The sequence below is a fragment of the Panthera onca genome, chromosome D1, assembly GCF_046562875.1.
Source record: "Panthera onca isolate mPanOnc1 chromosome D1, mPanOnc1 haplotype 2, whole genome shotgun sequence".
Lineage (NCBI taxonomy): Eukaryota > Metazoa > Chordata > Mammalia > Carnivora > Felidae > Panthera > Panthera onca.
Genome location: NC_138348.1, coordinates 46,690,475 through 46,762,263, shown reverse-complemented (window position 1 = coordinate 46,762,263; position 71,789 = coordinate 46,690,475). Strand labels below are relative to the sequence as shown.

The 71,789-nt window shown below is 48.0% G+C and overlaps 1 protein-coding gene and 1 long non-coding RNA gene across 2 annotated transcripts in view; one reads left to right on the top strand and one right to left on the bottom strand.

Moving 5' to 3' along the window:
• DKK3 (dickkopf Wnt signaling pathway inhibitor 3) overlaps positions 1-33,146 on the bottom strand; it is a 46,252-nt gene extending 13,106 nt beyond the window's left edge. The window contains exons 1-3 of the mRNA XM_060606021.3: positions 32,934-33,146; positions 25,470-25,607; positions 22,327-22,410 (exon numbers count right to left, since the gene is read on the bottom strand). Of these exons, the coding sequence (XP_060462004.3) occupies positions 22,327-22,410; positions 25,470-25,607; positions 32,934-33,146 (435 nt within the window). The remainder of the gene's footprint in view (positions 1-22,326; positions 22,411-25,469; positions 25,608-32,933) is intronic.
• Positions 33,147-54,264: 21,118 nt separating this feature from the next.
• On the top strand, positions 54,265-67,742 carry LOC132662453 (uncharacterized). The gene is made up of 3 exons (XR_009602587.2): positions 54,265-54,401; positions 58,013-58,180; positions 67,668-67,742. It is a non-coding gene; the product is annotated as an uncharacterized LOC132662453 (long non-coding RNA).
• Positions 67,743-71,789: the final 4,047 nt, after the last annotated feature.

Below are 71,789 nucleotides of genomic sequence, written 5' to 3'. Positions count from 1 at the left end.
CCAGGACGTAACCCCCTGGGGCGCACCTCCATCTGCAATGCTTAACTCACAGCGGGAGCTTAAAGGTGGCCATGAAAAGGCTTGAACAACCTTCTAAGCTTCAGTTTGAGCCAGTGCATTTTGTCCCATTAATGGAATGCCTCTCCTAACTGCAAAGGCCCAGAATACCAGGTCAAGCCAGGGCTCGTCATCCATCACCATAAGACCACCTCCTGTTTCACCCTGCAGCCCAACCCAGTGCTCTACGGAGATAGGTCAGACCCTGGGAGCAGGCAGGCAGGGGGCCCTGACGCTGCCTCTGCAGGACAGCAGGGTCCCCAAGGCTGGGCCCTGGTGCAAGATCAGGAGAGGTGCCGTGAGAAATCAGCAAGAAGCTTCCCTTCAAGCTCTACGAGACTGCCAAATCAGGCTTTCCTGCCCCGTGGGTCTTTATTTGACCTCAAAACCAGGCCAGTCACAGGAACCTGTAAACCACACATGTGTCTCGAACACAGCAGGGCGCCCCCAGCCTCTCCTGGACCCTGCCCTGGAAACTTTCAGCCAGCTCAGGACAGGTAGGGGGCCCCAAACCTCACCAAGAGTTCTGGCCTGACCCACGAAGCAGAGATCACCCTGTGGAAAAACCCAGGCAGGAGCCAGGAGCCGACGCCAGCCATTCTTTTCCTGAAGTTCCAACGTGTGCAGAAGCGTGGGTCTCCTGGTGCCATTCCCCCAATTCTTCCTTCCTCAAGTCACACAGCCCATGAAACAGGAGCCTGCACCCCGCAGCTGGGCGGGCACACCACCTGTGGAGAACACCTGCTCCCGACCCTTTAGTGCCATGGATGGTTCCGGAAACAGTCCTGCAATTCTCGTTCTCCTCCTGCCCCTGCCCCCAGCACATGCAGCCGCCTGACCCTGGGCCCTCTGGCAGCCTCCTCGCTGCTCCAGCCGCCCAGGGAGCCTTCACACCCACCGGTGGTCTTCAGGGCTGGAGACAGGGTATTCCAGACAAAAGCCTTTCCTCCACCCGGGGGCCCTGTCATGCTGCCAGTCAAGGGAGACGGCCAGCCTCACACTCAGAACTTCCCAGCACATTCTTTAGGCCTGAGTGAGGTTTCCCCTGTCAAAGTCACGCCCGTATTTAATTCCAAAGGAAATTCCTTCCTGTGCCCAAGCTCTCCCTAACCAACTGAGCACTGTTGCCCCACCAACGTTAGAAACCGTGCGGGGAGCCCTCTCCACACCCCACACCATTCCTGGGGTCTGCACCGTCCCCACCCCCGCAGACAGTGGGGTGGGACCCCTGGGCCTCGCCTGGGTCTGACCTTTGCCAGACACATCTAGGACACAGTCGGCGCTCTACACGCAGGAGGTGCCTCCTGCTCAAGTCATCAGGAGCCTGCCAGGAACTCCGGGTCCCAAAGCACCAACAACGTCGCAGCAGCCAAGACTGCAGCACCTCCCAGGTCCCCCAGTATGAGGAAAGGACCCAGTCCTGCCAACCCCCACCACTGTCTCCTTGCTTGGACCCGCATGAGACCCCTTAGTTTTGGGGCCTCACAGTGGTAGGACCGCCAGATTTAGCAAATTAAAATACAGGATGAATCTGTGAAATCTGTATTTCGGATACGTGGAGAATAGTTTCATACAGTAGGCCCCGAATATTGCATGGGACAGACTTAGACTAAAAGTTACTTTCGTGTTAGACATCTTGTGTTTCATCTGCCAAATCTATCAGCTCAGCAGGAGTGTTTCTTGGAGGAGAGACAGTGAGATTGGCCTTGGGCAGAAGGAGGATGAAAAGGAGGGACCAGTGGCCACAGAAAAGGGTGGCCTCAAAGATACCCATGAGGATGAGCCAGCAAGGACATCGGGGAGCCCCCTCTTGACGCTGGGCCGTCAGCTGGGAGCAGAGGACCACCGGGAGTCTGGGCCGTCCATCAGAGGCTGTGTGTGCAGGCACAGCTTCTGGACTTCTCATGTTTCCTGTACACCAGAGTTGTCCTACACCCTAGATGCTGACTCATGTAATTTCCACAACAATCCGCTGAGAGAGGTACTTTTATTATTTCTGTTTTATAGATAAGGAAACAAAGGCACAGAAAGCTCAAGACACTTGCCCAAAGCCGCACAGCTTGTGAGCAGCAAGGTTGGAATGTGAACGTAGACCTGCTGGCTCCTAGCTAGGTCAGACAAGAAATGGGAGCCAGGATCCAGAAGCCTGCGGGGCCTTGCCTTTCCCAGCCAGCCTTGCCCTCCACCCGTGAGCATTTCCTTCCTGGGTAAGAAGATCCCCAACAGAAGAGGGGGGCACAATCCCTGGTACCAGGAAAGGCACAAATCGTGCAACTGAACCTCAACTTTCCTAGCTGCTCTGTCTCTCCCATCCACTGGGGGATACAGCCCACCTCCCCTTGTGCTTTCCAATCACAGGGGGCGCCACTGCGCCCTCCTCTCAGGGAAGCGGAGGCGGGGCTAGGCTGGGCCCCATCGGCAGTACCCCCTCCCTGTCCTGCTATTTCTGTTGAGGACCCACAGGCCTGTGGTGGCTGCAGCCCCAGTGCCCCGTTCAGGCCGAAGTCCCACAGGGGACTCTAGGAGAAATGCTTCCAGTAACGGGCAGAGAGCCAGGTTCTTGCCAGGTTCCCAGGAACTGAATCCGGACTAGATCCCAGGAGGAGACGCTGAGTGCCAGAGAGAGACAAAGCAGGCTTCATTCCTTCCAGCTCCTGCCCCGAGAGGTCTCTATCCCTGCCCCGCTCCTTCTAGGGCCTGGAAATTGGGAGAGAGGGGCTCCCTCTCAGACTCAAACACAAAAGTGACGCCGCCTCGCCGACAAGGGAGGGCTTGATGGCCCTCACAGAGGGCCCTACCCACCTACTGAGGTCACACCTCATTCCCGGCACCATTCTTGTAGCGAAGAGGCTGGCTGCCAGCCTCTCCTCCAGGCTCCTGCTGCAGCCCGAATTATCTTCCTAAAACACAAACCTGATTACGCACATCCCAATCACAGCGATTCAGAAAGCCCCAGCAGAGCCCTCGAGAAAGCAGACAAGCAGATGAGCAACTAATTCAATCAACACCTAACAGAAGGAGACAAGCTGCCCTCCAGGCCTGGGAACGGCCAGACTGCATCTGTGACACTAGCATAATAAAATGATGTGACAAGGGGGCAGTGAGTAAAAACACAGGTGTGTCCCCCAGTGACCTGGGAGGGGGCGCCCGGGGTTCAGGCGGTGGGGTCTCTCACTCTGGCTGCAGCAGGCAGCGCCTGGAACCTGTGAACTGCCCTCCGTAATACTGTCTTCCCATGGCTTGAATTCTTATCCAGCAACCCTCAGACAGCCAACCTGGCTCCCCAGGACCTCGGCACCAGATAGGGGGTGTCCTGGATGGGGTCTCAATGTTTCTGCCACTGCAAAGAGGCGCTCCTCACTTTCGCAAATTAACAACCTTGCTTTTTGGTTTACGCACCAGTGAGGCTCGAGATATAGTTGGCAAGAGGGCCAAGAATGCCCAGTCTCTGGATGTACAGGGCTCAAGGGTCCTGGATTCTAGTAAATTCACCAAGGTTGTGAGTCCCCACAAGACCTTCACCCTAAGGACACTCTACCTTGCAACTCACTGTCTTTCTACCTTCCCTGCCAACCATAACCTGCAGTCTAAACTCTGCATGGCATACAGAGCCTGTAACTGTTCCCAATCTGCTTTCCTGTCGGATTTCCTCACCACCCCCCTAAGATCCAATCTTAGTTCCAACTTCTAGAATGTCCTCACTGATTCATCTTTAAGAAGCAGCACAAGTGTGCCCTCCTCAATGAAGCCCTCCCTGACTCTCCCCACCGGGAAGCTAGCATTTGTCTCCTTGGTACCCTCCTAGCCCTCTATCCACCCCAGTAGAAGTTGGGTGAAGAGAGGAAGGCATTTAGGCTCAAAGAACCAACGGAAGTTTGTAAGACTTGTCTAGACTCCCAGTGCAAAAGCCTAGATTCAGGTTGCAGGGGGAGCTTTTCTCTCTGTTGGGTTGGCCAACATGACCCCTGGCTGCTCGGTCATTGGTGTCACTAGGCAACCCAAGCTGGGAAATGCCTCAGTCCCCAAAACCCCCTGAGACCTTTACGTGAGTCACCGGCATCTTCTCACCCAGAGCACTTATAGAATCTTTGAGCCCAGGGATTGTTTCCAGAAATGAGAAGTAGGAGAAACTGGAAGAGCAGCATACCCACTACCAAATCATCCCGTCTTCACCCCGAGAGAGCACAGAGGCTCTAGGGATTCACTTGAACTGAAGGTGGAGGGGGTGACACTGCGTGAGCTTCAAGGCTGGGTCCTACGAGGCCAAGCAGCTTCTGCTCAGCTCTCCCCCTCTTCAGATGGCCTCTGGGCCAAGCCTCCATGTAGGGAGGAAGCTCAGGCTTCATGGAGAGGCCGGCAGCACCAGCTAGCGTCCCAGCTGGCAGCTGGCAGCTGAATGCGAAGAGCCCCGAGATGATTCCGGCCTTAGCCACTGAGTCACCCCTGGCTTCAAATCTGAGCTCCCAGAGTGTGGAGCAGAGATGACCCACCCCGCCGCACCTTTTCCAAATCCCTGACCCCTCGTTGTGAGCATAACAAATATTGTTATACAGCACTGGGCGGGGGGGGGGGGGGGGGTGCAGACAACTAGAGCAGTGCTTCCCAAAGCTGCCGGTGCTTATGCTGGGCCCGCTCCCCTGCGGCAACCTCAGGCAGCCATTTAGAGCGAGGCAGCCAATTCCACATCCCTCTGCTTACTCGCCTCAGAGCCTGGTGGCTGATGTCAGGAATCTTTGATCTCCACTTTGGCCCTCTCTGGCCGTGACCACAGCACAGCCTCTTTGGCCCTTGGCTTCCCTCCAGGCCAAGCAGGTTTGATGCCGTTTTCCTTGGCTGGATGGCTCCACTCACTGTTTCAAAGTCCACCAAAGCTAGCATTTCTATGAATTCAAGTGATTTTCAGAAAATACCAATCCCTGTTGATGTTCAGTCTCTGGGGTTGGCGGCTGGGGGTGCCTCCTGTGGTCCTGATTGGTCTCTGAGGAAGAGGCCACCCCTCAATCCTAGTCATGACCCCACGGTGCTGGAAGAGAGATCCATGGAGGATCTTTGTGCCTTCTGGTTTTTGTTTTTGTTTTTTTTTAATTAATTCATTTATTTTGAAAGAGAGAGCATGGGCAGGGGAGGGCAGAGAGGGAGGGAGAGTGAGAATCCCAAGCAGGCTCCACACGGTCAATGTGCAGAGCCCAACACGGGGCTCAACCTCACAAACTGTGACTTGAGCCAAAATGAAGAGTCGGATGCTTAACCAACTGAGCCACCCAGGCGCCCCTGTGCTTTCTGTCTTTTGAAATAAATGTTCTGGGCAATGAACGGCAGGTGTCACAAGCAACGTCTGGGGAGTGATGGCAGGCCCTCCAGGCTCCTTGGCTACGGGTCAGGGGTCTGGAAGGAGAAGCAGCATTGTGAGCAGTCCTCCTTGGGGGGAGAGGGTTGGGGGTTGCCGCAGGCAGGTTTCCTAGGAGACGGCTCCAGGAAGCCGTGACAGGAATGTCTACGGGAAGGCAGGTTTTTGGCGTCACTCTGAAGGGTCGATGCTGCCTGACCCCTCCCAGCCTCTCATCTTCAAATTCTGCTGCTTCAGGCAAATCTCCACCGCCCTCCTCTTCCTCCTTTTCCAGTTGTGAACAGACGTAGCTGTCTGGCTCACGTCTTCATCCACATCCCGCATCCCTTCGCCTCTAGTCCTGCCGAGCCTTGGCCACTCGTTGTGACACATGCAGCCAGAACCAGAGCTCCCCTTGGTGCTGGCATCTGCCCCAGACAAATAGCACTCAGCCTTGGAGGACAGCAGTGCCGTTCCCTTGGCAGTGGTGTCCTGGGCCTTCACACTGCTGTGACTAGAGGCCACAGCAGTGCCTCGGGAGCAGATCAGGATGATGCTCCCATGTGACCATGGCGGGCAGGAGCCAGTCAGGGCCTTGTAGGGTAGCTGGGATTTTGTGTCCTCACCCTCAGACATCTTATACAGCTTCTGATGAAATCACCTTGCTTCAAACAAAGCAATTAATAGGCTAATGCTCAGTCACATCCAGGTCATCTACTGGCGCTCACTAACCCGGGTATTGTCCATGTGACTGGTTGTGTGATCATTCATTCACACAGTGGGGGGGAAGGATAATAATGCAGGAAATGAAGAGTAGGAATAGGGTAGGTTTCAGGGGTAGGGGGCAAACATCTGCTAGGTTTTTCAGTAATTACCAAAAGCTAACTGGGTTCTGAGAGTGTTCTTTCTGCTTAGTCATATCTTGGTTACGCTCACCACCCTGCCTCCATCGTTGGGGATGGATAGAGTCTCACAGTATTTACTCGGTTGGTATCTTGTTTACTCTTTTTATGAGTCAGTGAGCTGACTCAGCCTAACCCAATCCCTTCGTAATGATTTTCCTTTGCCTTGGGAAGGAATAGATGTGTCCCGTTCCTTCTTACTCTTAGCCGTGGGAAATGGTGCCTATACGAGATCCGGTTTCTCAGAGGCTGGTGTTCTCAGACTCGGTCCCTAAGCACATACACTGGAGAGAACCGCGGGTGGTGGAGACCAGAGCACCTTCTCTTCTCGTCCATCCCAAAGGCATGGGGCTGGAGTCGTCAGTGGAGCGAGTGGGGTCTTCTCTGGGGGACAAAAGGCTCCGGGGCAGTGCAGTGATCCCCCTGACACACTGAACATCTCCAGCAGGCTGTCTTTTCAGTATCCTCGGGCTGAGCCATCAATGAGCAGGCCCCCAAGGGAGCCAGAGGTCAGGAGATACTTCAGGAGGCAGTTGACCCTGCCGAGCCACGACAAAGGTCTCTGGCCTCCCCAGACGGAGGCTGACCTCTGCTGGAGTCCCAAGTGGCTCCCCTTCTGGGCCACACAGGCATCAAACAGCAGATCTGGGGAGCACCTGGGCACACCTATATCCGAGATGGACCCCAATCCCAGCATTTTTAAGAGCCCCAAATGTTGGTGACCAGCATTTGTTCAAACTTCAGTTTCCTGCGGATGGATCTTCATAGTCCTTAGGATTCAGACCACCTGGATGGAGGCCGGCACTACTCTGGGCCTCAGGGCTTAGTCCCGTCTACAATGGTGGAGATTCCACTCCAGAAAATGCAACAGATGGATCCCTTTCAGTAAACTCTCCACCTAACAGGCTGTGTCTAAATCCGAATGACTCAGAGGCCCCAGTGTGACTGGCCACTGGCCTTTTTCAAAATAGGGGGCCTTAAGCTTTTTTGTGCCATGGACTCCTAATGGCAGCTGAATGAAGCCCATGGACCCCCGCTCAGAATAAGGCATGGTGAATAAAGGAAAACACACAAGACTACAAAGGAAAGTGATTGCACTGAAATACAATTAGCAAAGTATTTTGAGATACAGTGTGTCACGAGTTTCTTTACTAACACACTCAGTAAGTGAGAGCTACTGGCAGGCCCGATGATGACCTTAATTTCTAAATAGTGGTGACTGTAGATGCTGTTTCAAAGCATCTGCAGCAACAGGAAGAGAATTTAAAATTGGTATTGCTCACAAAGGCACTGCTAATAACACTGTGCTTTGTTGCCTACACTCAAGATTGAGGGAAGCACCACTTTGATTTCGAAGTCCGTGAAGACAAGTGTGTATTTTTTTTCCCCCAAGAGTTCTATCCAGGTTAAGAAGGTGATCCTCATGCATATCCAAGGTTAAAAATAAAAAGCACGGCTTTTAGTGCCTCAAATGTCAGGCCCTCTTTTAAAAACACATCTCAAAGAATCCCTTCAAGTTGTTTTTTTTTTTTTTTAATAGGAAAAAAAAAAAAAAAAGAAAATTGAAAGCAGCATGAAACAAACACAAAGTTGTTTCCCCCCTGCAGAAAAAGTCACTTCCCCCGCCCTCTGCCAGGCTGCTGGGTGGGGGAACCAGCCTGGCATTCATCCTGGGCCTTGAATGAGCTTCCAAACCCCAAGTCCTGGCCCCTTTCCTGCCCTTAGCAATTATCCTCTCCTCTCCCGACACTACCCACAAAGTTCTACCACAGTGAGGGCTAAAAAGGGGCTTGTGGAATTGTTAAGCCTTCCAAGTTGAACTGCTTATGTTAATGAGCCTGGAAAAGGCCTTAATATGTTTCAGGTGTGGAAAACACATGCTCTAGCCTCCTGCTCATGAGGGGCCGCATCTTCTTGTGCTTCCCCGTGGTGGGATGGCGGGGTGGGGGGAAAGCTGTGGCTGCATGCAGTGGTCTATGCAAGGTGGTGTGGGCACACCCAGCTTTCCTGCGCCCGACACCCCGAGGCGCCGGTGCCGAGAAGTCCAGCCACACGGAGCTGAGACCCAGCCCCCGCGCTCTGGAAGGATCCGCTCCCCCCAGGGTAAGCTCCCCAGGTCTGCTTCCTTCCTCAGTCCTCCTTGCTGGGCGAGCCTGGGTAAGTCACCTAACATCCCTGGGCCACAGCTTCCTCACCTGCAAAATGAGAATGGGGAAACCTAACGGACTACGTCGCCAGGAAGATGAAAGGTGGTGAGTGTGGCCACCTATCACGGCATGCGCCCCACATTCCGTTGCTGTCAGAGGCCTCCCATCTGGCCCTTCTGGAAGGTGGTGTCGTCCAGAAGGAGCCTTGGCTTTGAAGTAAAACACTTATTTCCAAATCCCAGCTCTGCCACCTCCATGCTGGGTGGCCTTGGCTGGTCACCCTGTGCTTCCTGGTCTTTAACAGGGAGCCAGCACCCCGTTTAAGGCGGGTTTGGTAAGAGTTAAGGAAAAGAGCATCTATGAAATGGTCACACAGCACCTGGCACATAGTAGGTGCTCAGTGAATATTCTTTTTCCTTCCATCCTCCCAATCTTAGCAAAGCGCTCGCGGGGAGGGGAGCAGCTCTGCCAGGCAGGCACTGAGTGGGACGACTGGCCTCTCTGCTGCTGGGTGTGTGTTCTCTCTGGGGAAGGAGGTCCCTGTATACATTGTCAGGAGAAACACAGGGCCTGTAAGCAATGGGAAAAACAAAAGAGTGCTGGGTGGGGAAACTTGTGCATGTGGGAATGAGCCTATGTCCCGCGGCTTCCAGGACTTGAAAAGGATGGAGTCTGCTGGCCTCCACGCACCTCTAGCCTCCCAGGCACCCAAGGGCCTGGGGCTCAGGCCTTTCTCTGTCTTCCAGCCAGGACATTTTCCGTCCTGACCATACTTGCAAGGCAGTGGGCTCTTACTGTCCTTTGTGCCTGCTCCCTCTTCAGGGAGGCCTTGAATCATGAGACTATGGAAAATTCGGGCTGTTTCCCTGTGGCTGGACTTTCCACATCACATCATTGAGATTTGTCACTGGCCAACTTCTTCAGATACGTGGGCATGCCACCCACTTAAAATGCTTTTCTCCAGTGGTTTAGCATGTTCCTCTTTGGTGGCAGCTGGTCTCTCACCGACCAGTGGTGAGAACAGAAGAAAGTGGGTGAGAGATTCCATGGTTTCCTGAACAACTCTCCTCTGCTCTCCTCTCTGGGTGACCCCAAGGGGTTCTGCCATCCTCAGGAGGGAAAGATTCCAGCATTTACTGCTACGGAGCTGCCCTTTGGGGAGTTTGGTTTTTCATTCTGGGTGTTTAGGGAGGAAGTGTTTAATGACTCAATGTAAATGACAGGAATGTGGGGCGCCTGGGTGGCTCAGTCAGCTAAGCTTCTGACTTCGACTCAGGTCATGATCTCACGGTTCGTGGGTTTGAGCCCCGCGTCGGGCTGTGTGCTAACAGCTCAGAGCCTGGAGACTGCTTCAGATCCTGTGTCTCCCTCTCTCTGCCCCTCCCCTGCTCACATTCTGTCTCTCTTTCTCTCTCTCGAAAATAAACATTAAAAAAAACCAAAATAAAATAAGATAAATGATAGGAATGTAATGAGAGGTGGAGAGATCATGAGAACCTCTTCAAGCACCTGAAATCACGGCTGCAAACTTGCACGACTTTCTCTATCAGAAATAGATCTATTTATCGAAAAGCCCACAATTTATGCCCAGGTTCACAGCCTGATTCTACCACTCAGTCAACCGTCTACCACTTCAAGAACTTAACTTCTCTACACTCTGATGTCCTCTGCTGTGAAAGAATACTGACTTCTCAGGATGGTAAAGGATTAGAAGAAAATAAAACCTGTAAAAACCCCTGGTGCACAGCCCAACACAAGGCGTCAGTAATGTAGACAAATGAACGAAAGCTAACAAACACAGAGGGGGTCATCTTTCTTGTCATCTGCCTGTTTGTAGCTCTTCGCTGAACTTTATCTTCAAGGATTTCTGCTCCTGCTTATATTCCCCAAGTTATTCCTTGGTCATACAGTCCTCATTAAATCTGTGCACTCAACTACTAAGTGCCTACCTCTGGTCAACACAGAGGTGAACGTGACAAAGTCCCTCCCTTCCCAGTGATGAAGGGAGCCTAAGGCCAGCTGAAGGCAAAGCACGTGCTGGCAAACACCCCCACATGTGTGACATCCCTTGGGCACTCCAAAGGAAAGGAGTACCCAGGGAACAGTTCACTGATCGAGATCACAGTCATGCAGGACAGCGGTCTCCATCAGTTTACATATGTCTTAGTAAATTACCAGAAAAAGGCACTCTTATCAACAGCCTACTCTCCAGACACCTCTAGACTCAGTTTCCTGGTGCCCCCACCTTACTTTCCCCTCCAGAGTGATGTGGGGAACAAAGAAGGAGATGGTAGGTAAAATTAAATTTCTTCCTGACCTGCAGCCCTTTGACAAATACTTGAGGCAAATACAGAGTATAACATTTCTCCAGGAACTCCCTACTGTCTTAATGTTAATGCCTTGCTACAGAGAAACAGCCTTATCTTGACAAGAGCAAGGCCTCTCGTATCTTATGAGTCTTCTTTAGCATATGCAAGTCCTTCTAGATGCCTCCCCTTGGCCTTTACCTCCCCCAACTCCACGGATATAACCTCTCACTCTTCACAACCCCAGTGCAGCTCTTTCTGCCCACGGGTCCTGTCCCGTGCTTTAATAAAATCACCTTTTTGCACCAAAGACATCTCAAGAATTCTTTCTTGGCCGTTGGCTCTGGCCCCCCAGCACCACTCCAAAACCCCATCACCAGGGCTCATGGTCTTCTAGACCCTTCTCCCTGCTGCCACTTTACGAACTTCTGATTTTCTCCCTGGGCCTGAGAAGACCCTTCCCCATCGGTCTTCATCATCTTTCTCAGCATTAGGCAGACCGTCTTCTCTGTTACTAATCTTCGGAGATGTGGCACCCAGAAACCTGCTTCCTCAACAGGAAACTCCAGGTCCACAGTGTATTAAAAACCTAACTGGACAATAAAGTCCCAACTCCATGATTTGGAGAAAATTCATTTCTGTTTTCTCATTTTGTTTTAATGTTTTTTTTTTATGTTTGAGAGAGAGACAGAGTACAAGCGGGGGAGGGACAGAGAGAGAGGGAGACAGAATCTGAAACAGGCTCCAGACTCTGAGCTGTCAGCACAGAGCCCGACGCAGGGCTCGAACTCACGGACTGTGATATCATGACCTGAGCCAAAGCTTGAAGCTTAACCGACTGAGCTACCCAGGGGACCCAACTGTTTTCTCATTTGTAAAATGAGAGGTTTGGTCTAGAGCAGGAATAAGAAATGGATGTCAAGTATAGTGCTTTTCCACTTGATTTCCAGTGGCTGCTTGAAGTGCTGGGTTGTCTCAAGTTCCAAGGCCCTATCTGGGCTCATTAGGAAGTAACTGCAATGGCTGCCATAGTCACAGTGGTGGGGGAGGGGGGAATGGCAGTGTTGTGCCACCTGCTTTCATCCCTAGTCTACAGGAGCTCGAAGGTCCCTGATAAAATTTTCCATTTATAACTCTGTGACTCAGTGCAATATCGTTTTACTTATCTTTGGCATGAGGACTGTCTTCATACACAACAACTTTCTCATCTGCTTTATTTAGCACCTCAGCGGCCATCACCTGAGAAACTTTCTGAATTACTGTGTTTCAAGTGAAGCAACTTTACAACAAAACAAACATATTTATTGATTTGTCACAGTCCAGAAAGCTGCTTCCTGTCCCCAGGGGTCCGGCAAAGCAGGTCAGAAGGAGAATTTACATTTACTGGGTATCTATTAAGTGCCAGATGCTTTCTACACATTGTCTCTTCTAAAACACCCTTGGGGGGGTCACTGAATCCTCCTTTCACAGAGCAGGGACCAGCGCTCAGAGCAGTGAGGGAAGCCCTTCCCCTCTCTCCACGGGATTCCAACCCATGGCACTTCGCGACTCCAAATTCCACTGCACTGTGCTCCCTTAAATGTGCCCAAAGTCTTGTTTCTTCTTATTCTTCCAGGAGGTGGAGGTTAAAAATGAAGCTAACGGCAGTTCTAGACTGAGCCATGAGATGTGTGCAAACATTTAGATGGCCCCATCCGCAGCCATCATTCCCATGGTTTTCCCTCCAGTCTGCTGGAGCTGTCACCAAGAGCAGACGTTCCTGCCTGACTGGGAGGCCAGCTAAGCTCATCAGATTTGGGGGCCTGACGGTGAGTCCCCTTCCTTACCCAGGTCCCCTCCACTGGCCCTACCTCTGATCCAGAGGAGGACAGGGCATGGCCAGGGCCTCCACTGGCACTGTCCTCTGTCCTTCCTCCCAGGAAAGCCCTCCCTACCACCAGTGGGAATTCAAACACTGCTGCCACCACCACACCCTCTCCCCGGAAGTCAGACACCCCACCTGAGCCCCCGGGAGTCTGTGGTTCCCCCGGCAGGAAAGTGGGAGGCCTGTGGAGCCTCCATGATTCTTCTAGGAGACTCTGTTGGGGGGTCTTGTAAAGGAGGGAGGGGACAGGGCATAGATTAAAAATGGTCAAGAAAATCACATCTTTGGATCCCAGAAATGAATCTCCAAGATGGAGGCTGGCCCTGAATGCAGCCAACCTGGGGCTAGAGGCTGGGGCCAGGGTGGGAATCTCTGGGCAGTGGCGGCAGTTCCACCTCAAAGACATCCCCTGAGGCTGTGGCTGTCACACTGCAGAGGCCACACTGCCTTGACCAAGGGCAGCAGAGGCCAGGAAGTTTTATCCAGCCCTTCTGCTCAGATTGGGCCCTCGAGTCCCCCAGCGCCTGCAGTCGTGGAAACCAAGAGATAAAAAAATGTCCCACCTCATGCCCCCTGGTGGGAATGGACAATAGGTCGGCTGCTGTGGGAAACAGTATGAAGGTTCCTCAAAACATTAAAAACAGAATTACAATATGACCCAGCAATTCCAGTTCTGGGTTGATACCCAAAAGAACTGAAATCAGGGACTCGAAGACAGTATTTGCACAACCCCTGTTCACAGCAGCATATCGGCAATAGCCCAGAGGTGGAAACAACCCAAGTGTCCACTGATGAGTGAATGGAAACAAAATGGCATAAGCATACAACGGGAATATTACTCAACATTACAAAGGAAGGAAATTTTGATACATGCTACAACATGCTAAGTGAAATGAGCCAGTCACCAAAAAAACCAAACTTAAACAAAACAAAAAACAAAAACAAATACTGTATGATACCACTCATAGGAGCTACCTGGAGAAGTCAAATTCCTAAGAGACAGAAAGCAGAAGATTGGGGGTTGGGGTTGGAAGAAAGGATGCCATAGGGAGTTACTGTTTAATGGGTACAGCATTTCAGTTCTGCAAGATGAAAGGATGTCTGGAGATTGGCTGCACAATGGTGTGAATGTACCTACTACTGAGCTATGTACATAAAAATCATTGGGCACGATAAATTTGATGTTGTATGTATTTTACCTTACCACAATTAAAAAAAATGGTCCATTAAGTGTACGGGTTTTGGGAGTTTGGGAATCAAGAAGACATGAGGGATGTGTTTTGTGTTTTTTTTTCTTTTAGTACAGGCTCTGCTTGTACAACTTCTCTGAGCCTCAGTTACTTCATCTGTAAAATGGGGCCAGTAGGTATCTGCCTTGTGTGGTTCCCACGCAGATTAGGTAAGGGGAAGTTGGTCAGATCCTAAGCACAGTGCCTGGCACACAGCCAGGACTCCACAAATGGCAGCTCTTCCCTTCATCATCATCTATTACTATTAGCGTCATTACGGTCATTAGTTATTACTGAGCACTCCATACATCACAGCACCGATGGGGTGGTCTGAACTGTTACCAGGATTTTCCCTGAAAATGAGCAACAGGTGGACTTGGAGGGGGGGGGGTGGTAACTTTCTGGCCACTTTCAGCACCATACGGACTAAATGAGGGAATACGGTGGGATGTTGTGGCCCTTGGTATTATTTTTTTTCCCCCGATGTTACTTTTAAAATAACACAAAGTGGGTTCACGAGCTTTGGGAGTTATTCAGAACAATGCCAAGGGGCAAGGAAGGGCAAAGCCACATATCTTACAGCCAGGATGCAAAGGTCCTATGGTGAATGTCGCTCAGGCTGCTCTGGGGGAGGGTCCTTAGGTCCCAGTAGCAGCAGACAGCCAGACACCTACCTGGGGAGCTCTCCAGCCCCGGACATGCTCGGGCTGCTCAGAAACCACAGAAGTCGGCTTGTTCTGCAGCAGATGCCGTCAGCCTGATGAGATTTCAAGTTCGATCACTGTCATTTAGCTGGCCTGCCTAGTGGCACCAAGCAAAAGCAGACCATTCCATTTCTAAGTAAACGTTTCCAGATTCCAATCTCTGAGGCCGGGCATTTTGTAGGGCACAAGGGATTCAGACCTTGAACTTCACCAGGATTAAGCAAAACTCTGTCCCCACCAATGAACGTTTCCACTAACCAAACCATGTCTTCCTGGTTCTTTCCTCTGGGGATTGTGTGGAGCCTCAATACACTGTATACACAGTACAGGGCATGTCAAACTGTTTCAGATGGAGGATGTTACTAACTCAGCACGTATGTCTAACTCCTTGGCTGGGCTCTTGAAGCCTTTCCTGATCTAATTTCTGCCTCTCCCCAGCCTCATCTGCTGCTCCCCCCAAGCATGCATCCGCTCTGGCTTTCTAAACTATGCAGTGTTCCTCACACGTGGTCTTATTTCCGTAAGCCTCCCTGGCTTTGAACCAAGAATGTTTCTGCAAGGAATGACCTTCCTCCCCACAACTGAGAATTCCTAGACATCATCCAAAATACAGCTCAACTGTCACCTCTTCCGGGAAGCCGGCTGAGAAATGTGAAGGGTCTAAGACTTTACCCTGCTTGCAAAGTGACAAGTGAACCTTCCACGGCTTCATGGATGGCAGCAGAAGACAGGAGACCCCTGGGTCAGAGACAAAGGACCTTACTGCTGACAACACAGAAGTAGTATGAGCTTCATGTCTGTGACGGGTCCCCTTGGCTTCAAGTCCCATGGGGCAACCAACGGGGGCCCAGGTGGGTGCTGTGCATTCAGTGGGTGTGCATCAGAGCTGAGGAATGTCCGGCTTAGAAAACCCAAATCTTTTATAACAGACTGCAGTCAAACCTGCCCTCTGCCCAAGAGGAAGAGCCATCTCTATCTTCCAAGGTTGCTTGCTGTACAAACATCCTTGAAAAGACAGTCTGGAGCAAAAGGGCAATTAGTGCCTCTGTTTATAAAATGAGCACAAATGCCACAGACTATGAAGGACTGTCTCCCAACAAAGTCCTCCCTGGCTACCTGATATGGCAGCTGCACAGTGCTCCCTCCCACCATCCCCTGTACGACCTCTGCCTTAGGAAGAAATATGAATTCATGTTATGACCTGTGTATTTTTTTTTGGTCTACTACCAGCCTGGGTGCTCTCTGAAGTCAGGGACTGTCTTTTCTGTTTATCTGTCAGACACAAAGAAGTGCTCAATAAATGTGCAAATAAATGAATAAGTTGAATAATTAATATTGGGAATTTTGACAGCTGTGGTTTTGGGGTAATCAGATAAGGACAACAAATGTCTGGCATTTACTGACTGCTTACTCTTACGTTGTACACAATGTGTGGCTTTTTTTTTTTTTTTAACCTGGATTATTTTTATCTTATCTGCAGGGCAACACTACATGGAAGGTACTTTCATTAATACCGCTGTACCTGTGGAGAAACTAAGGCTTAGAGCAGTTAAGGCATTTAATCAAAATCACACAGCTCATAAGCCAGAAAGGCCCGCACTTTGAACTGGATCCGCCTGGACCCAAGCCCTTAGCCACCCCACTGAAATGCTTCTCCTACAGGAGGCAACCAAGCATTTGTCTGGAGTGTTTGTGGAGGTGGGGGGAGGAGGAAGGAGGCAATGCTTGTCTTTTCGTGTTCACAGGGGTGAGGGCAGTCACCTGCATGTCACTGTCACCCCCTCCCCAGGGTGACTTGTACACTGAACGCTGGGATAGTTTCCACCAGAACTTCACACCTTCCTAATCTGCCCCACAGTGGGGCAGATGCTTTTTGGTCTCGGGAACAGTCTGGAATGCAAAACTGACCTTGCTCCCTGAAAGGGGGAGTAAGGATGAGATAAATCTGTGGAGCCTCTATTTGCTACAACTTCTAACACTCAGACAGCCATTGCCCTGAACCTACTGGTATCCAAAGAAATAGAAATTAAAAAAAAGGCTCTAGATGATCACCCATTGTTAACACCCACTATAGATGAGGGTTGGTGGAATACAGTCTCAGAAACTGCTAAGAATAAAAGTAGTACAATCTTTCTGGAGGAAAATACGGCACTATCTCTCAAAATGTTACATATGCACACCCTTTGGCTTAGCAGTTTAATTTTTTAAATTTACACAATGAAAATACTTGCAAAATCATTTAAAAACACAGACAGATGTGGGGTTCCTGGGTGGCGCAGTTGGCTAAGCGTCAGACTTCGGCTCAGGTCATGATCTCACGGGTCATGAGTTCGAGCCCCGAGTCGGGCTCTGTGCTGACAGCTCAGAGCCTGGAGCCAGCTTTGGATTCTGTGTCTCCCTCTCTGTCTGCCCCTCCCCTGCTCATGCTCTCTCTCTGTCTCTCAAAAATAAAAAAAAAATGTTAAAAAATTTTTTAAAAATATGTAGACAGATGATTATGGCAAAATTATAAATAATTCATATGCTCCTCTTAAAAACATTTTTAAAATATAGAAATAAAGGAAAAGTCTCTGCAAATTTCAATTCCTCCAGAGATATCTACTATTAATGATTTAGCATATATTTTGCTCAGCTTTTTAGGCATACTTTTCTTTCTAAAAATAAGGTATTTTTATATGCTGTATGTGTAAAGTGTATTTTATATACTTTATATAGTATACACACTGTTCTGCAATTGCTTTTTTCACTTAACATTGAATTGAAGACATCCTTTCATATTAACTTCCATGAAACCTAAATGAAACTCATTTGTGTTAACTTCATAGTATTTTCATGTTGCATGTGGCATCATGTATATTTCATGAATTCCTTCTTGAAGGATACTTAGGTCGAGGAGAGTACAATTTAATACGGCCAGGTTATAGCTCAAAGAGAAATGCCTACTTCTTATTCAAATCCACTCACCCACATCAACTTTATTTGGGACTGTTTATCCATTTCTCAGAATGATCCAGAACTCTTCGATTTTTCCTAAATTTTTTTCCTGCTGTATTAAGGCATGAGGGCCTTAAACTTGGCCAGAAATCACAAAGTCAACTCAAACTATAAATCTAGAAATGCAAACATACCCAGATGTTTGGTTACAGGACTGGAGACCTGCACATTCACACAAGACTATGCTATCACCCTTACAACCCTAAGTCGGCTATTTTCTATAGAAACCAGTATACATCCTGCCAGCTTCCCGGAACTTGTCAGCGCCTGACTGTCACCTATTCTTGTCATTCACTGTGTCCCATCCTTCCTTCAGCGTGTATCCCCAATGCCCAAACCAGACACAAATGACTGGCAAGGACAAGATGGGGGCAGGGTGAGTCAACCTGAGCACAGAGCTTCTGGCAAAGCCCATGACTCAGAGGGTGAGGCAGGCCTCAGAAGAACTTAGCCCCAGGCTTTAAACATCAAAGCAAAGAAGCCAGTGGAGGCCTTTTACACATACCCTCAGCTGCCAAGCAAATTCCATTCTTTTTCCAACAGGTTGCTGGGAACCAGGGGAGAAGCCAATTAGAACCCAGTTTTAATTACTTTTCAATAATAACAAGCCTTACAAAGAGCTTTTATAAACCCTGCCTTCCTAGATTCTCACCCAACTTTGTCAACCAGAGATTATTAGCCCCATTTGATAAATGAAGAAACCGAATCACAGAGGTCAGAATTTGTAAGGGTCAAGGCAGGGTTTGAACCCAGGTTCAGACTACCTTGTTCAGACTTCAATTGGCCTGGACACAGACAGGGAAGGGCTGTATTTCCCGGGACTTGGCCACCCCTGCCTCCCTGCCCAACAGGACTCCCAACAGGAGGCAAGGACTTTGGGAGCTGACCGAGTTTCTCTAACAGACTCATGCCCTGCCCAATGCATTTCTGTTAAAATACACCTCCAGTGACTTGTTATCATGGTGCCCTCAGCAATTCCACTAAATTGATAAGGGCGACTCCAGCATCAAATATCAGGGGATGGGGAGCAAATGAAGCTGGTACCCCACCTGTGTCGACTCTGTGATGAATGAACGGTTGGAAGCAAAGGAGAACCTGAGGCCTAATGGAGAAGGGGGTCATCTAACCTCCTTTCTTCTCTCACATGCTTGGTGGGTCTGTCTCTCAGGGCTTTGAGGTGACCAGATGTTTACCATTCAAGGGGAAACAAACCAACATAAGTCTTCAAAAAGTCCAGCCATGGTTTACCATTCTACTTCCCCAGCCTTCGACACAAAAAACAAAGTACCCTCACAAAAGAGAAGACATTTGGTTTCACACTTGTGGAGAATTCCATTGTCACTGTCCATAGACCACCATCTCTAGTAAAAAAAGGCACTGTCTGCACTGATCATTCTCTGGGACAAGGGAGTCTTGGTCACAAAACTGCTACCATCTGGATGTTTTGGGTAGTGAAATGTACCTGTGGTCTCCTAAGTCTTGAGTGGTATCTTGGAGTTGGCTGTACGTGATTGAATGTGTAGGTTCAAACTAGGTATAGTCAGCTGGAAAAACAAACTCACTCTTCTAGATCATATTCGAATGTGAAAACAGAAAAGACAGCAAATGCATGATGTGCTAAGCTTTGTAGTTGTGAGCCGTATTTTAATGAGAGGACATGTCCCTTCAAAATGGTGCCTTGGCTAATTGGGCGAGATGCTTCATGTTTGGGGACACTGTTCTATAAATAAAAGCTTCTCGTTTATGCATAATGGCTTGTCCGCTCTCTGGCTTCCGGCACGCCACTTTCTTCCTAACCCCTCCGCTCAAAAGTAGCCCAACATCAATCAGCCCACCCACTGGCCCGTGAAGGGAGCCGGGCTGAGGGCTTAGAACAAAAGCCTCACAGAAAGACGTCAGACCCCATCACCATCGCAGGGGCGCTCAGGTGAAATAACAAAACGCTTTCACATCTGAATGTAAAAACAGACCAAGACCTTGCACATACTGGGCTAAATTTTCTAGACAGCCATATAGTATTACTGTCTGTAACTTTCCATGGGCCTCCTTGGGTTACCATACATATTAATACACATTGCAGCATTTGAAGAAAGGAAAATATGGAGTGCACGGTGATTATTTTTAATTGAATTCATCTGGGCGTTTTAAATCCTGAAACTTCAGCCCCTGTTTACAGTATTTGAAGATTTGAACAGCATAGCATTTTGTTCTTTTGAATGGCAAATCTCTCTTTTCCATTTCAGAGAAAGTTTCTTCAGCATGTAATGCATTTCAGGGCCAACTGTAAAAATCATTACATTATGAAACTACGGAACGGGACAGTGGTGACAATGTTCGTCCGTTTGCAAAAATCATTATATTACGAAACTACAGAATGGGACAGCAGTGACAATGTTCGCCCGTTTGTGTCCCTTTGAAGGAAATCTAGTCTTTATGGCTTCCTATTCACTAAAAGGAGTGCCTCGTCTCTGTAAAGATGATGCCCAAGCCCCAGCTCAGTTGTGTTGGGACAATGGTGACCCAGGAACCAAGGAGGAGTTGAATGGAAGAATTCTGTGGGCATTCGATACTAGATCTTGCTTCTCTGACTCTTGAGAAGCCACACCAACAATGAGAGAGGCTCTGTTGTAAGGTACACATGCCACCATTTCTGCCACATGATAGCCCTTCCACAGGTGACTTCAAAAGTCTCCAGTCTGTTCTCTAAAGACCACGGGACTCGCCAGACACCGGCCAGTCAAGTATCCGATGCCCCAAATCTCCCTTCTAGATAAGCAAAGTGGAATTTATTCCCACAGAGAAACTCAAGGAGTTTCTTGAGCAGAAATCAAGAACTGGGTTTCTATGATCTATCCCTTGCTGTCAACCTGCATTCACAAGACTGGTTTGGGATTATACGCTGCACAAGGGCGCTGTGGGTCCTCCATCACAGGATGGACACAGGAGACTGTGCGGGCAGGTGTGGGGATTCTGGGCCTCCCAGCTGGCCCCGGAGCATGGACACACATGGGCATACAAGGCCACGCACACCGGGGGCAGCTGGGAAGTGAGCTCACTGGTGGCGGCACACAAGTGTGGCCCAAGCACATCCTCAGCATCTTCAAGATCTTGTTTCTCCCCGACCCCCCGCACCCCCCGCCACTCTCAGGGCCTCAGTTCCCTTCCCACAGGGCTCAAAACCTGACACATTCACCTCACTTGGAGGGCAAAAGAGGAGGCATGGGGTGGGCCTCTGGCAGGTGTTCATCATAAGGCCCTGGGAAGCTTCCCGGAAAAAGGATGTACCATTGTGCAATAACATGCTTTTTTTTTTTCTTTTTTCTCACACTTGACAACAGAGACATTTTTGCTAGTTCACAGCCCTGAGCGTTCTGTTTCCCCCACCCTTTCTATTGCATGGTTTCTGCTGAGGCTTTCCTTCCCTCAAGGGGCCCCAAACAGAGACCTAAATGTATAACACTCTGAAGCTTTTCCCTCTTGGTACCATGACCACATCCTGTGGCTGTTTGTCTGTTTTTGTTTTCTTTTTTTGTTTCCCTCTCTCTCTTCCCACCTTTGAAGTGCAGCCTCTCTTCCTTCCAGACCGTCCGTCGACCCTATCTTCACTTCAAAGGCTTCTGTGACCAGGGTGACCCAACTCATAAGTGACAAACCCCTGCTTCCAGCCTCCACTGCTAGAGCTCTTTCCACTTCACTACAGAGCTTGCCCCCAGGTCCCTTGAATGGTGGGTCACCATTATCACACACAACCAACTGGACCCCCCAGCCTGAGGTAAATGTCTGAGCACCGTGCCAGAACCAAGCAAAAAGGACCCACCAACTACCAACCACATCAGCACCACCTCCCTAGCTATTGTGGGTACACTGCTACCCTTCCTATGAGAATACCAAAAGAAGTGAAGAAAAATCATTGATCCCCTGTGAAGGCCAGGGATGCGTTCCGCACGTTGGAGGGTAAGAACTTGTGGTTAAAGTCTGTGTCAGGAACCTGGGGACAGACAGGCTGGTTCTTGGGGTCCCCATAGAGGAAGCACATTTTTACCGCTGACCATGTCACATGGCAGTCACCTTGTCTACTCCTCACCAGGCATCTGCATCTGAAGCCAGCCACCTCTCTGAGAAGGTAAAGTACAGGTGAGCCACCTGGGGCCTGGGAGTCTGGAGACCACTGACTCCAACTAGGTCATCTCCCGACCGTGCCCAGGCTTTCCTCCTGTGAAATATGCCCCTTCCAACATTAGGACTATGTGGTTCTATAAAAACCATGCCGCCATTGGACAAAGCAGCAGGCCACTGTGTAGTAGGAACAATCACAAGTGGCCAGAGCATGAGGCCTGGAGAAGGAGGACAGCCCTTTTCCCTTAGACCACGGGCTTCCCTGTGAGGTCTTCTTGCTCTCAAACTGCCTGACCAGGGCTGGGCTTGTAAGAGGCCTGGCCACACCAGAGGTTCTGGGGATTCCAGGTTGGATGCATCAGATCTCATGGCCAGAGCCCCCAATCAATGTACTTGGTACCTCCTTATTCCCTTTCAAGGCTAAAGGGGAGCCATGCAAATACCAACTGAATCTCATTTCCCTGTTGTTCCTGATGCAGAGAGCACTGAGCCAGAGCCTATTACCAGACTGTATCGTTCCGGCCAGAAATGCAGGCATCCGGGCATCTTGGTAGAAAGGACGCAGAAGAGGCAAATGAGAGTCAGCTCCCTTCTGCCCACAGCCTGAAGTCTGGGTCACCCGTCACAAGCTAAACAAAGGTGTGCGCCTCCAGGGTGAGCCCAGGAGAGAGGACAACTCACGTGGCTCCTTTTGGCTTCTTCGTCTCCCACAGACGTGATGACCGTCTCTGAAAAGACCGTCTGTCCAGTCTGGTTGTTGGTGATCTACGGCAGAGCAAGTATAGTGAGCATGCAACAGAAGGAATTCTGGGCACATCCCACAAGCTGGTTTCTTTCTTCCATTTTCTGAAAGCTGGGGCATCTGCCAAAATAGAGAGAATGCCCACTCCCCCTCTCGTTCTGAACTCCACCAGAAGCCGTCAGACAGACGGCCTCCTCTCTGCACCGCGATAAGGAACATAACAGAGTCTACCTCATAGGGTTGCTATGCAGAGCGCTGGGGAGGTCTGTGCAAAGCCCTCAGCACAGAGCCGGTCATCGAGCACATACTCAGCACTGGCTGCTTTTATTGTTCTTGGGGCTCGTCACTTGAAACTCAACGTCAACTTTCTTTTCAACAGTGACAGGTCTGGGTGTCTAATCAAACATCTCTCATGAGAAGCAAGCAGGCTTTACCCACAGCTACCCCCTTCCTGATTCTGGCGAAGTATTTTATCAAGAAAGTGCTTAAGTACAATGGGAGGCTCCCTTATCTGGGGTCTGGATCTGATTCTGTAACCAGCAGCAGGCGCCTCTAAGCTGAGCCCCCCAAATCCTGACAGGCACCGCGGGCCACTCCTGCCCCACCAAAGGCCCTGTCTATCGAACGCTCGTGCTGGTGGTAAAGAGCAGAAAGGATGTCCGCCCAGGAGACGGGAGATCTGTGTTCTTCGAGCCTCGGCTCAGCTACCAACAGCCATCTAGCATGCAACCGGGAACAAGCCACTTCTCTGATTCACAGTGTCCTCATTACTAGGTCATCTGTAAAGCTCCTGCCAGCTCTAATATCACAAGGAGGCTGCATCCAGAACAAAGTGGAAACTCAGCCTAATCTGTCACAGTGGATCCAACTGCCGTCTGAAGAGATATATTTTAATCAACATATATACATATACACATATATATATAACATATAATCAACATATATACATATATGTAATATAACATATAATCAACACACATATATATACCCACATATAAAATTGAGAGCGAGTGTGAGTGGAGGTGGGAGGGGCAGAGGGAGAGAGAGAGAAAATCTTAAGCAGGCTCCACACTCAGCACAGAGCTCGATGAGAGGGTTGATCCCATGACCCTGAGATCATGATCTGAGCCGAAATCAACAGTCAGACGCTCAACTGACTGAGCCACCCAGGCGCCCCTTTAACATTTTTATCTTGATAAATCTCCACTACAGCAAATAGGCAGTGTCTTCTTCCTCTATGCCAGATTTTTGCCAGATTAACTGATGGTATATTTTTAAAAATTCTATGGTTCTATACATGCAGGACTTCTTAAAGTCTTTAGTATATACTAGTGTGCATTTTTCTATCTCTAGGAGGAGAAGTAAGGAAAATGTTTTCAAAATATGTTTCACCACCCCCCAGTCCCTCTTTCGTGAAGCATTGCATAGGACAGGTGCTCCATGGAACCTACTGGAGAACTAGTACGCTGTGCTGATAACATAAATTTACTGGGGAAAAAAAAAGGAATATAAGACCTTGCTGTTGCAAGCACTTTGTAGTTTACAATGATCTCTCATGTACTTTAAACTATTTGCCCCTCATGCTACTGTCACGTATATTCTTGACATACTTACTAGTACGCTGTGCTGATAACATAAATTTACTGGGGAAAAAAAAAGGAATATAAGACCTTGCTGTTGCAAGCACTTTGTAGTTTACAATGATCTCTCATGTACTTTAAACTATTTGCCCCTCATGCTACTGTCACGTATATTCTTGACATACTTATTTCATAAGTATGGTTAGTGAGGGACATAAAATTTAAATAATTTTTCAAAATCATACTAGTTACTGGAAGGACTCACACTTGGGTATTCCAACATCTACAAGAAGCATCCTTAAGTAGCCAAACCTGTTATTGTCAAAAAGAATGACTTAACATTGGTTTTGACAAAGATAAAATAATGACTTTTGGAAACATTCTGCAGTCCTCAGATGAGCAATGCTAAAGGATTTTTTTTTCAGTGAGTGACTCATTCATTTATCTTGGGGTGACGGGGTACACTCTGAAGCTGGGCCCATCAGTAGGCAGCGGGAGAAGAGCCACATAAAGGCTACTTTACGGTCAAGGCAATGGCCCATAAAAATTGACCCCTTTATGCTCTATGACACACAAATGCTATTGTTTCAACCAAGTCATTACCTGGGCCCTTGAACAAAAGTGAGACTCTCTCGTGAGAACCATCAGGCCCTGTGTATATGAGTTTAGATGAGATTAGAGGTCAAGCTCCTTGATGCTAACGATAGGACATCAACTCAACAGCCTCTACAATGACCCTGGATGTCTGCACGCCAGACTCTCTTCAAGAGAAACCAGGCTCACAAGGTTTGCCCTCACAGTCCTGCCTAAGTCACGATGGCGACCTCTCACGCCAAGGCAGGTTAATGCTACGTGCCTTTGGATTTCTGGTGTTTTCTTCCTCAAGTCAGGTAATGAATGAACCTGCTTGCTCTTCATGCCAGACATTAAACCAAGAACACTTAGACATGGGGCAGGCTGGGAAAAACTCTGCTATGGGAGTTTGAATGGATAACCAGCAAATGAAAAGATGTTCAATCTCATGGCAATAGGGGCTTTCCATTCTGAAGATGGAGTGTATCACATTCTGAGTTCCTCCTAAGGAAACAGTGAAGATCTATTCACCAAACATGAACTCTATTTCAACTCTCTACTAAAACATACATTAAAACCTATGAGATAAATTCCTCAAATTCAATACTAGAGACGTACCTCTCTAGACACTTGTTTGCACCCTTTTTTTTTTTCAAATGATAAAAACCCCAGACCATTCCTTTGCAATTGGACTGGCAGGCAGCCTAGAGTTGAATTTATTACTTGAATGCAAAAGCAATTTAGGTTTTTGATATGTACACCACTCTCCCACTTAAACAGCTCCCTTACTCCCTCTGGTTTTTAATCTGTGTTTTACCAACCTTATTCGTATTTTTGGCTTATGGATCAAATTTGTAAACAAGACCTTAGTTCTCTGATGGGACGGGGTGCTACAGAAAGAAGAACGTCCTGGCCCTGGCCACCCTTACCTTGTGAATTTCTCGGTGCACGTGGATGGTATTATTTCCAATCTTGGTTTCTGTGTTGGTCTCATTGTGATAACTGGAAGGTAATTTTGCCACGTTCACCTCTGACGATGTTTTAGCAGCAGCTTCTTCTGCTTCCATCTATTAAATCAATGAACTTAATGAGTAAAATTGTTTTCTCTTGATACAAATCATTCCACTAGAAAAAAAGAAAACCACTTCTCTTTTCCTCTTCTGCAATTACAAATAATGGCAGCAATAGATACCATTAATTGAATACCCACTACAATAAGACACTGCACTAAATGTTTTACATATGTTATAGCCTTAAATCCCACCTCCCTAGGAGATGGGTGTGAATGTACCCATTTTACAAATGGGGAGAGTAAGGCTCAGGGAGACTGGATAACTCTCCAAGACTATCAGTGAAGGACATCACTTATCATCAGGGAAATGCAAACCCAAACCACAATGAGATACCACCTCATAGCTGTCAGAATGGCTAAAACCAAGAACACAAGAAACAACAAGTTGTTGGTGAGGAGGTAGAGAAAAAAAAAGCCTTCATGCAGTGCTGGTGGGAATGCAAACTGGTGCAGTCATGATGGAAAACAGAATGAAGGTTCCCCCAAAAACTGAAAATGGAATTACTGTATGATCCAGTAATTCCACTAGTTACCCGAAGAACACAAAAACACTGATTCGAAAAACTATATGCACCCCTATGTTTACTACAGCATTATTTACAATAGCCAAACTAAGGAAGCAGCCCGAGTGTCCATCGATAGATGAGTGGATAAAGAAGATGTGGTAAGTGAAGTAAGTCATTCAGAGAAAGACAAATACCAGAAGATATCACTCAAATGTGGAATTTAAGAAACAAAACAAAAAAACAAAGACAAAAAAGAGACAAACAAGTGACTCTTAACTATAGAGAACAAACTGGTAGTTACCAGAGGGGAGACGGGTGAGGGGATGGGTGAAACAGTGAACGAAGTGAATTAAGAGTATACTTGGGGCGCCTGGGTGGCTCAGTCGGTTGAGCATCCGACTTCAGCTCAGGTCATGACCTCGTAGTTTGTGAGTTCGAGCCCCGCATTGGGCTCTGTGCTGACAGCTCGGAGCCTGGAGCCTGCTTCGGATTCTGTATCTCCTCCTCTCTCTGCCCCTCCCTGCTCATGCTCTGTCTCTCTGTCTCTCAATAATAAATAAACGTTAAAAAAAAATTTTTTTTAAATGTATACTTATCCCAATGAACACTGAGTGATGTGTAGAATTGTTGAATCACTATATTGTACACCTGAAACCAATATTATACTGTATGTTTACAGAAATTAAAAATAAAAAAATTTGGGGCGCCTGGGTGGCTCAGTAGGTTGAGCATCCGACTTCGGCTCAGTCATGATCTCACAGTTCGTGGGTTCGAGCCCCACGTCAGGCTCTGTGCTGACAGCTCGGAGCCTGGAGCCTGCTTCGGATTCTGTGTCCCCTTCTCTCTCTGCCCCTCCCCCACTTGTGCTCTGTCTCTCTCTGTCTCTCAAAAACAAATGTCAAAAAAATTTAATAAAAAAAAATAAAAAAATTCATTGTAGGATATCCACAAGACACATAAAAAGAAAAAAAAAAAGACTGTCAGGAAAAAGCAGACGTGGGATCTGAGCATGCTTCCATTGAACAGTCTTGGCCCTTGTACACCCGCTGTTGGTGCCCCGTCCATCTCCCCGTGATCTGCATCCAACTCCCTTACGTGCCAACAACCAGCTTTGTCTCTCTCTGGCAGCTCAGTGTGCTCAGCCTGCACAGACCTCAAGCGCTGGGGAGTTAATACCCCAGGAACCATCCTCAATCAGTGAGCCAAAGGCTATGCCGGTAAGTACCCCACCCCCCTCTCCCCGCAAAGAGGCAGAGTCTCTCTGACGCCCAGTGGGACTGAACCCCAGGGGTGCCTCAGTGCCTAGCAGTAACCTGCTCATTAGCACAGTCTCTATTCCTTCTCTTCTCCTCCATCTTACTTTCCCACTTCCTTCTAGTATTTCTGGGATCACTTCCCAAATAAATTATTTGTCCCCAAACCTCTGCTGCAGGGTCTGGTGGTGAGGGGTGGGAAGAGCCAAACATCCCCAAGACAGCCCCTTACCTGATACAGGTAGGGTGACAGCTATGTCTCCTTCCCCACCCAACCTCTTGGGTACAACAGGGACCTTTGTAGAGAGAGGGTCAGCTGACTAGTTCCCAGGGTCTCCCCTCTTTCTGGCTCTTCTTGAACATGTGTTCTTCTCTGGTGTCAGATTTCTTTTTTTTTTTAATGTTTATTTATTTTTGAGAGAGACAGACAAAGAGCGAGTGGGGAGGGGCAGACACACACACACACACACACACACACACACACAGAATCCGAAGCAGGCTCCAGGCTCTGAGCTGTCAGCACAGAGCCCGACGTGGGGCTCAAACCCATGAACCATGAGATCATGACCTGAGCCGAAGTCGGAGGCGCCCCTGGTGTCAGATTTCTGAGGCTGCTGGTCTCAAATCCTCCAGTCTTATGAGCCTCCGTGACACTTATACCAGAGATGTCATTCAACCTGAAGCTGTACCCAATTTCCCCTTGTGCATTTACCACCGTGCCCCACCTCGAGGGAGTAGTTGACAATGTGACCAGTTCATAGCTGACTGGACTCAAAGAAAGGCCAGCTGAGCCAATCTGATACTCTCTCTAGGATTTAAACGAGAGACACAAAGAGAAGTTCTAGTTGGTGGCTGGCAGTTTTCCAACACTGCTATCTTTGACTCTGGGCTATTTTTACTTCTTAAAACTAATCCTCAAAAAGATTCTTCTATTTAAAAAAAAAAATCACTGTCTTCTATTCTCTCATGTACCAATTAAGGCACCTCTTTTCCTGTGTCTCTCAACCACATTTGATGAGCTGGGATGGATACGGGAAAAGAATTGCCATGTCGCGACGTAGCACAAAAACACTGAACTAGAAGCGAGTCTGGTAGACACAAATGAGGACTTGGTCAGCAACTGCTGTGTTTGACCCTGAGAGGATTGCCAAGGTGTCTGAAACTTGATCACTGGGTTCATCATCATCGTGGTCGTTGTCACAATAGACGGCCTCCACGTTTGGGCATCAGCTATGTCTGAGCCAATGCGCCACGCCTTCCCTGCCTCCCTGAGCATTCACAGCAACGCTAGGAGGAAGGTGTTGTTGCCCTCATTCTGCAGATGAAGAACACGAGTGAAGAGAAGTGAAGGGATCTTCCTAAGTCATCACATCACATTGTTAGTAAGCGGCAAAGCTCAGACAGAACTCAGGGCAATCTGACTCCGAATATTGTGACTTGTCCAGTGTGATTCTGCCCTGAGTAGCTTATGCATTTACTGGGGAGATAGCAGAGCCCCACATAAACCACTTTGGGGATGATTATGACAGTTTCTAGAAGCAAGCCAGGGGTTTAAAGAAATGAAAAGAAAGACCTCCAGGAGGAGGAGGAGGGGTGACTGAGCTGGTCTCCAAGAATGGGTTGGATGTGAATGGAAAGGGGCACGACGAGGCAAGGCTGTGGCAGCCTGGACAAGAATGGTGTGTGTTGTTGGCTGGGGCACAGGGTCCACGTTGGGCACAGGATAAAACGGTGGATGATGAAGTAGAGAGGGACTCATGGGCAGATCCAGCTGTCAGCACAGAGCTCAACGTGGGGCGCGAACCTACAAACCATGAGATCATGACCTGAGCCGAGGTCGGACGCTTAAGCAACTGAGTCACCCAGGCGCCCCTTAAATTTTTTTTAAGTGACAGATCCTGGAATGTTTAGTGACAGAAAAGATACACCTGGAAAGAGCAGGAGACTGAAGATGCTAGAGAGGCTATATCCAGAAGCAGAAGGGAATATTTTCATGTTTTTAAAATTCCCGTTGGAACCTGAATCCTCCAGTTTGGCTTTCGAATAATCGACAAGTTACCAAATCTAAAGTTTGCTCCGGGCTGAGCAGAGATTCTTTTTATAAAACCTTCTCCCTCTCAACCAGTGGTTATTTCAATAGAATGAGCTAATAGTTCTCTAATGGCACCATGAACTAAAAGTACAGTTTACAATGGAAATTTCAACCACAACTATTACTGCCACTAGCAAGAGAAACTCAAGCCTACAGCAATAGGAGTTGCTTCATAAAGGAGGAATGTGCATGTTATAAAAAATGGCATTTAGAGCTGGTTGATTCTGTGTGTCGGTTAAAGGGGTATAGCAGGAAAAACTGGGGAGATAAATCGAGGCTTGGTATTGGGGCTCTTCCTCGGAATACCCGAAGTGATTAAGAACATTCTAGAATGTGTCAGTTACAATGAACAGAAGGAAGGGAGGGGAAGAAAGTGGTTTTATCCTCAAAACACACCCATCAGTAACATATAGAATATTAAAACATCAAAATAGGAACAGCCTATATTGAACCATTTGGACGTATGCTTCCCCCAATAATGATCCTACAAGTACAGTTAACTTCATCTTTCCCTTAACAGTAATCAGCAGCTTGGGGTGCCTGGGTGGCTCAGTTGGTTAAGCATCCGACTTCGACTCAGGTCATGATCTCGCAGTTCACGAGTTTGAGCCCCGCGCCAGGCTCTGTGCTGACAGCTCAGAGCCTGAAGCCTGCTTCACATTCTGTGTCTCCCTCTCTCTCTGCCCCCCCCCCCCACTCATGCTCTGTCTCTGTCTCTCTCTCTCTCAAAAATAAACATTAAAAAAAAAAAGTAATCGGCAGCTCGAGTCAGCTGGGATATTTAAAATATCAGGAAATTACTTGAAAGCAGATTCATTATGCAACTATGTAAACAACTAATCCATCTGTCCTGGTCCTTTCCTCAGGGAAGTAAATAGCAACTATCCTGTATTTATGAGATGTGAGGGGCTTTCCGGCAGTCACTTTTATTTTTTTTTAATGTTTACTTATTTTGAGAGAGAGACAGAGACAGAGTCAATGAGTGGGAAAAAGGCAGAGAGAGAGAGAGAGAGAGAGAGAGAGAGAGAGAGAGAATCCCAAGCAGTCTCCATGCTCGGTGCAGAGCCTAACTCGGAGGCTCCATCTCACTACTGGGAGATCATGACCTGAGCCCATGTCAAGAGTGGGCCGCTTAACCGACTGAACTACCCTGCCACCCCTCCGGCAGTCTCTTTTAAAAAAATTAATACTAATAGCCACAATCTATTGAGACTCTATTAAGTATCAGACACTGGTGGTTCTTTGTCATCATCCACGCTGGTACTATTAATATGATGACAATGACAGCCATTTCCTCTTGGGAACCAACAATCTCCCATAACCCTGACCGCAAACTCAGGGGGTGACTTCTATTACACAGTTTTACTTAATCCCATTTTAGACAGCAGACAACTTGCTTTACTTGCATCCTCTCGTTTACATCCCCCCTTAGCCTAACGGAGGCGGGGGGACATTTCCTAAATCCCACCACTAGTAAGTGGCAGAGCTAGGACCAGACAGAGAAAGGTTGATTCCCACGGCCTGTTCTCCTGCCATGCAGGTGTTCAGCCTCTCTCAACCTGTCCTCACTGCCATCGAGGACACTCTCTGGGGAGTGACCACTGAGCAGGACAGAGGTAGCAGCCAGCAGATCTCCTGGTGGCAAACTTCCACCAGCCCACCTTCACAACCCAAGCAGAGGTGCATCTGGAGGGAGGAAGCTGGGGCCCTGGCAGAGCCAATGAGGACAACTCCCATGGAGTAGACAGGCCACTAAGGGCTGCTGGTCCCAAACTGCTCTGATCAATGAGCAGGACTAAAGAGGCCCCTGCTTCTCCCTCATCTCCCTCAGCAAGCGCCACCATCAGAAGACCATGCTGCACAAACAAGTTCACACGGAATAAAAACATGGAGTTGACCTCATCAGTCTCAGTGGGAATCCGTGTGCAACAGGGAAAATCCTGGAACCCAGAGAAGGAAAGCAGATGACCCACCCTGGCACCAGAAGGATCACGAGCTCCATTAATATGAAGGGGCAGAGTAAGAGATGTTAGGGCCCATCTGATTCCCCTCTCCTTTTAATTGTTCCATGTCATGATTCTATTGTCTTCACAGGAAATAGAACGTCTGTCCATGGGTTTTGGAACCTGGCCTGTCCAGTGGATGTTCAGTACAGCTTCCCACACAGCTGCCTCCCAATCCAATGTCCCCTTCACTGCATACTCCATCAGGCTGACTGCTGTGGGAAGGAAGGGGAAATATCCCCAAACTACGCAGATTGTGGGGAGAAAGCAACCTGACCCGTTAGACCAGAGCTAGCATTTAAGGCTCTGTCCAGATGGAATGTAGAGAAATGGGTGGGAAGATGCCTGACACCCCCCGCTCCCGCCCCCGGCCTGGACATCTGGTCTCTTGCTGACTCCTTCACTGGGATGGCTGGCTTCTCTCCAAACACAGGCTACATACAGCCAGAGCCAGGCCGGACAGTGACCATGCCCACCGACCCCAGGCACCAGGGACAGCTCCTAACACCTGGGCTGGGAGGGCTGGGCCAGCTGCACCTCTTGCCCTGACGACAAATGGGTGTTCATCATAGAGGATGCCATCCATAGTGTCTGGACCTGGGAGGTGATGGAAAGAAGAAGCCAGGCAAAGTTTTGCTAAGGTATTTGGTACCTGATAATAACAGTTGCTGTATATTGCCCACCTATTATATGCCAGGTGCCCACACATACCATGGCATTTAGTTCTAACAGGAAACCGAGGTACAGGATGTTAAGGGACTTGCCCAATGTCGCCCTGCTAGTCAGTGGCAGAGGAGAACCTTGAGCCCAAGACTGACTCCAAAGCACTACTGAGGTGGAGGTGGGTTGCCTTCCACATTGCTCTCCCCACGCCCACCCCCACATCTCAAAACGTACACTGCTGGGATTCAGGATTCTGATTTTCCTTCGTTGCCTCACACGGCATTTGGGGAAGCCCAGACAGACCAGCAGCAAAGCTTTCGGGGCTTTTTGTCCTCACGTGGCATCCTAACTATGTCTTGAGAAGATGGCACAAGTTCAGAGCCCCACGTACAAGCTAGAACTTGAGATCCTTGGAGCTTCCTCTGCCTCTCTGCAAAACCACAGCGCTGGAATACCAGGGGCCATGCAAACATCCGCTTACGACAGGGGGGAGGGGACAACTGCACACTTGAAGACAATTGCAGGGTAGTGGCCAGCGGCCTGTAAGCAGGTGGTGACCCCGGCTGCCCCTGGGTGAGCCCAGCCGGAGGCTCTCGGTGAACAGGCCCAGATCCAGATCTTTTGGCAGGAAAGTCAGAATGAGATGGGAGTTGAGATCACCCTGCGCTGCCGCCGAATCACTCCGAATCTGCTGCCCGCTCTTTCCAGCCCCTTCGCGGAACGGAGGAACCCGGCCAGCGCTCCGAGCACTGCTTCCCCCAGCCAGGGGCTATCCCGAGCCGCCCGCCCGCCAGACGCACCCACCTCTTCCACGGCGCTGCGCAGTTTGTGCTGCGTGTCCTCCATCAGCTCCTCAACCTCGCGGAACATCTCGTTGAGTGTGGCCTCCTCCTGCGGGTAGCTGAGAGCCGGGCCGGGCTCGACGGGAGCCGCGGTCGCCGTGGGAGCCGGCGCGGGGGCCGTGGGGACCGCCGCCGCCAGCAGCAGGCACAGCAGGGTGCCCCCGAGCCGCCGCATCTCCGCTCTGCGCCCGCCGCCGCCGCCGCCGCCTGCGTCCCGGAACGCGGTCAGAGGCGCGCCGACCACCCCCACGCCGGCCCCGGCGCCCCGCCCCGCCCTGCACCCCGGCCCGCCCCCGGCGCCCCTCTACCCCCCAGAGTGCCCTCGGGGCGCGGCGCCCCCCGCCCCCACCGCTCCATCCCTTCCGCACCCCCACCCCCTCCTCCAGCACAGGCTGAGCTCTTCCCCGGCCCCCAGGGATGCCCCCCTCCCCGGAGGAGCGACAGAGCCTAGTCCCCAACGCCCGTGGCGCTCCCCCCACACCCCCAATCACGCCCCCGCCGCCCCCGGTTCGAGAACTGCCCCTTCACGACCAGGTCCCAGCGCAGCTCGAGCGCCAAGACCCCACTCCCAGCCCAGCCCTGGGCAGCCCACTCTGGGGCGATCCGAGCGCCCGTCATCACCCTCCCCGCGGGATCGGAACCCGGTCGAGGGCCCAGCCCCTCACCGGTCCAGACGAGACCGAACAGAGCCGCCCCTTCCCCGCCGCAGTCTCTCACGCACCCAACTGGACAGAGCCGCGCTCGGGATGGACCTGCCAGGCCTCGCCGGGACGCCGCCGCGGGCTGCGGGAACTGGAGCGGCGCGGGGGCGGGGAGCGAGCAGGGATGCGGCAGCGCTGGTACCCGGCTAGCCCGCAGCGCGCCCCGCCCTCCAGGCCCCCGCCCCGCGGGAGGGGCCGCCGCCCAGTCCCACGCCATTGGTCGGCCGGGCGACCGCCACCCCGCGCCGCAGGCCTGCCTCCTCGGCCGCGCGAGCCGCCCCTTCCCTGCATCCATTCCTGTCCATTGTCATCCCTGGTCTGGATTCTCGATACAGCTTACGGTAGGCGCGGGGAGGCTGTTCTCCCCGCGTCTCCCTTGCCTTTTCCAAGCCATCCTGTACCCAGCATGCAGGGTAAAGCCCCAGCCCCCCAGCCTGGGGGCCGAGGACCCTCACAGGCTGGCCTTGACACGCCTGCCGTGCTTGACGCCTCACTGCAGCCAAAAAAAAAACCCACTTGTAGCTCCCGGAGTAGGTCGTGAGAATGTGAGCAAGCTCCTCTAGGGCGACACAGCAGAGTGGTTGAGGCCAGACAGCGGCGGCCAGACTGCCTGGTGTGAATCCCAGCTCTGCTCCTTGGGACTTGACCAGTCTGGCCAAGTCACCAGATTTGTCTGCGCTCCGGTTAGTCCAAACGGAAAAAGGAGGTTAGAGTGGCAAGTGGACCTACTAGTTAACAAGCATAACGCGTGCAGAAAAGTGCGGGGCATGTGGTAAGTGGGATATGTTGGCGAATCATCGTGGGAGCAGAACTTTGTTTTATTCACAGCAGTCTCCCCAGCATCTAGCTAACTTCTCCCCATCTTTAAAGAACCAGAAGTCTCTCCAGTGCTCTCCAGGCTCCTCCCCATTTCTCCTCTAGCTCCCCAGCACCATGTGCTGTCCCATTGCCCCAGCCTTGCCATGGTCTGTCTGGTCACTGGCCCATTCCCCCCCCCCCCCCCCCGCCCCCTCCGCAGTGACCAGGAGCCCTTGGGAAGCAGAGAATGACTTGCTCACCTTTGTGTCACTAGGGCCACAGCCATAATACACACTTGGCCCCTGAGAAATGGATGGGCTCATTAGTATAACAATAACTATTAGTATTTTGATAAAGCGATACCATTACTGAGTGCTGTGTGCCAGGAACACAAATTAACTGATTTAATTCTGAGGTTGGTACTACTGCTTCTATTCCCATTTTACTAATAAGGAAACTTTTGGGGAGCCCGGGTGGCTCAGTCAGTTGAGCATCCGACTCTTGGTTTCAGCTCAGGTCATGATCTCACAGTTCATGAGTTCGAGCCCCACACTGGGCTCTGTGCTGACACTGTGGAGCCTGCTTGGGATTCTCTCTCCCTCCCTCTCTCTGCCCCTCCCCTGCTCGTGATGTGTCTGTGTCTCTCAAAATAAATAAAATAAAAACTTTTAAAAAAATAAGGAAACTTTTCTAAGGCCAGGTAGCTAGTAAGTGGTCGAACCCAGGAATCTGGCTTCAGAGTCTTCACCCCCTCGCTGCCAAACTCCTCTGCTATAAACTGCCCAGGTGGTGTTAGAGCTGACTTGGGAGTATACAATGAAATATTCTGTAGGTGACTACTTGGAAAACGTGTGTTTGAACACGAAGAAATTCAGGACATGCCACCCCAAATATGTCACTTTGGCATACTGATTTTTTAAATGTTTATTTATTTATTTTGAGAAAGAGTGAGAGAGACAGAGCATGAACGGGGAAGGGGCAGAGAGAGAGGGAGACACAGAATTTGAGGCCAGCTCTAGGCTCCGAGCTGTCAGCACAGAGCCCGACTCGGGGCTCAAACTCACAGACTGTGAGATCATGACCTGAGCCGAGAGGTGCCCCTGGCATACTGATTATTTTGAGCTGAAGGCACTTGAGAAATAGCAGATGCAGGAAAGGCTCTCAGACGTCCCCTTTCCTACCTAGAAACACCATGAAATTCCCTATGAGAGAGGTGCCTTCCCTGTACCAGCAAGAGAAGAATGTCCTTATCACTAAGTAGGTACTGGGAACCAATGTCAAAATGGATCTGTACAAACAAATTTACTAAGATGACCCTTACTTTCCACCAGCTTTCCCCCCACCCCAGATCTAGTCGCTACCCCACAATTTACCATCTCAAGCCCAGAGCCCTTTGCCCTGTCATTTCTTCACAAAGTTATTGTTTCTTTGTCTAAAACATCTATAAGCTTTCTGCTCTGGTCACTTCCCTGGGTCCTCATTTTCTTGTGAAGGCTCCCAGGTTCACATGGAATTTTAGTACAATTTGTCCACTTTTCTCCTCTTAGTCTGCCTTATGTCAGTTTAGTTCTTAGGCCCAGCTGGAGACCCTACAAAGGTAGAAGAGAAATTGTTCCTCCCCTACAGGGCCCACGGCCTCTTTGTAGTATTCATTCACTTGGGTCCACAAGCAGAGTGTCGAGTGGGGAGAAAGCATATCCGAGGCCTTCATGGCACCAGGCATTGTACACGCCCCAAGTCCATAGTGAGGGCAGGAGACTCAGAGAAGTTACGCCATTCCCTCAAAGCCAGACAGCAAGCGAGGGGTGGTCTGGAAGGAGACCTGGATGTGCTCTTCCGCCTTATTTCTCGTGACTGCGTTTCTCTGTAGAACTTTCCACATCACCATTTGTTGCAAAGATGAGGCTTCTAGCTATGTTCTCTTCAGGTACTGAACCTCTGGGCTGGGCCCTGCTGAACATCCAGGGAAAGCCCCTTCCCCCAGCATCCACTACTCTATCCTCTAGATATGTGGCACCTTACCTATTCATTAGCTTTCTGGGGGTGGCTGAGCCCATGCTGAGCCCTTGGTTGGAGCCAAGTCTTCAGACGCACTACCTTGCCACTTGAGGTGCACTCGCTAGGAAGAAACTAAAGCAGGACTGCAGGCTGCGGCCAGGGGGCGCACTGGGGCCAAGCTGAGAGCTGCCATGGTGCAGATTTACAGAGCAAACCGTGCGGTTTCAGTCTTCTATGGTGCTGGCTGTGAAGATTGGGAATTTCCCCAAATAAGACTCGTCTTCTGCCTTACACGTTTTGCCATGAGGTCTGGAGATCTTGACTTTCAGACTGAACTTTAAAACAAAAACATGTTGAGCGACCCCGAGTGTTAAGCAAAGGGGCATGTACTTTTTCACATGGGGTCTACATTTTGCATTCCTACATGGGTGGGGAGATGTATTGATAGTTCCATTATTAAGTGAAACTACAAAAAAAAAATGGGAGGAAATAAGAAAGGAAAGGTAAGAAAATCTATGGACCTCGAATGTAAGCGTCCTCCCTGCCAAGCTTTTGCCAATCCGATCAGCAACCTGAGGCGTTCTCAGGCAAGGAGGACAGGCACTGTCAGCCGGGAGATGGCCCCAACTGGATCCATACACAGTCTGGGCTCCAAGAAGTTTGGGGGCAGGGGAAGGGGAAGGCCTGTGGGTTTGGGACCTGAGTTGAGAAAGGGTCACATTCTAAATGGTCACTGGAAGGTAAGGGGTCCAGGGGCACACAGAGCAGGCAGACCTATCCAGATCAATCATCTTCAGGGTAAGGAACCTTCTAAAATGCCACAATTTCCATTATATCACTGGTCTAAGTTCTGTAACAATTAGTGACACGTGTTTTTTCTCTTTTAAGGTATTAGAAGCACTCTATAATTATTATTTAAAAATTCTAAGTGCTCATGGACGCCTGCATGGCTCAGTTGGTCAAGCATCTGATTCTTGATTTCGGCTCAGGTCATGATCTCATGGTTCGTGGGTTCAAGCCCCGTGTTGGGTTCCACACTGACAGTGCGGAGGCTGCTAGGGATTCTCTCTCTCCCTGTCTGTCTGACCCTCCCCCCATCATGCTCTCTCAAAATAAATAAATAAATTAAAAATTCTAAGTTCTCACACTTTCTCTACAAGGGACCCTCAGAATCATAAACTGGGGTCCCATGTCACTGTTGAGGAAGTGACAGAAGAGCCGTTGTAACCTTCTAAAAATTTACCTAGACAGCGAGCATCTACACAGCAATTTCACGACTAGCTGTCTGCCCTCCAGAAACTCGTGACCATGTGCCTAACAAGGCATAATATAAATATGTTTACTGAAGCCAGTAAACATGTGAAAACCACTTGCTTAGTGGCTTTCCAGCAGGAAAATGGATAACCTGGGGTTTCTGCAAACAAGAGAATACGCCGTTAATGTAATGAGCAATATTTCTAGGCAACGACATGGATAAATCTCAGAAGACATAATGTGGAGCAGGAAAGGCAATTTGCAAAATGAAATGCACACAATACTGTTGGTGCATATTGTAAAAACACAAAATGGCAGTTTATATTGCTTATGGATGCTACAAATATAGTAAAAATTACAGAACATGTGTCGAATGCCCTGAGTGGAAGGCAGAGGAAGAGATGGAAGTCATCTTCAGTGGGATTAATAACATCTTATTTCTTTAGGAAAGACCGCGTGCCAGAAGGGGGAGGTTCTGAATTAGAAGTGTCTAAATATTGGTATCTATTTAATCATCATAGTTGATTAACTACGTGTAAGTGCATGGGAGTGTCCATTGTACTATTTTTGGTATGTTTGAAATAGCTTGTGAATAAATTGAAACAAGCAAACAAAAAGGCAATAGGCAAGTCCCTCCACCTCCATCCCGCCACCCAGAACAAGACAAAATGAAAAACCTCCTAGTGGCAAGTAGATGTTTCTTAGATCTGTTCTTAACAGAAATGCTCACCTCCCCAAAGCCCAGCAGTGGCTGCCATTATTGTGAGGTGAGAAGCAGGGACGGGGGGTGGGAGGGGAGAGGTGGCACAGGCTGGCAGGGAGGGGCATTTCTCTTCATAAAAGGCCCTTCTGTCTGCTTCAATGGTTATTATAGCTTTCCTCCTGGGGTGTTTTGTTGGGCCAGGGAGCTGGAGCCAGGTAAAGGCTCTAGGCAGGGGGTGGGGCTTATCTGTGCCCCATGCAAACAAGGAAACCTCGGAGATCCAGAACTTACAGGCACCCAGTCTGCATAGATGCCCATTATGCACTGATTTTTAAAATGTTAACAATTCACAATAATTCATGATATCTGGGTGGGGGGCCGTTTCTCTCTCTTTTTCTTTCCCTTTCATAGAGTACTCTGCACATAATTTGGAAATAAAATGTGAAGAGCTGGCTGGAGAAAAGGTATCTGCATGGCTATTTAGTGTCTGTTTTCTCTGTCAGAATGAAAGTCACCTGGGATTGCACAAGATGCTTGTCCCTGCAACGATCTCCAGTGCAGCCAGAGCACCTGCTAGGGGCTGGGGGCTGGCCCTCAAGGAATCTAGTGCGTGAAGAAACAGAGAGATAAGCAGATAATGCCAGGACCCATTAACTCCGGTGGGATCCATTAATCTGCATGGATGACTCTCCTTATCCACCCCTTTGGGCCAGGGACAAACTTGTCTAAAGCTTGACCCATCAGATTCTGTCTTGGATTTAGGGCTGGAGACACCATTCAGCTACTTGATGACAAAAGCCAACTTGGAGAGACAAATTCAGGGATAGAGACATTGAGGGAGCGAGATATCCAGAAAGACATTTGTGAGCCCCAGAGAGGGGGTGATGGGAAGGAAGAGAGTGGCGATGTCATAACCACGTCATTCTGGTTCCTGGTTCTAATCTTTCTCGAGTCTTTCTGAAGCCCAGCCGCTCTTAGATTCTGTGAGATGTTTTGCATTCTTCTCATATACTCCCCTTTTTGTTGGAGTTAGGTTTAGGGACGTTCTATTAGTGGCTGCCAAACTGCCTTAAATGTCTGGAGTGGGGCTGCTTATATCTTAGCAAAACAATACTCTTCAAGGAAGGTTTAAATTAGAGGAGGTTCCTACCCCTCTCTGAGACCCATGAGTTAGAGGCAGCGGGCCACCCCATTTTGCAGGAAAGGGAAATGCCAGCCAGGGGCATCCTCTCCTTCCCTAGTTGATCCCTGTCTGCAGTGCCAGCCACCACTTTCATGAAGCCCTCCCAGGTCCTGCCTGTAACTTGTGATTGTTCAGGCGGAAAGTGGTGCCAAGGTTTCTCTGAATGGAAACTCCATCTGGTTTTGGAAAGAGTGTTCACGTGGATTCAGGATTTCCATGAGTAACAGCCACTGAATATCCAAAACATACATGTGATTTGCCAAGTTTCCATGGGTGGGTGAACCAAAGAGACCCGGGGGACCATATTCCTGGCCATCGCCCATGGAACACAGACCAGGAGGATGAGCCCCCAGCCTAGCTGTCTTGCTTTTTTATTTAGCAGGTGGTTTCATGTGCTCTGTGTATGCTTTTCTGTGAGTCTGAAGTGGAGGGTGACTAAGGAGCAAGAGAATTTGGTAGGGCCTGTGCCAAAAGAGGAAAAGCTAAGAATCGATGTCCTTAAGCAACTAACAGGGAAAGAATATCTAGGTATGTGATTCTACCCAATTCTCTCCACTGCCTGGGGACAGAACGATGTACTTATTTCTTCTCTGGAGCAACTTTCAATGCAGGTGACATAACAGAAGCCCCCATAAAGCTTGCTAAACAAAACAAGTGCCTGGGTGCCCTTTGGAGATGTGGATCCAGCAGGTGTGAGATGGGACCTTCAGGCTACATTCTGGAATGGTCCTTGCCGAGGATTCTGTTATCATCAGGCCTCACCAAAAAGTTCTCCTACCATACCGTCAGTCTCCACCCTACCCACCCCACCCCCCCACCTGAGGAACAGCACGGTCTGGCCCAGCAGTGCTTGCTTTACAATGGATGTGGTTGGAAGCTGCTGGAATAGTGGAACAAAGGCTGGACTTGGAACTAGACAGTCCTGGGTTTGATTTCTGACTCTGACCGTAACTGCCATGACCTGAATATACCAGGATTCTCTAGCTTACGGACATGTTAGTGCCCAAACCACAGGGCTCTTAGTTAGCCCAATCCCACTGTCACTAAGAAGATAATCTGAGAAGGTCTCTAAGGGGTGTATTTGTGCACCTACTTTCCAGTTGCCTTCACCACCACTGTCTCCAAGACAATTGTGCCATCTTGAAGATAATAGGCCAAGACTTGAGAGGCGGTGTGCTCAACAGCCTGGCAGGGCATTTCCAGTTGCTGCTATTGGTTTCTGCTACATTAAAATCCTTGCTGGTCAACAGTAAAAAAAGAATAAGCTACCTATATACATGACGACACGGATACGTCTCAAATGCATTCTGTTAAGCATTCCGTTAAGAAGCCAGACCCAAAAGGCTATATACTGGCCCCATTTATACAATATTCTAGAAAAGGCAAACCATAGGGACTGCAAACAGATCATTGGTTGCCAGATGGGTTGACTACAAAGGGCACAGGGACATTTGGGGGATTTTATACCTTGATTGTGGTGGTGGGCAGGGAGCATGGATATACATTTGTCACAGCTCATCGTACACTGAAAAGACTGAATTTAGTGTACATAAATCCTACCCAAACTAAAAGACAATGAGGGAAAAAGGTAAAGTAGCTCGCCCAAGGTCAGAGCCAGGAGTTGAAGCAGGTTGTGTTGAACTCCTGGGTCCAGACTTGGAACTGCCCTGCAGTATAGCCGCTCACCAACCATAGGCAGCTCCACAGGTGCAAGTGGTGCTTCTCAGGAAAGAGGGCCTTGACCTCGGTCAGGAAGGTCAGGCAAAGGAGCCAGCGGTGGACATCATGGTGTGGGTGAACGAACTGTGTTCCGCTCACGGTTTTGCTACCTCCTAGATTTATCATCTTGGATAGACGGATTTCTCTCTCTAAAATCTAGTTCTCTCACCTTTGAATAACTTTTCCTTTGTTGAAAGAGAGCAATAAAAGCCAACCTTAAGAAATAAGCCCTTGTTGGGAGACATTGCAGGGTCGATGCCAAGGGCAATCCCAGCCCCGCGTTACTCTCCAGCCGGGGGACTGGGACAGGTCTCTCCAATCGTCAGAACTCCACTTCCCTCGTCTGTAAAAGGAGGACGGGAACTGCATCCACTTCATGGGAATGTTGTAGGTCTTACAAGAAGTAGTTTTTTAAGCCACTCAACGAAGTGCCTGGCATGTCGTAAGCATCACTGAGTGTTAACTATTATTATATTGTCACCCTCAACGTCATTACCAAGCCCAGCCAACAGAGCTCTTGCAAGTGAGCAGGGAACAGAGCTCCCTTTGTATATGCTCAGCTGGGGCTCCAGGGAAGGCAGGGTGAGGGAAGTGTCTACAGCAATTTTGCTTAGACCACAAAGGGTTATGGAGGGTCTCGGTGCAGACAGCTCTCTTCTGTTTACACAGGCAAACCTTTTATCCGCCTCAGCGCACAGTGCCGCCAGGATGGCAGGGTCAGAAGAAGTTCACATAATAAACACGTTCCCATCCCCATTTCGGTCCGGTTGCTGAGGCTCTTATATTTTAGACTCCTTTTCTTTTCTCACGCAGGGTCTGCACATCCCTGTCGGAAAGAAGATTTCCATCCAGCCCTCTGCTGAGACGTGAGCAGGATTCAAATGAAGGACATGTTCAAAGTCCCACAGTTACCAGGGGAGACTTCCCGCCATGGGAGCAAATTGGATAGCTACTGCTAAAATCGGGTCCCTCGGTTTTATTCCCCTGTTGCTGTCTTGCTCTGTCTGTTCCTTCTTGATCTGAAGCAGACCCTTGGAGTGGGTCTATTTGCCTCATATCTGATAGCCCCTAGCTAGTTTGTGCTGCTTGGGGAATGCACGCCACTGGCCCTGAGGTTGGCCAATGCTGCCGGGCAGAACATCCCAGTGCCCATCATTTTGACCTGGCGGCTTTCAAACATCAGCAAGTATCAGAACCACCTGGGGGCAGGAGGGGCAGGTTCCTGGATGGGGCCCCGGACGTTGCATCTCTAACAAATTCCTAGGTGATTCTAACACTGCCCAGAGACCCTCTGAACAGGAAGCCTTTAGAACTTCTATTCTTGATTGTTGGCGAGATAGCAAATATCACCCATGATTAGAAGAATGGTGAGGGAGTTGTTGGTAAAACTTCAGCCCAAGTGAAAGAGAGAGAGTACGAGTGTCGATGAAATTGTTTTCCAAATTTCCCCTCTGCTTTCTGCCAGCTGCTACCACCAAACATTCTCAATTGGGTTCAGATCACAGGACCAAGAGAGGAGGAATTGGTAAAAGATCTGCTCAAGAAAATGGACCCAGAAGATGGTCCAGGCACCAGGTGGACAAACAGAACCATTGTGAATATTAGAATCTCCATTGTGTTTCCAGAACACAATTCAAGGGGGCAGAGTGGAAAGAACAATGGTGAGCGTCCCATCCAACATAAGGTGAGGTTAGAAACAGGGAGAAAATAAAAAGTGAGCAGCTTAGGAACAGGTTTGGATGTGGAACCTGACACGGGGTAGGGCAGTGAAGACACTACTCTGTAAAGGGTGAGTGGGTGCTGGAGAGCAGCCTGCTTTTCTCACCTGAGGGCTAGATAAACCCTAGAATGGGCCGCTGCTGGTTTTAGGAACCAGACAGGCCTGAACAGTTCTCTTAAAGCTTAAGAGTTAGGTGGGCAGAGATGCTATGTTCTAAGAATCACATTTTATAAAACTACAAATAGTTTATAAAACTGTTTTCACCTATCAAAAGAATAAGTAGCTCTATCTGTTCTCATTCATTCATTCTACGATTACTTATTGGGTGCTAAGGCTCTGTTCCAGGAGCTGGGGATAGAGATGAACACAAGAGCAAAGCGTCTGTTTTTGTTTTCTTTTTTTTAATTTTTTTTAACATTTATTTATTTTTGAGACAGAGAGAGAGAGAGAGCATGAACAGGGGAGGGTCAGAAGAAGAGGGAGACACAGAATCCGAAACAGGCTCCAGGCTCTGAGCTGTCAGCACAGAGCCTGACACGGGGCTCGAACCCACAGACCGCGAGATCATGACCTGAGCCGAAGTCGGATGCTTAACCGACTGAGCCACCCAGGCGCCCCTCAAAGCCTCTGTTTTTATATAGTTTGCATTCCACAGGATAGAGAGATCTCCAAACCTGCACGCAACACACATGCACACACACAGAAATGATGTTAAAAATTTATACTTTACGTGGTGATCAATGCTGAGGAGAAAAAATAAAGCAGGGAGAGTGGCTATAGTATGTGAGCTTTGGGGAGACTTCTCCAACAACATGACATTTGAGCAGACATGAAGAAAGTGCAGAATGATCTCTGATAAAACTCTCGTGTCCAGAATAGGCGAAGAACTCTTACGACTCAACAACAAAAAGACAAATAAATGGCCAAAGGACTTGAACATTTTTTGCAAAGAAGATATCCACATGGCCAACCAGCACAAGAAAGAGGTTCAACAGCCTTTACCTCCTATCTGACACCTTCGGTCATTACAGAAATGCACATCAAAACCACTCCACACCCATTAGGATGGTTAGTTAAAGAAAGGGAAAATAAGTATTGGTGAGGATGGAGAGAGATTGGAATTCTTATACATTGCCCGTGGGAAGGTAAAATGGTTTAGTCAGTGTGAAACACAGTTGGGCAACTTCTCAAAAAATGAAGTGTAGAATTGCCATATGACCAAGTAACTCCAGTCCTAAAATTGAAAAGAGGTACCCAACCAAGTATATGCTCGTGCGTATTCATAGCAGGACTGTTCATGAGAGCCCAGGGCCCATCAGTGGATGAATGGATAAACAAATTGTGGTATATCACACAATGGGATATTAGTTTTAAAAAGGAGTAAAGTGCTGACAGATGCTACAACATACATGAACCTCCAAAACATTAGGCTAAGTGAAAGGAGCCGGATGCCAAAGGTCACGGATTGTATGATTCCATATATACCAAATATCCAGGATGGCTCACTCCATGGAGACAGAATGCAGGTGGTGGTTATCTGGGGCTGGCAGGCTAAAGGGCTGCAACTGATCAATGGGTAAGAAGTTCTACTTCAGAGCGATGACAATACTTTGCAACTAGGTAGAGGTTGAGGTTGTACAACACTGGGAACATACTGAGTGCCACAGGATTGTTTCCCTTAAAATGGCTGATTTGTGTTATGGGAATCTCACCTCATTAAATTTTCAGAAAAAAACAACAACGAAAGAAAGTGAGGGGTAGGATGATCCCTAAGAAAAACTGCTAAGGAAAAGCAAGACAGTGTATAACGGTGTGTGTATATTACCGTGTCTCTATCAACGTGGAACATCCCCAGGTACCTTTCTGTACCCGGTGACGTTTGTAAAATGTGCACGTATCACCTATGCGAAAAACTAAAAGCAAATTAATGAATTATTTGTAAATGCAACGCTAACTGCAGAGTCAGATCTGGGTTGGAATCCCTACTCTGCTGGGCATCGACTGATGACCTTGTGTCTTTCTGAGCCTCACATCCACATCTGTAACACGGCACAGTAATTGTACCACCTCCCCAGCTTGTCAAGTACATTAATGAGATTGTGCATGTAAAGGGCACAGTGCTTGGGATAGTGCGAGTGCTGAGGAAATGGCGTGAGTGGTTTGTACTCATAAACTGATGACAAGTATGTGGGTGTCCTCCACACCACCAGCCAGTCCTGCAACACCTGGTCACCGACTGGTGTTCAGTTCAATTCTGACACTACTTATCCAGGGCTAGTGCAACCTGCTTTTCTGACCCAATGGCTAGATGAAGCCACAGGTTAAGGGCTCAGATAAAGCTAGATAAAATCCACAGGTTAAGGGCTCAGCCCCACATTTAAATAAAAATAAAATAAAATTAGGGGCGCCTGCGTGGCTCAGTCAAGTGTCTGACTTTAGCTCATGTCATGATCTCATGGTTTGTGAGTTCAAGCCCCATGTTGGGCTCTGTGCTGACAGCTTGGAGACTGGAGCGTGCTTCGGATTCTGTGTCTTCCCCTCTCTCTGCCCCTCCCCCACTCACACTCTGTCTCTCTCTCTCTCTCTCTCTCTCTCAAGAATAAATAAACATTAAAAAATGTTTAAAAAGTTAAAATTAAAATTATATTAAATTAAAATTAAAACAGTACATTTTAATAATAGGTTTTATTTAACCTAATGCATCCCAAGTGCTACCACTGTAATCAATATAGAACTTACCAATGAGATATTTTACATTTTTCCATACTAAGTCTTCAAAATCTGATGTGTTTTATACTTAGAGCATATCTCAGTTTGGACTAACTACATTTCAAGTGCTTAACAGGCGCATATGACTGGCGGCTGCCATATCTGACAAACAGAGGTTTAATTGGACAAAAAAATGATCTTTCAACAACTCAAAAGAGATCTTTCCATTTTCTCTTTTAAAAGTCATGTCTCTGGGGTACTTAGAAGATATTTGTATACACTCTGAAACACTAATTCCAATTTCTAAGAATCCATTTTTCAGAAATGCTCACATAAATGTGAAAAGGTATATTAACAGGTATGTTCATCGTAGCTTTGCTCCTACCAGTGGAAGAGAGACTGGTTCTGGAGTCAAAATGCCTGGCTTCAAATCCGGGCTCTGTCACTTAATAGCTACCTGGCCTTGAATAAATTAATAAGCCCTTATCTTCCATTGCCTCATCTACATTTGAAATTATAACAGGGGGCTCTTTACAAAGATGAAATGAAATGATCCACATTAAGTGCTTCTGACAGTTCCTGGCCCATAGTAGGTGCTCAATAAATCTTACCTATCATTATCACTACAAACAGAGGAACAGTGTGACCATGGAAATGTCCAGCAACAAGGAAATTATTTACTGAATTAAGGTACGTCTATGTGGTTTAAGCTACCCGAGAGCAGGGACCATGTTTTAGTCCCTATTACACAACACCCAGCATGGTCCCTGGTATATGCTATGTGAAGGATGAATGGCGTGCCCAAGTCTGTAGAAAGAATGAAGCTGCTTGCAGAGTGTTAATCTGGATAGAGTGTACAAAAATATGGACCATATGATTCCATTTCTGTGGGGAAAAAAGGGAGAACTGTATATATAAAGGGAATGTATTCATTATATAACCACAAGTCAAAGGTGGGAAGCATACCAAACCATTAGTGGTTTTTGAATGGGGAGGCTTACAATATTTATTTTTCAGCGGAGATCACCTCACATTGTAGTTATTTATGGGGCCGTCTTGTCCCATCTCTCTGGTGAGCTCCACTGGCTTGTCCTATCATCCCTGTTCCTGTGCTCACCTAGCACTTGTGTTCAGGGCTATTAGAGTTCAGTGAATTGTTGCTGGATTGAATGGCTAATTATTGCTTGCCCTGTCCCCACCTACACTATGAATCAGCACTTGTTCAAGATCACAGAGTTCCTTTTAAATGTTCTCATTTTCCGTCAAAGTTCTGAAATGTATTAAATATGCTATCTGATCTGTCTGTGTTACACCCTTCAGGGCCTAACGCTTAGTAGGTGGGAACAAAAATGTTAGCTAAATGAATGATTTGCATAATAAAAATGTTGCAGAAGGCCACCCTACTCCCAGAAGTGTGCTGTTCAGAGTGACAGACGAGAAAGACCAACAAATCACTGTGTGCTGCGAGCCCTTCCTCCTCTCAAGACATCTCTCCAGGGTTTCTGCCTATTGGATTATGGAAATGGTATTAGCATGGGCAGAATCTTAATTTCTGGTCTCAGGAACCAAATGTATTATTTATGTGTCTATGTCACATTTATTTATTCATCCAGGGAATGTCTAGAGGCCCGCAATGTACTGGCTGCTTTATGCCTAGCCCTGAAGACACGAAAATGAAGAAGGCAGGTTCCCATTCTTTTTTTTTTTTTTGAATGTTTATTCATTTTTGAGAGACAGAGCACAAGTGGGGGAGGGGTAGAGAGAGAGGAAGACACAGAATCTGAAGCAGGCTCCAGGCTGCTGTCAGCACAGAGCCCAACGCGGGGCTCAAACCCGCGAGCTGTGAGATCATGACCTGAGCTGAAGCTAGATGCTTAAGGACTGAGCCACCCACGCTCCCCAGAAGGTTCCCATTCTTAAGGAGCAGTCTCTTGTTCTCACTCTTCTTTCTCATCAGCTTGAGCACCCATACCTAGCAACTGTCTCCCTCTTAAAAAATATTTCCCCCTAAGGCACCCAGGTAGCTTAGTAGGTTAAGCAACTGACTCTGGATTTCAGCTCAGGTCATGATGTTACAGTTCATGGGATGGAGCCTCATGTTGGGCTCTGCACTGACAGCTTGGAGCCTGCTTGGGATTCTGTCTCTCCCTCTCTTTCTGCCCCTCCCCTGCTCACACGTGTGTGCATGCACGCTCTCTCTTTCTCAAAATAAATAAATAAACTTAAAAAAAAAGCTTCTCACCAGACCTAGTATTAACTCAACTCTAGACCAGTGTGTAGAATAATTGCTAGAGTCCTGTGTGCTAGTCTCATACTTTTTTTTTTGACACTCACTCACTGTGTGCTCAAAAGCAAATCAAGTCGTCTCTGTGCCTTGGTTTCCCCTCTTGGGGAAGATTCGTGGGGTATCTACTTGCCCTCAGGGGCATAGGGAGGGTCGTACGGGACAGTGGATGCTGAGAGGGCTTGAAATGGAGGGAGCTGGTCTGAGTGTCACCATTACTGCCATCTATCCAGTCATGGGGTGTCACCACAACTTGCAGAGAATCTGGACATAAGTCAGAAAAAATAGAAATTGTTTTTTTTTTCCTTCCTCAGTGGAAACACCTGCTTTGGGGGGCTTAGGTTTCAATGAAAATATTTAAGAGTAGCTGTGTGATATTGAAAGAGTCATTTCTCCTTCCTGTCTGTTTATGTTCTTATGACATGAGGCAAGGGGACTGGATTGATGGCTTTTAAACTATGCTCCAGAAAACTATGCACTGGGAAGACACTCTTCTAACCCCACATCTACAACTAGAGCAGCCAACATTAAAAAAAAATTTCCCCTAACTTTACATATTTGGCTTTATTGTAAGGTTTTCTTTTCTTTTTTCTTTTCTTTCCTTCTCTCTCTCCCTCAACTTCCTCTCTTTCTCTCTTTCTTTCTTTCCAAAATCGTGGAGCTAAATTAAAATGGGGGGAGGGTAAGAAACCCTCACTGCTAAATAATCTGTAGCATTCTTTCTGTCATGTTCACACACATATGGACCCATGTGCTATTTGTGCTATTTATGTCACGTGTGTGCATTCCTCTTGCACGTGTTAGGTGTGCATGAGAGCCTCTGGGTACAGAATTCCTTGCTAAGAATCAGCAACGAGGGGCACCTGGGTGGTTCGGTCGGTTGAGCACCCGACTTTGGTTCAGGTCATGATCTTGCAGTTTGTGAGTTCGAGCCCTGCGTCGGGCTCTGTGCCGACAGCCCAGAGCCTGGAGCCTGCTTCGGATTCTGTGTCGCCCTCTCTCTCTGCCCCTCCCCTGCTCATACTCTGTCTCACTCTGTCTCAAAAACAAATAAAACATTAAAAAAAAAATTTTTTTTTAAAGAATCAGCAACAAACCTGTAGCCTGCTTGCCTTTTATTTTTAAGCGTGTGCTCAGAGATGACCATGTTTAAGTACAGCATTCCTGAGTCTGAATAACCTTCGGCAGCTGAAGGCTAAGAAATTCACCGGTCGGGGGAAAGCCTCTTCCCAAATGCTGGAGTGCCAGCACCTGTGACTGGAGGGTCCTGGGAAGTGGAGGGTTGTGGGAATAGCGCCACCTTGTGGTTCCTGCGGTCACTTGCCGGAGCAGGGCCTGCCCGGTCCCAGAGCTCAGTGCTGGCTCCTACGGGGACCAAACTCCTGGAAATGGGGGTTCTCAATTTACTGGGAAGGGGCAGGTGTTAGAGTCCAGGCTGCTCCCCAGCAGCGGGTCCAGCTGCCTCGCTTGGCAGCCCTTCTCCGAAAGCTGCCGCACTGCCAAGGCCAGTGAGAGCTACCGGGCAGGGTGGGTGGTGGTTGGGAGGTGTGCCTCGTGGGACAGTGTCTGCGTCCAGAAAAGGAGGGCAGAGCCCGAGAGGAGAGGGGACAGATTTCACAACTGACGTGTGTGAGGCCGAGGTGTGAAGACGGTACACCAGAAAGTACACGGAGGGAGGGCAAGAAACTCAGGACACGTGTGAGGACAAGAGGACACTACCCTCACCTTGATCTCACCCTGACCCCAGTCCGGGGATCCTGAGTGAGCTCTCCTGCACTCCCTGTCCTCCCAGCCCTGGCACAGGGTGGCAGGGAAGATAAAACGAAATGTAAGGGACTTCGCCCAGTGCCCAGCACGTGGAAAGTCCTCAAAGCTTCCCACGTCTGTCCCCACCCTCTTCCACTCAGTGGACTAGACCCGGGGTAACAGCCAGGAGCTGGATTGACCAGCATCAGAGCTGACCGCCCTGTGCAGCTCTGTCCCACACAGATACACCACCTGCCGTGGATGCAAGCCCCGTCCTTGATCTAACATTTTCTAGTCGTCGCCTTGAAAAAAGTCAAAAGAAACAGGTGCAATTACTTTCTATAACATATTTCATTTAACCAAATATATCAATAGCTTGTCGTTTCACCATGTAATTAAAATAAAAATCAGGGATGCCCGGGTGGCTCAGTTGGTTAAGCATCTGACTTCCACTCAGGTCATGATCTCTCAGTTTGCAAGTTTGAGCCCCACATGGGTTGGGCTCTGTGCTGACAGCTGGGAGCCTGGAGCTCGTGTCAGATTCTGTGTCTCCTGCTCTCTCTGCCCCTTCCCTGCTCACGCTCTGTCCCTTTCAAAAATAAATAAACGTTAAACAAAATTTTAAATAAAAATCAGGGAGATATTTTATCCACCCCCCTCCCCGCCCCCATCCCTGTACTAAAGTCTTTGAAATTCGGTGTTTATTTGACACTGGTATCCTACCACAGGCCCTATTCTTTTTTCTTTTTTTAATTTTTTAAAATTTTTTTTTTAATGTTTATTTATTTTCGATACAGAGAGACAGAGCATGAAGAGGGGAGAGTCAGAGAGAGAGGGAGACACAGAATTCGAAGCAGGCTCCAGGCTCCCAGCTGTCAGCACAGAGCCCAACATGGGGCTTGAACTCACGGACCATGAGATCATGACCTGAGCCGAAGTCGGACGCTTAACCGACTGAGCCACCCAGGCGCCCCCCACAGGCCCTATTCTTAAGGACAGCTGGGGTCTCTTCTCTGTCACTGAGTCACCGATGTACCCTGTGGCCAGCGCAAATCACTCTCTAATGCGGGTCTTACTGTCCTTTCCTATGGGATATGGGGCTGGACTGCTGATCTCTGATGCTTCTTCCTGAAGGGAAGCTTTACAATCACCAAACGAGGCCTAACCATGCCTTGCCCTGCTCTGCCTGCCTCAGGGGTTGTTGAGACACTCCACTCAGGGCAAGCCTGTGAGAGCTCGCGGACACACAGCAAGTGCTTTCCAGTGAGAGGGAAGCCCCTTATTCCTGTCATGTCTGCCCGTCTCTGCTTCCGGAGGATTTCTAGAAGCTGCCCCGACTTCTTTGCCCAGACTCCAGAGCTCCAGATGTCGCTGACTGCAGCTCCCATAAAGGATTCCCTGGCCTCGTTCCTGGGCCTCTTCCCTCTTTCTGGGCTCCTCTCACGTGTTGAGCAAGACAGAGTCTGGGCTCCGCCGGAGCACCCTGAAAGCAGGCCTCCTTTGGTGCTGTGGAGAAACCGTGTGAGGCTGAAGTCTGAACCCCGTAAGGCTCTTGGCTCAGGCAGGCGTATGCCCTCCACGAGGGCCCCAGCTCTCCCAGTGACAGAACTCGAGACTCAGTTTACGACTGATCTGCACCTGCATGCAACAGTGCCCCCGCCTTCTGGCCAGAGGGACATTCTTCCCAGCACAAACGTCTCCGTATCTCACTCCCTCTGTACTTTAGGACCGATTAAGTTGGAATTGGAGACCATCAGTCAATCCCTGCAGTTTCTCAATGGGGAAACTGAGGTGCAGAGAGGGGGAATGTTGCCAGGTCATGGAACTAGTCAGTGGCAGTCTCTAGACTCCCATCCTGGGCTCTTCTGTCCCCCCTCTGCACCCCTCTCTACCACCAAACTACGTAGCCTGCGTCCATCCACTGCATTTGCTGGCAGCTCTGGATCTGTCGTGGACAGCCTTGGAGAAAACCACTCAAGCTCAGAAGCCCCTGGGGGTTTGACTCGGGGTCTGCTGGATGCGGTGGGGGGTGCAGAAAACAAGGCCCTGGGTGAGCCGGACCCCTTCAGTCCCACACCCAGCCGTTTATGCTCCAGCCATCTTCCCCATACACGGTCTCCCCTGGCTGGCTGCCTGGAGCCGCCCCCAGCCAGCCACTCTCCCTCTCACCTCCAGGCCTTGGTCCCCAGGCTGCTCCCCACTGCCTCTCTATGCACAGCCTGCTCTTACCCCCAGAGACCAGCCCACACATCACGTCCTTCATTCACCCTGTTTCCCACGGTCACCCTGTTATGGCCACCACCAAAGTCCTGTTCTGCTTCTCCATGCATATCCAGGGCCTGGCACAGTGTAATGATGGAGGTGTAAACGAGGTCCTGGATTCTGGAATGTTCCCATTCCAGACTGGAACAACACAGGAGTAGCCTTCTCCGCCCCCTCCCCCAGTGCTCCTGGACAATGCTTCCCTCCCTTCTTTCCCTAAGTGCCCTTTCCCTGCAGGAAAGTGTCCCAGTGGGCCTAAGCAGGCGGCCTGACATTCCCCCTTGGCCTAACCAGGTGGGACCTGGGAGGTCTCTGACAGCCCCTGTCAGTCACCAGTGCCCGTCTTGGTTCCTCCTGGCAAGCTTGTATGCGCTGGCACTCTGCAAGTGCCCAGGAGGTGGCGCCAAAGTGCTGAAGAAGGGCCTGGTGGGCTCCCCCTCCTCAGGGCCAGAGCCCGCCTTAGGTTCTGTTGTTGTGACAGGGTCCTGCCCTCCAATGGCTCCCTGACAGTGAAGGCCAGGAACGTTTTGCTCATTACAGGGGCCCCGTGCTCCATCAGGCTGGGCTCTGGGCCACTCTTTGTACCCCAGCCCCTGACCAGTCTGTGTGGGGAATGGGGGACAGAATGTCACGCAAGGAGTAACATTGTCCATGTACTTCCTATGCTGGGATTTCCCATCATCACAAAGATTTCCATGTCTTGGACTGGGAGCTGGCAGAGAACTTGACCATTATTAGGAGCTGGCATGCCTGAAATGGGTTACAAGTGTATGGAGACATTGACTCTCGGGGTCCTGGCCCTGGGGGTGGCTGGTGGAACCAGGTGGGTGGGACCCCTTGAGCCAGTTGCCTGTGGCAAGAAGCAGCCTCATTCATTGCACAATTATTATTTTCTACACAGGTATATCCGCTTTCCAAAAGTTCACGTTACATCACTCTGCTTTATGTGAGACCTATGTTGATATCTGTTTTCGCCCACTGCAAGAGACCCAAAGAGGATTTTGGCTTTTAAGAAAAGAGGCAAGAAGCAAAAATAGCGTTCAGCATTCGTTTTGCAGTGAGCCATTACAGAGGCAGTGGGTACCCCAAGCAGAGAGATCAGCTTTGCCAAGCTCCTTCCCCGGGAACCTGCTCAGCATCTCCACACCAAGCTGCCACAGCTTTGAACTGTGTCTGTGAGCATCTGTGTTTTATCTGGGTGTATTTTGTGTATCCACTAGTGAGATATGTCCTAAGGTATAAGAGAGGTTATTTGGGGGGCCTGAGAGGTTATTTTTCGGGCCTGCACGTGTGAATTAATGATAATGGCTTCTTTGCTTTACACCATTTTGGCTTGTGAAAGGTTTCATAGGAATGTTCTACAATTGGACAGCAAACCTGTATTTACTTGGAATGAATGTGATTGGGAAGCACTTATCTTCGGCTCTGCTGTCCAGTAGGGACGCTAACCACTGGCCGCAGGTGACTATTTAAATTTAAATGACTTACAGTTTTCAAAAATTTGAAGTCCACACCTGCCACATTTCAGGCACTCAGTGGCCATACTGTGGCTAGCAGCTCCCATATCAGACGACATAGAAACGAGTATTTCCATCATCGCAGAAAGTTCTGTTGGATAACGCTAATCCAGAACTTACTCTAACCTCTTCAGGACAGGGTGTGGTCTAGAATTTCAGAAAGCTTTTGACTCTAGTGCACTGCCTTCTACTGCTGTGGTTGTTGCAACAGGGGATAGAGAAATGGAGTCAGACAGACCCAGGATTCACCCCTGACTTTGCCATTTACTAGTTTTGTGGGCCTGGAGAAGTCACTTCGCCTCTGTCAGCATCCGTTTTTCTCATCTAGGCAATGCGGACAGTATCACCCCACAGCCCTGGTTACTGGGAGGATTAAATGAGGTAGGGCAGGTGAGTCACCAGAGGCAATGCCTGGCATGCAGTTTTATGGCCTGACCACCCCAGCCTGATTCTGTCTTCTTGCATCCACTCAACCCACAAAAGCCCTTATCTCTGGTCTCTACTATGTTCAGACCTGTGTCGGGTCCCGAGGTTTATTCAAAGGGAGCACCGGGCTTAATTCTAGAAGGAGATTGCAATCTAGGTGAGAGGGCAAGATAAGTGCATGAAGCAACCTGAACGCAATTCTTAGGCAATACACAGGGCAGCGAGTTGTGCGGCGATACAGGGCCCAACGGGAAAGGCATTTGTAGGGCAGGAGGTTTATGTGACAGGCCTCGTAGAGGGAGGGGTGAGAAGAGATCTGGTCTGCAAGGTAGCATCGGGTGGGACGGGCAGAGCTGATTGGAGAATGGTGCCAGGGCAGAGGAACAGCATGAGCGAAGGCAGAAGCCGAGGTGGGTAAAGGAGTGGCCTGGGTTAACGTGCGAGCGGTGAGAGGCAGCTGAGCCGAGGTTTTTGTGGAGGGGGAGCCAGAAGGGTTTGCTAAGAAAATCACGCAACTCTTGGAAGCCTGGCTGAGTTGCTTGAGTTTGATGAAGCAGGTGGTTCCTGGGCAGGTGGGGCTTTGCACTGAGAACCAGGCAGAGGCTGAGGAAGCCTGTGCTGCCAGCATCAGGAGGAGGGCCTGTGAGGGAGTCAAGGTGACTGTCAGGGAGCTGTGACAGCAGGGACCTGTACTGAGGGCCCTTCACATACATGTTCACCAGAAAGGGCACTCAGTTGGCTTGTACCAGTAGTCCAGGTGGCCGTGGGCAGAGGGTGGGTAGTGAGAGGAAGCAGGATGGAGGAAATGCATTCACAGCATATCCAGATCTGAGCCCCAGCCCCTCAGGCAGCTGAGAAAAAGAACAGGGTGAGGGCTGAGATGGGATGTAGCAGTGAGTGGAGGCGGGAGGGGACTCCAGACTGGACTAGGGGTCTGAGAAGTGGGGCTGGGTACAGATTCACAGGGCAGAAGCCCCTCTCCCTATGTGCACGTGCCCGTAGGTACCCCCCACACAAGTACATGCGTACAGCCCCCAACTTACATGTGCATGTTCATCATACCCAGAGACCCTTAAGGAAATGTGCATATGCACATTTATGCAAATGCACGTGTATGCACACATGCAGGCAAACATCAACACACATGTGTATATACACGTGTGCTCCTCCTGATCCGGCCTCTGCTGGGGCTGGAGCTGGGGCTGGCATTGGGTTCACAGCAACCAGGCCGGGAAGAATCTGTCCTGCCTGGGCACTGAGACCATGTCTGATGGAGGCTTCTCCAGCCTCCGCTTGTAAACACTATTTATTTTGGAAAGCAACTTCTCTATTTTCAAATAAAAAGTTGGGACATGTGGTATTGGATTTCCCTGATCTGACACTGACCTAGAAAAATGTGCTGGCGGGAACAGAAACTGCGTTGCCCCACTGTGCTGGCAGAGGCTCAAGTGCGTTTTGTTCTTCTTGGCCTTGACTGCAAAGGTTAAGGTGCAAGCCAGGGGGTAGCGCCATCTCCTTGTCCAAGCAGCGTTCTTTCTACTTCCTTCTACAGGGCTCGGGGTGGCTGAGGCCTGGGGGCCTCCTGCAGGCCTGTGTGCTCAGGAGCAGGCTGGCAGGGTAAATCAGAGGTGGCTCTGGAGGGCCAGCGTCCAGACAGTAAGCAGCTCCAGCCCATGCAAAACAAGTATGGGGCCCAGCCAGGGGGGAGTCCCCAGAGTTGTCATCAGGGGAATGGGAAATGCAGCTTCAGTTCGGGATGAGGGTTTTTTTTTTTAATGTTTATGTTTTTATTTTATTTTATATTTGAGAGAGAGAGAGAGAGAGTGAGAGAGAGAGAGAGCACAAACAGGGGAGGGGCAGAAAGAGGGAGACACAGAATCCGAAGCAGGCTCCAGGCTCTGAGCTGTCAGCACAGAGCCCGATCTCATGAGCTGTGAGATCGTGACCTGAGCTGAAGTCAGACGCTTAACCGACTGAGCCGCCCAGGTGCCTCTGGATGAGGTTTGAAGCAGGCTCCTGTTCCTTGAAGGAGAACAGGCTTCCAGGACACAGAGCAGCCAGGCCTGTCTGGTGAAGGTCATGGTCTGCTACAGGCCTGCCGGGGGTGTGGATACTAGTGGTATAGAGTCCAAGGCAGGAGCCCCGTATCGGGAACATGGACACCCACAGTCCCTTTAGGGGTGCAAAGTCCTCATCTGATTGGCATCATAGGAGGCTCAAGGAGGAATATGCAATCCGTTGCCCCACAGAACCCCTCAGAATCCCTCAGCCGGTGACTTAATTCTGTCCCTGTTGAGACCAGGCTTCCCATTCTGCCCGTTTTCCTCATGGCCTCTTGTGAGGATAAAATGAGATCAGAAATGTAACACGCCCAGCCAGGGTCGGTGACACAGGAAGTGCTCGGTAAATCCGAGATCAAATCCTGGCTTTCACTCGCTCGCTGTGTAGACTAGGGCAGACTACACACCTGTGCCTTCACTCCCTCATCTATAGAAGGCAGGGAATAATAAAACATACCTCATGGAGCTGTCGGGGATCCGATGAGTTAATACACATAAGGCATTGTGAATAGTGCCTGGCTCTTAATAAGCACGATTAAGTGTTTACTATGAATTAAATGTTATTCTTAGTAAGCTCTTCATGTATTCATTCACTTATTCATTCAGCAAGTATTTATTGAGGGCCTGCTATGTGTCAGATACCGTTCAGGCACTGGGAATACAACGGTGATTAAGAGACAAACCCTGTGGTAGGTAGAATGATGTCTCCCCCCCACCCACCCCGGACATCCACGTTCTAATCCCAGAATGTGTACATAGTCTGTGCTACATGCAGAGGGGAGTTAAGGTTTCGAATCAGCTGGCCAGAAGATAGGGAGATTATCTTGGGTAATCAGGGGGCGGGTGCTCAACGTAATCATGAGGGTCCTTCTGAGTAGAGGAGGAAGATGAGAGGCAGAGGCAGACGTGTGAGGGCGAAGCGGGGGTCAGAGTGATGTGATTTCGGGCTTTGAAGATGGAAGAGGGCTGTGAGCCAAGGAGTGTGTGTGGCCTGTGGAAGCTGGGAAAGGGAAGGAGCTGAATTCCCCCCGCTGGAGCCTCCAGAAAAGAATGCAACTCTGCCCCTGATTTTGGCCAGTGAGCCCTCCGCCCTCCAGAACTGTAGGAAAATAAGTCTGTGTTGTTTTAAGCCAGTAAATTTCTGGGAATTTGTGACAGCAGCCATAGGGTACTAACATAAACCCTTCCTCTGGGGGCTTACATTCGCGTAGCGGGAGATAATAAGGAAATAAATAAGGAAATAAACATGGTGTGTGGGATGGGCAGTTGCTCTCCTTTCTGTGGGGTGGTGAGCCAGGCTGCTGAGCTCAGATGTAGCAGCAGAGAGCAGGGGGCAGGACAGGTTGGGTGGAGCTGGCCAGTCGGCCATCCCCCCAGCCATGGGCACCCCCCACGGGTCATGCTCCTCCTTTCCATCTCAGTGCTCCTGGGCTCTGGTGGGATGCACAGCTTGCGCTCCGGGCTCCTGCTGGGGAGGGGCAGGTGTGCAGAGTCAGGTGCAGGGGTGGGTGGGGCTGCTGCCAGAAGTCTGAGCCAACTAGCTTGCCCCCAGGAGGCCTGCTGGTGAGGCCAGGAGAAGGATGAGAACGATGAGAATATGGATTTGTCAGAGCGAGGGAGGGAAAGCCAGCTGCCTCTGTGAGAGCCTCTCCAGGTTTTTGTGGTGCAAGCTCTTGACTGAGCTTAATGAGCGACACCTAGAATCAGCTCTAGGTAGTTTCGTTGGAAACATCTTCGCCGCAGGCATTTTCACTGCATTACTAATCAACCGTGAGGCAGTTTTGCAGTAAAAGATAAAATAACTGGCTGGCTGGTTACATTCCCTCACTGATGAATCCACTGCCTTTGGCAGAGTCGACGTATTGAATGAAGCTAGTTGTCAGTTGGGTTTTATTTCTCCATGGACACAATTCTCACTTTTATGTTACAGTAGACCCTGCTCTCCTCTTTTTGCGCTCCAGGGTTTCTGTTACCTGTGGCCAACCGCGTTCTGGAAGCAGATGATCCTCCTTCCGACATAGGGCCAGAAGGTCAATAGCAGCCCACCGGGTCACGCTGCCTAGGTCATTCACCGCACTTCATCTCATCACGTAGGCGTCTTATCATCTCCCATCAGCACAGGAAGAAGGGTGAGTACGGGACAATAAGATATTTTGAGAAACACACATTCACATAACCTTTATTACAGTATAGTGTTATAATTGTTCTATTTTATTATTGTTAATCTCTTACTGTGCCTAACTTATAAGTTAAACTTTATCCTAGGTGCATATGTCTAGGAAGAAACAGTACATCCGGGGGTTCAGTACCCTAGGGGGTCTTGGACTGTGGTCCCTCGGGGCCAAGGGGGGACTGCTGTAGGTAAATGTCAGCTAGCCTTTACAGTGGTCTTACAGCCGTCTTAAGACGGTGGATGGTAACAACTACAGAGATCACTTTGATAGAAGATCTGGTGATAAAGCTTCCTGGAGGCGTGAAATAGAAAGTAAAAGGCCAGACTGCACGCTACACTCTGCAGGACAGTGAAAACGTACCAGTCCCCACAATAGCAAAGCTCAGTTACAAGTACGTTAGAGCCTTAGCCTTTCTTCCCCATGCCCAGAACGAGCAGCCCAGAACCATGCACAACACGATGCAAGCGTGTATCCTAGTGCTTGGAAAACTGATACCTCTCTTAATGAAGGAAGAAATTAATCATGTTTAATTAATTTTTTTCATGTTTCATGTTTCCTTAAAATTTTTTTTTAATGTTTATTCGTTTTTGAGAGAGAGAGAGAGAAAGAGAGAGAGAATGAGCGGGGGAGGGACAGAGAGAGAGGGAGACACAGAATCTGAAGCAGGCTCCAGGCTCTGAGCTGTCGGCACAGAGCCCAATGCGGGGCTTGATCCCACAGACCATGAGATCATGACCTGAACCGAAGTTGGATGCTCAACCGACCTAGCCACCCAGGTGCCCCTCATTATATCCTTTTCAGTGTCCCTCTTTTAGATTTCATTATTTTATCTTCATAGCAGAATTGCCTTCCAGCAAACTAATTTTGTGGCAAGGATGCTCATGGCAAAATGCCAGACATGCCGAGAAATCCTCCCTTTAGGAGGCTGTAAAACACCACTTGGACTTGACTTTCATCTCGCCCAGCTGCTTACCAAAGCCTTCCTCTTTCATCTTCGAGGGCTTTAATTGGCAGGTCTGAGCCCAGAGAACTACCTCGGGAGGTGGCGGAGGCCTGGCTTGAAGTCGGCCTCCCCAGCCCCTCCCTGTTCAAGTCACTGAAGTCTGCTCCAACCCAGAGCTTATGCAGAGCAGGTCTTGAGGAGCAGCAGCCTACCACCAGTTGGGGGGCTGCTACTCAGCTGTAGACTTTGAATGGATGGTGCCTTGTGGCCTATGTTCAGGAATTCATGTAGTGCACTGCTCAAGGGCATTACACCTAAGGGGCATCTTCCACATGGTAGATCCACACTAACTTATGTGAGTGCACGCTGGATGGCACAGGGACTCTGGGTCGCCAGATAGGTATCAGGGAAGAGTTATCTTTGACCTCAACTCACGATGGCACTTGGGCCTGTGCATGAGCTCGGCATACGTGTGCGCATCCTATGATGCCTGCGCTCTGGCTGCCCTTTAGTGCCTGACTCGCAGGCCCCTGAGACTTTGAACCTGACATGGTTGCCTCACAGGGGGTGGGTGGGGAAGAGCGGGGTTTCCTGTGTCCCCAAGTGTGCCCCTGTGTTGTGTGTGCATGGAGCCAGTGCTGCTGTTCAGCAGGCAGAGTTTAGGTTGTTCAGAGATCTACTCACTCGACCTTTCTTTTAACCTGAGGAAGGGGCATCTTTTCCTAATTTGCGGGAAGGTGTCCCATGGGCCATGCAGGCCCTGCCCTGGTTCACAGAGACGCAGCCTTTGCAGCCACCGTCTGTGCAGTGAGGCCTCACCCTCCATGTCCCTGTGTAACGTTTCAGTTCTCAAGTAGCTCCCACCCTGCTCCCCGGGTCAGCCTTGACCTGGACCCTGATTCCACTCATCTCTGTCTCTTAACCCCGACACTGGACCCAGAACCCTGACCCTGCCTGGTGTCCACAGTGCCTCAGCTCACTACCTGCAACTCACCTGCCCTGCAAAAGCCTCGGCCAGGGCCAAAGGCAGTGTCCGCACCGTCACGGATGAGCCGAACATCGGAGTTGAGAAAATACTTCTGAAGCTAGACCTAGGGAAGGAGTAGAGTGCAAACCAGGAGAGCCTTTAGGGGGAGGAACTGGGCAACGTGGATGCACGTCTTTTGGGACTGTGATGCTGCTCTAGGGAATTTGCGCTTCAGAGAGAATCCACAATGTGTGCACAGATTTTGCCAAAGGTGTTAGTTGAAGCATTGTCTGTGTTAGCAGCAGTTGAAAATAACCCAAAAGTCCATCAGGAGAAGGAGTGACTGAATCATAGATTGTCCTTGACTTTCACACACAGGAGTGTTCCCAGAAATCCATCCACATGTCAAATGTTTGAAACTGGGACAGTAGCTTATTTTGAAAAACTAACAGTAGCTTTTAAAGTTTATTTATTTATGAGAGAGAGAGAGAGAGAGTGCTCATATGCCAGCAGGGGAAGGGGCAGAGAGCAAGGGAGAGGAAGAATCCCAAGCAGGCTCTGAGCTGTCAGCGCAGAGCCTCAATAAGACAAACTGCAAGATTAAGACTTGAACCAAAATCCAGAGTCAGACGCTTAATCAGTTAAGCCACCCAGGTGCCCCTAAGCTTTATAAAGTTGGAAATGATGTTAATATCCACGATTCCTCTCCCCCACCACTATTTTAAAAACATTATCAAATCACTGAACTTGCCTGTTTAGACACAATCTTGAATCACATGTGTCTGAGTTGGGGTTTCCCCAAGAGCAACACCTGAGACAAAAATTTGAGTGCAGGCAGGTGGGAAGTCAGGCTGCAGGACACGGAAGCAGTAAATGCTGAGGGGTGACGGTGAGGCACTTGTTGGGTCTGTTATGGTATGTCTCCAGATTTTGTATGTTTTTCCCTGAATCTCATTCTTTTCTTTAACCCATGAACCTACAGGCGGCAAGCCAATCCAAAGGGTGTTCATTTGAGAATAGATTCCCCACATGGTTTCTGATCTTTGTCACAGTTTAGTGATTAGGTGTCAACCTTTCTACTTTCCACGGCTCTTTATAAGATAGTAAGCATTGAATGCAATCTCCAAGTAAGTGCACAGGAAACAGCACTAGTGGCCAACACTTTTAAAAACACACTCATGTTCACTTTAGCCTCATTGCAATGGTATGGGGTAGATACCATGATGGCTGTTGGTAGTTTATAGATAAAGAAGTGGAGGCCCAGGGAGGTTCAGTAACTTGCTCGCGGACACACAGCCATTAGGCAGCAAATGTTGGCAGTCTTGCTCCAGAATGCTTGCTCCTAATCAGCCTATATGGCAATGCCTGGGCAACTGCTAGGAACAGTTGCTTAGCTGATTGGTAGAAGTCTGAATGTGGCGTATGAAATGGAGTTGAGGGGTGTGTTAGTATTAACGTACAAAAATATAAGTTTTCAAATTTAAATATATCAACACCAGGGCAGTACCAAATGGTTTATGGCTGTAGCCGGTAGAAATCTTAGTCTATTAACTCGGGTGGGCTAGAAACATACATCTCATTATTTCCAGTGCCTGAGATGAGTTTTATTTTAGACATATCTCACTAAATGGGGGAAAATAATCCCAGTAATTGCACGGGCTGCCTTGACCCCTCTACTGGGGCCTGGGAAAGTGTATGGTGACGTATGTTGGTTGAAGTGGGATGGCGGTAAGGGTGGCAGAGAGAGGGCCTCCTTGCCATTTGTTACTGGGTCCCTTGTCCACACCAGCTCCTCCATCATGAGTCCCTCTGGGTGCGCTGGCTCTGTGGCAGTGAAAGGGCATCTCTCGAATGCCCTTGACGACCCTGAAAGCAAAGCCTGTTTCCTTCTGCTTTCTGAGATCAGCCCCTGTGTCTGTGTGTGACACCGTCCTTTCCCTCACCACCCCTACACGAGGGAACTCTGCCTGAGAGAGGGAGGGGACAATGTAGTGCAGTAGACCCTGCTCCTGTCCTAGCTTCTCTCTTTCTCTTTTTCTCCCATCGAAGAAGTTTTTTTTTGTGTTTGTTTTGTTTTCCTTTCAAGAGTGAGAAAAACAGCTCCGTCCAGCGACTCTAGCTCCACATCGGGTGTATTCTCCATCGCCAATTCCTTTCTGTTGCTGCTGTTTTGGTTTTTTATTGTTGAATAACAAGCTACCCTATAAATTGGTGGTATAAAACATACATTTTAATTTGGTCTAGAGTTGTCAGATGAACTATGGTGAATATGTTACCTGTGTATATTTTATCCTTAAGTGTTAAAAAATTAAAATTTATCTTCAAATACTATATGTATAAAATTTAATCCCAGTTAAATTTGGATTTTAGATAATGTACTTTTTTTTTTTTTTTAGTATAAGTATATCCCATGCAATACTGGGGATATACTTAGACTAAAAAATTACTCGTTCTTGATCTGAAATTCAAATTTAACCGGATGTCCTATCTTTTTATTTGCTGAATCCAGCAACCCTATTTTGGTCACTGTTTTGTGGGTCAGGAATTTGAGCAGGGATTGGAAGGAGTAAAGGATACCCTTCCATGTTGGGTCTTCACGTCCATGTCTGGTGCAAGGGTGCTTCCCAGCCTCACACTCTCTCTTCACATGAAGTCTCATCCTCCAAGGCTTTTCCATGAAGTTCGGGATTCTCACACAATGGCGGCCTCAGGATAGTCAGCCTTCTTACTAGGAGGCTCTGAGACCTGGCTCCAGAAACAGGAAACAATTGCTGTCAGTCTCTTCAGTCTTGGGTATCACAACCAGTACGACATCACCTCTGCCTTATTTTACCGGCAGAATCACAAAACCTGCCTGGCTTCACCAGGAGGGGACATAGACCCTGCTTCTTCATGGGAGCCGTGGCAAGGGATCTATAGTCATCTGTAATCTGCAGTCATCTGTAATCTGCCGCCTCAAAGCTTGAATGCCATCTGTGTTTCTTACATGGTCCATTTCCTGAGGCAATGATACCAACTCAGTTCAACAGCTGTCTGATTAGAGGAAGGGTCTCAGAAAAGGAGAACATTCAGAAGGGTAGGGGAGACTTGGTTAGTATTTCAATAGGTCATCCCACCATACAACCAAAAAACTTGATAGGGTCGGATATTACATACAGATGATCCCTGACTTACAGTGGTTCTACTTATGAGTTTGTGTGTGTGTGTGTGTGTGTGTGTGTGTGTGTGTGCGTGTGTGTTTAAGTAAGCTTCACTCCCAGCAAGGAGCCCCATGCAGAACTTAAACTCGTGACCCTGAGATCAAGACTTGAGCCATCCACGTGCCCCTCAATTTAGGATTTTTTTTTTTTAACTTTACATCGGTGTGAAAGTGACACACACGCAGTAGAAACAGTAGTCTGAATTGTGAATTTTGATCTGTTCCTGGGCTAGCGATATGACGAACCTGAAGCTTCCAGTCAACCACGCCATCACAGGGTTTAACAACCTATGCCCTCACAACCCTTCTGTGGTCATACAACTGTTCTGGTTTTCACTTTCAGTACTGTGTTCAATATGTTACGCTAGGTAGTCAACACTTCATTATAAAATAGGCTTGGTATCAGACGATTTCGCCCAAATGTAGGCTAATGTTCTGAGCATGTCTGGGGTAGGCTAGGCGAGGCTATGATAGGTTGGTTAGGTGAATAGGCATATCTTTTTTTATTGTGCTTTGCTTTATTGCACTTCGTGGATACAATGTTTGTTTTTTTTAAACAAATTGAAGGTTTGTGTTAGCCCCACACCATGCAAGTCTATTGGCGCCATTTTTCCAACAGGATTTGCTCACTTCTTGTGTGTGCCTCATAGTTATGAGAATATTATAATTCTCATAATATTTTAAGCTTTTTCATTATTTATTATGGTGATCCATGATCAGTGATCTCTGATGATACCATTGTAATTGTTTCTGGGTATTGTGAACCGTGTTCATATAAGGTGGTGAACTTAAATGTTGTATATGTTCTGACTGTTCCACTGACTGGCCATCCTCCCATCTCTCTCCCTCTCCCCAGGCCTCCCTATTCCCTGAGATGCAAGAATATTGAAATTAGCCCAGTTAGTAACCCTACCATGGCCTCTAGGTTTCAAGTGAAAGGAAGAGTCACATGTCTTTTTTTTTTAGAGACAGAGAGAGACAGAGACAGAGAGAGTGCATGAGCTGGCAAGGGACAGAAGGAGAGAGAGAGACAGACAGAGAAAATATCCCAAGCAGGCTCCACATACAGAGCAGAGCCTGATGTGAGGCTTGACCCCATGATCTTGGAATCATGACCTGAGCTGAAATCAAGAGTTGGATGCTCAACCAACTGAGCCACCCAGGCCCCCTGTCTCTCACCTTAAATCAGAAGTTGGAAATGATTAAGCTTAGTAAGGAAGCTGAGCTAGGCCAATAGCTAGACCTCTCACACCGAACAGTTAGCCAAGTTATAAATGAAAAAGAAAAGTTCTTGAAGGATATTAAAAGTGCTATTCCAGTGAAAACACAAATAATAAGAAAGTTAAAAAGCCTTATTGCTGATATGGAGAAAGTTTTAGTGGTCTGGGTAGAGAATCAAACCAACTACACCATTCCCTTGAGCCAAAGCCTAATCCAGAGCACAGACCTAACTCTCTTCGATTCTAGAAAGGCTGAGTGTGGTGAGGAAACTGCAGAAGAAAAGTTTGAGGCTAGCAGAGGTTGGTTCGTGAGGTTTAAGGGAAGAGGCCGTCTTTGTAACATAAAGGCATAAGGTAAAGCAGCAAGTGCTTATATAGAAGTTGCAGTGAATTGTCCAGAAGATCTAACTAAAAGAATTAATGAAGGTAGCTACACTAAATTACAGATTTTTAATGTAGACCTAACAGCCTTCTACTGGAAGAAGGTATCATCTGGGACTTCCATAGCTAGAGAAGAGAAGTCAGTGCCTGGCATCAAAGCTTTAAAGGACAGACTGACTCTCTTGTTAGAGTCAAATGCAGCTGGTGACTCTGAGTTAAAGCCATTGTTCATGGAACATTCTGAAAATCCTGGGGCCCTTAGGAATTGTGTGCAATCTACTGTGCCTGTGCTCGATCAATAGAACAACAAAGCCTGGATGACAGCACATCTGTTTACAACATGATTTATGAATATTTTAAGTCCACTGAATATTTAATATTTGAGACCTGCTCAGAAAAAGAGATTCCTTTCAAAATATTACTGCTCATTGACAATGCACCTGGTCACCCAAGAGCTCTGATGGAGATGTACAACAAGACTCACATTTTCATGCCTGTAACACAATATCCATTCTGCAACCCATGGATCCAAGAGTAATTTTGACTTTCAAGTCTTATTATTTAAGAAACATATTTTGTAAGGCTGTAGTTGCCATAGATCGTGATTCCTCTGATAGATTTGGGCAAAGTCAGTTGAAAACCTTCTGGAAAGGATTCACCATTCTAGATGCCATTAAGAATATTCGTGATTCATGGGAAGAGAACAAAATATCAACATTAACAAGAGTTTGGAAGAAGATGATTTCGGCCCTCATGGATGACTTTTGAGGAGGGACTTTAGTGGAGGAAGTAACTGCGGACCTGGCAGATAAAGCAAGAGAATGAGAATTCAAAGTGGAGCCTGAAGATGGAACTGAATGGCTACAATCTCATGATAAAACTTGAACAGATGAGGAATTGCTTCCTGAGGAGAAAAAAAAAAAAAGGGTTTTCTTGAGATGGAATCTACTCCTGGTGCAGAGGCTGTGAAGACTGTTGAAATGACAACAGAAGATTTGGAATGTTACATAAACTTAGTTGATAAGGCAGAAGCAGAGTTTGAGAGGATTAATTCCAATTTTGAGAGAAGTTCTACTGTGGGTAAAATGCCATCAAATAGCATTGTGTGTTACAGAGAGATCATTCATGAAAGGAAGAGTCAATTGATGCAGGAAACTTCAATGTTGTTTTATTCTAAGAAATCGCTACAGCCAGCCCAACCTTCAGCAGCCCAGCAACCTGATCAATCAGTAGCCATCAACACTGAGACAAGACACTCCACCAGCAAAAAGATTACGACTCCCAGAAAGCTCAAATGATGGTTGACACTTTTTAGCAAGAAATTATTTTGTAATGCTTATTTGTTTGAGAGAGAGAGAGAGAGAGAGAGAGAGAGAGAGAGCAGGCGAGCATGTGCACAACTAGGGGAGGGGTAGGGAGAGAGAGAATCCCAAGCAGGCTCTGCACTGTCTGTGCAGAGACCAATGTAGGGCTCAAACTCACAAACTACAAGATCATGATCTGAGCCAAAACCAAGAGTCGGACACTCAACCAAGTGAGCCACTCAGGCGCCCCAAGAAATTATTTATTTATTTATTTATTTATTTATTTATTAAAAAAAATTTTTTTTTAGCATTTATTTATTTTGGAGGAAGAGAGAGACAGCAGGAGCAGGGGAGGGACAGAGAGAGAGGGAGACAGAATCCAAAGCAGGTTCCAGGTTCTGAGCTATCAGCACAGAGCCCAAAGTGGGTCTCGAACTCACGAACCATGAGATCATGACCTGAGCCAAAATCAGACGCTTAACCGACTGAGCCACTCAGGTGCCCACACAAGAAATTATTTTTATTATTTTTTTTTTTTTTAAATTATTTTTTTTTTTTCAACGTTTATTTATTTTTGGGACAGAGAGAGACAGAGCATGAACGGGGGAGGGACAGAGAGAGAGGGAGACACAGAATCGGAAACAGGCTCCAGGCTCTGAGCCATCAGCCCAGAGCCCGACGCGGGGCTCGAACTCACGGACCGTGAGATCGTGACCTGGCTGAAGTCGGACGCTTAACCGACTGCGCCACCCAGGCGCCCCAAGAAATTATTTTTAAATTAAGGTATGTACACAGCTTTTTTTTTTTTTTTTTTTTTTTACACAATGCTATTGCATACTTAATAAACTATAGTATTAGGGGAAACATAACTTTTATACGCACCGGGAAACCAAAAAATTCATTCGACTCACTTTATTGTGATATTTGCTTTCTTGGGGTGGTCTGGAACTAAACCCACAGTATATCCAATGTGTGCTTGCATTTTTGACTCACAATATTTCAACTTAGGATGGGTGTATTAGGATGTAACCCCATGGTAGGTCAAGGAATATATGTAATGATTCAGAAAGATATTCATAAAATGTTAGGTGTAAAAATCAGGTTACAACAATGTGTTTACAGTATGATGTTTAAAAAAAGTTACCATATAAATATTGGATAACTATATGCAATAATATTGCATTATTATTATTGCATATTATATGCAATAATATTAGTAGTTTATCTGCAAAGGTGTGATTCTGGCAGATTTTAAGCTTTTTGCTTATGTATGTTTTTGGTATTTTATAAAATGAACATATGTTGTTTTTATTTTAGGAGTAAAAAGGTTATCATAAAACAAAACATAATACATTGTCCTCTGAATTATTCACCAGTTTGTTATTTGTATAAATTCTGTTGAGCATGTACCTGTTACTATTCTTCTAGTCTTTGCGGATTCCGCCATGGACAAGCCAGACGAGGTCTTCCAGAAAGCTTTTGGAGAGGGCATGTCACCAACACCTTGATTTTGGACTTCTAGCTTCCAGAATTTCAGAGAATAAATTTCTGTCATTTTAAGTCACCCAGGTTGTGATAATTTGTTATGTTAGCTCTGGGGCACGAATCTATCCCCTTTATTCCTTGAATCTTATTAGCCAATGATGTAGATTTCCATTTTGGAAATAGGCAGTCTAATCGTCTCCCATCTAAAGGTGGGGAAACTGAATTTCTGTTTAAATCTGTAGCTCATTCCAGACTCCACAGAGTGTGGCTTCTGTAGCAAAACCAGGAGTCAAACACTCGTCTCTCTCCCCACCAGGTTTAGGTTCTCCCTGTGATTCCCCAGCTTATAGACTGGGTTTCCAGCAGGTTTCTTAAAAGTTTTTTTTTTTTAATTCCAATGAGTTAAAATACAGAATAGTATTAGTTTCAGGTGTACAATATAGTGATTCACTACTTCCATACAGCATCTGGTGCTCATCACAAGTGCCCTCCTTAATCCCCATCACCTATCCACCCATTCCCCCACTCACTGCCCTTCTGGTGACCATCAGTTTGTTCTCTAAAATTAAGAGTGTGTGTCTAGGTTTGCTTCTCTCTCTCTCTCTCTCTTTTCCCTTTGCTCATTTGTTTCCTAAATTCCACATATGAGTGAAATTACGTGGTATTTGTCCAGCAGTTCCTAGTAGGTCTCATGCATCTGTTTCTAAGATCATTGTTACCTTCCCTTCGCTGCAGTGACAAAACACCAGCCCCTGGAGACCTTTCCCTGGTAGGAGCTCCTCCTCTTGGCTAATGAAAAGGGAAGTGTCCTTGCATTAAGGTTGGCCCTGTTTTAAGATCAATGAGTCCCAGCTGGGACGAATGGACTGAGACAGCTGTTTCCAGGTGTGTTGGCTGCCATTTATATCTGCAGTAGCTGATAGGCCCTCTGTCTCATTGTATCGAGGCCAGGGTGTACCCCTCACTCAGGAAACCACAGCCCCTCCTCTGACAAGGAGAAGAGAGGCCTGCCATAGCTTTCCTTTCTTTCTTTTTTTCTTCAGACTTTAAAATGAATACATGCTTTTTGAAGAAACATATCAGAAAAGGTAAAGGACAAAGCAAACAACAAGAATTACTTATATAATCACCAGCTGTTTACTATTTCTACATATCCAGAAGGAAAAAAGTCTATGTATATACATCTGGTTGTGTTGCATGTACAGACGCATTCAACAGAATGCATTCGATGCATTCACACAGAACAAATTCAAGTGTGTTTAAAAATAAACATTTATCTATAGACTCTGCTCATGGAGAAATCAGGCCACTGGAACAGCTTTTGTACTCTATCCTAAGCGTTTCCCCAGGTTGTTAAAAATTCTTGGTAAATACCATTCTTAATGGTCACATACTAGTCTAGCGAGTGCATCACCACTTATTAATCATTTATTATCTGTTACTAAGCATTCAGATTCTAGTTTTTCATTAACTTAAAAAAAAAACACTGTTATGAGCATCCTTGATATATCTTTGTGTACATTTCTGATTATGCCCTTGACATGAACTTACTGGGTCCAAGGTTATAGACATAACTTTTTTATAGCTTTGCTGAGGTATGATTTACACAACATAAAATTCACCCATGGTAAGCGTATAATTCAGTGATTTTTAGTAAACATAGACAATCATGCAACCATCCCTACGGTTCAGTTTTAGAACACCTTTATCACCCCAGAACATTTCCTCCTATTCCTTTGCTGTCAAACTCCCATTCGAGCCCCAGACAATACCGATCTGCTTTCTAGCTGTAGAACTGCCTTTTCTGGACATTTCCAATAAATAGAATCACACAATATATATTCTTTATTGCGTAGTTCCTCTCCCTTAGCATACTGTTTTTGTGGTGTGGTGATGTAGCATGAGTCAGGACTGAGTTCCTTTTTGTTGCTGAACAGTATCTTGTATGGATGGACCACATTTTGTTTATCCATTCACCTGTTGATGGAAATTTGGGTTGTTTCCAGTTTTTGCTATGAATATTTGCTTATAAGTCTTTGTGTGGACGTTTTCACTTCTCTTGGGGAGATACCTAGGAGTTGGTCATATGGCAAGTTCATATTTAATTTTTTAAGAAACCAAAGTAGCTGCCACATTTTACATTCCCACCAGTGGTGTATGAAGGTGACACTTCAGTCACATCCTGGTCAACACTTGCCATTTCAATTTTAGCCCTTCTAATAGGCGTATATTGGTGTAGCTTTGTGGCTTGAATTCACATTTTCCTAATGACTGTGATGATTGGCCATTTGTGTATCTTCTTTGGAGAAATAGAAAAGATTCTATTCAAACCTTTTGCTCATTTTTTAATTAGGTTATGTGTCTACTTCTTGTTCTTCATATATTCTGGAAACCTGTCCTTTATCAGATCTATGATTTTCAAATCTTTCTCCTGGTCTGGAGCTTGTCTTTCCTATTTGGTTAATGATGTTTGTTGAAGAACAAGAGTTCTGAGTTTTGATAAAGTCCAATTTATCTTTCTTTGGGCGTCCCCTTTTTTGGTGACTTGTCTCAGAAAGCTTTGCCTAGCATAAGTTCACAAAGGTTTTCTCCTATGTTTTCCTGTCAAAGTTTTTTCGAGTATGATTTGAAAATGATTTTTAGTTTTTCATTTTGGATGTAATTCAAGGAATATGAAAAAATCAGAAAATATAGATAAGCAAATGGAAGAAAATACAGATCCCTCATAATCCCACCACTCAGACATAAACCACTACCAAAATTTTGTTACATACGTCTGTATTGGTTATCTATTGCTGCGTAACAAATTATCCCCAAAATGTAATAGCTTAAAACAGCCCACATTTATCATCTCAAAGTTTCTGGGGGTCAGGGATCTGGGAGTACTTTTCTGGGTGCTTTGTCTCAGGATCAGTCATAAGGCTGGGATCAAGGTGTCAGTGGGACAGTTACCTCAAGACCTGACTGGGAGAGAATGTCTCTCCAAGCTCACATGCAGGCTGTGGTCAGGCTTCCAGTCCTCGCTGGCTACTGGTGGGGGACACCACTTCCTTGCCATATGAGTCTCTCCATAGGGTGACTGGCAACATGGCAGCCGGCTTCCCTGAGGGCAAGAGAAAGAGAGGGGGGACTCAAATAGAAGTCACAGACTTTGTGTAATCTAGTCTTGAAAGTAACATTCCATCATTTTGTGCCTTGTTCTGTTCATAGAGGTGAGTCACTAGGTCTAGCCCCCTCTGAGGGGAGGGGATTATATGAGCACATAAATACCAGGAAGTGGGGATCATTCAGGACCATCTTGGAAGGCTGCCACATTGTCCTTCTTGTTCCTTTGAAGTTTTTCTTATGAACTAAGTGGCGAATCCTTCCCTGTGGAACATACAGATGCAGGAGATCCTTTCTAGACTCTACTGGGTTGGAGTCTCCATAGGTGGGAACTGCCTCTCTCTGTAAGGCTTTTAAAAACTCCACAGCGGGGCGCCTGGGTGGCTCAGTCAGTTGGGCAGCCGACTTCAGCTCAGGTCACGATCTCACGGTCCGTGAGTTTGAGCCCTGTGTCAGGCTCTGGGCTGATGCCTCAGAGCCTGGAGCCTGGTTCCGATTCTGTGTCTCCCTCTCTCTCTGCCCCTCCCCCGTTCATGCTCTGTCTCTCTCTGTCTCAAAAATAAATAAACGTTAAAAAAAAATTTAAAAATAAAAACTCCACAGGTCATTCTAATGGAGCCAGGGTTAAGGGTCACTGGCAAATTTGGGGGGAGCCTGGGTGGCTCAGTTGGTTGTGTGTCTGACTTTGGCTCAGGTCATGATCTCATGGTTCATGGGTTCAAGTCCTTCTGTCGGGCTCTGTGCAGACAGCTCAGAGCCTGGAGCCTGCTTTGGGTTCTGTGTCTCCCTCTCTCTTTGCCTATACCCCATTCACACTCTGACCTCTCTCTCTCTCTCTCTCTCTCAAAATTAAATTAAAAAAAAATTAAAAACATTTAAATGTAATTGGATATGTCCCCATATGGATTCCAACTATGCATATTGCTCAGAAATATTTTTCCCCTCAAATAGTCTTGAAGG